Below are 72089 nucleotides of genomic sequence, written 5' to 3' on the forward strand. Positions count from 1 at the left end.
ATGTTCAAAACACAGATATGCTACGGTTCCAGTGTAGTCTCTATAGCAACCGGGTCTGTCTGTTTGTAGCTGCAAGAACACAGGACAGTGTCATCTAGAGAGACAAACCATAATCTTTGCTAACACACACACTCATACGCACACACACAGCCGGAGAGACAATCATCTTAACTAATCGCTAATTCTGAACTACGATGCTCTCACTCTTACATTTTTTTTTTTTTTACATTTTTAAGTCATTTAGCAGACGCTCTTATCCAGAGCGACTTACAGTTAGTGAGTGCATACATATTTTCAAAAAAAAAATCATACTGGCCCCCCGCGGGAATCGAACCCACAACCCTGGCGTTGCAAACGCCATGCTCTACCAACATCCCCTACCCTGGACGACGCTGGGCCAATTGTGCGCCGCCCCATGGGTCTCCCGGTCACGGCCGGCTACGACAGAGCCTGGAGAAGTATGTCCACACACACACAAGCATGCACATATGCGCACACACAAGCACACACGTACACACGTACGGACACACACATATACATTCCATACCACACACACCTCTATTTCTCTCCCTCAAGTGACAGGACTAATCCCTCTCAATTTCCTCAGAGCGGAATGGTCTAAGTGTCCATTATAAGTCATTATAAGCAGTCGTAGGTATAAGTGGGCCACATTCAGAGACAAGAACACTGCCGGCTTGGAAACCTGTCCAACTGTCAGACCTAACTAGAGAGCAGGAGAGAGGGAGGGATAAGAGAAGGATAGGAGAGGGGAGTTGAGATGTGGAAAAAGTTATTTGTAGAAGGGAGAGGCAGGAAGGAGAGGGAGATGAGGTGGTGGGGAAAGGGGGAGAGGAGTTGGTGGCTAAGAAGGGAGAGGGTGAGAAAATAAATGGTAGAGGAGAGAAGGGATGAAGAGACAAAGACAGAGAAAGGGGGAAAAGAAAGAAGGAGGGAGAGAGAGAGCGGGAAATAGAGGGAGAGTTAAATGGTGTGTGATTGTCTTGAATAGCAGACAGGCCCATTGTCTGACCCATCAATCTCAGATAGAAGCTCTACCAAGGTCACACACACACACACACACACACACACACATACCAGGGTAAGTGCTGCAGTCATTGACAAGGACATTGTGTGAAACATTATTCTACAGATAATCAACCAAATAGCCTCAAAGTGTTTTACCCTCCCTGACTGCCTAGGTCTGGGGAGTAGGGAGGGATGGACACACGGTTAAGCACACACATATTAACACAAACACATGAACACATACGCACACCCTCTCTCTTTCTCTCTCACACACACGCTCGTCTTTCGAGACCCACGTGTGTCTGATAACAGCTAATAATCAGCTGAGGGGACGTGCTGTACCAAAATGAACCAATGGCGGGAATGAATGCAATTGTGCATTTGATGAGGCATTCTCAGTAGGATGAACCTAGTATGTTGATATTTGTTGTTTACTGCATTCGTTCACACTAAACAGTATGTCCTAAATAGTATGTAGTACGATTAGTACATAGTATGTAGTTTAAATAGGTAGAAGACAAGCCGGGTTACGGACACGGCCAGTGCATGTCTTTAACACTCACACTGTTAAACTTTCACTCACACGTTGACTAGAAAGTCCAGTTGTGTCTAGTATGATGTGCGAGTGTCTATAATTATGCTAATGAAGTGTGTGTATCTGGTATGATCATGTTAAAGGTAGAACTGGGATCAGATGTGACATACCAGTGCCACAGTGTTTCCTTTATTATTCTTAGCTCACATGCTCACATGCACGCTCACATGCACGCACACACACTCTGCAGGTGTTTCCCTGTCATTTGAGGTTATGAGCACAAATCCATTGGAGCTCTTCACGGTCTGTTTGACAGCTCTGCCTCACACACACACAGACACAAACACACACACACACACACACACACACACACACACACAGAGGCTGGGAGACAGATAGAGTACAGTGGTGCTAAAACATTGATGATGTGTTTGACTGAAGGTGATGCAGCAGTACAACTACAACTAGCTCTGTAAGGTGAGGAACACTTATGCTAAAGGAGTTCAGATCACTGACACACAGAGAGAGAGAAAATAAGGGGATCTCTCTATCTGTCTTTATCTGAGCAGAATCTCTGAGCAGTCAAAGCCCATATTAATACAACAAAAAGCCTAGAGATCCATCACATGCAGATTGATACAGCTGTAGATAGAGCACATACACACAGGAGTACAAAGCTGCAGGTTTTTTGCTTGGCCACATCTGAGCTGGTTTTATGAACGTGACTTTTGTTGGCTTAGTGGGATTAGAGAGAGAGGGAGAGAGAGAGTGTGTGTGTGTGTGAGTGGGTGTGTTTGTATTTGTGTGTGTGTGTGTGTGTGTGTGTGTGTGTGTGTGTGTGTGTGTGTGTGTGTGTGTGTGTGTGTGTGTGTGTGTGTAGTCTTGTTGTAAATCCGTCTAAGCTGAGCTATGAGGCTCCGACTGAGACCATAAAACAGCTAAAGCTCTGGACCTCACAGCAACAAGCATACACACACACTAACAAATGCACAAACACACACACACACAAACTGTAATCACATATGTAATAATGAAGTGCTTTGAAAGGCTGGTCATGGCACACGTCAACTCTATCATCCCAGACACCCTGGACCCACTCCAATTTGCATACTGCACCAACTGATCCACAGACGACGCAATCTCAATTGCTCTCCACTCTGCCCTCTCCCACCTAACAAATAGCAATACCTATGTGAGGATGCTGTTCATTGACTACAGCTCAGCATTAAACACCATAGTGCCCTCCAAGCTCGTCACCAAGCTTGGGACCCTGGGACTGAACACCTCCTTCTGCAACTGTATCCTGGACTTCCTGACTGACTTCCCAGGTGGTAAGAGTAGGTAACAACACCTCCACCACACTGACCCTCAACACCGGTGCCCCCCATGGGTGTGTGCTTAGCCCCCTCCTGGACTAAATGAAACAGGGGCAGTTGCACACCCCCATCCACATTGACTTGGCCGCAATGGAAAGGGTCAAGAGCTTTAAATTCCTCTGTGTCCACATCATGGTCCTCTCACACCAGCACAGTCGTGAAGAAGGCACGGCCTCTCCCTCAGGAGGCTGAAACTATTTGGCATGGTCCCTCAGATCCTTAGGAACTTTTACAGCTGCACCATCGAGAGCATCCTGACTGGTTGTATCACCGTCTGGTATGGCAACTACACCACCCTCGACCGGAAGGCCCAACAGAAGGTGCTGATGGCCCAGCGCATCACTGGGGGTGAGCTCCAGGCCATCCAGGACGTACATGCCAGGCGGTGTCTGAGAAAGGCCCGAAAAACTGCAATTGACTCCAGCCACCCTAAACATGGACTGTTCTCCATGCTCACGTCAGGCAGGCGGTACCGGTGCATCAATGCACAGACCAAAAGACTCCTAAACAGCTTTTATCTCCTGACCATAAGACTGTTAAATGGCTAACAACTACTGCTCCCCCTCACACCTACGCTGCTGCAAAAATTATTATTGATTAGATTTATTACTACCACTACGCTGCTGTTCATTGATTATTGATTTCCATTACCATTCGTATCTTTCTATTTATTATGCTACTGGTCACTATTACTCCTGTTTACATGTACTGTATATATTACCATTAGTATATTACCATAAGTATTTATATATTCCTGCTACCAGTCACTTTTCAGCCCAGCTTACATGTATATCGGCCTATCACGCCTACACTGACACTCACACACACTCACACTAACACACTCACACTAACACACTCACACTCACACTAACACACTCACACTAACACACTCACACTTACACACTCACACTATTACACTCACACTAACACACTCACACTAACACACTCACACTAACACACTCACACTCACACTAACACACTCACACTAACACACTCACACTTACACACTCACACTATTACACTCACACTAACACACTCACACTAACACACTCACACTAACACACTCACACTCACACTAACACACTCACACTAACACACTCACACTTACACACTCACACTATTACACTCACACTAACACACTCACACTAACACACTCACACTCACACTAACACACTCACACTAACACACTCACACTAACACTTACACACTCACACTAACACACTCACACTAACACACTCACACTAACACACTCACACTTACAAACTCACACTAACACGCTCACACTAACACACTCACACACTCACACTTACACACTCACACCAATACACTCACACTTACACTAACACACTCACACTTACACACTCACACTAACACACTCACATGAACACACTCACACTTACACACTCACATGAACACACTCACACTTACACACTCACACTAACACACTCACACTAACGCACTCACACTCACACTTACACTAACACACTCACACTAACACACTCACACTCACACTAACACACTCACACTCACACTCACACTCACACTCACACTCACACTCACACTCACACTTACACACACCCACCACTTCTGCTGCTGCTATACCATTTATTATTATTATTATTATTATTATTATTATTTATCCTGCTACCAGTCACTTTCTCCTAATCCCCAGCCTACATGTACATATCTACCTCAAATACTCCAGTATCCCTGCACATTGTACATTTGATACCGGCACGGACCCTGTATATAGCTTCCTCTCTTATTCCTTATTTCTCTGTTTAAATTTTTTTTTTGTTATACTATAATTAGAATACTGCACTGTTGGGTAGGGCTTGCAAGTTAAGCATTTCACTGTACTTGTGCATGTGTCAAATAAAACACACACAGTCATACGAACACACGCGCACACTCACACGCACACACACACACATGCACACACACGTACACGCAAGCACACATGCACACACACACACACAGAGAGCAGTTATAAACAGCGCTGTGTTCTGAGGTAAGACAGTAAGATAACAACATGTGGAGATTAGTCATTTTTACCTGCTCTGTGCATCTCTGAACCAGGTGCTGTGCTCAGGTGTTGTGACTAGGCCTGTTGCACAGAGGGAAGTTATAGCCGGTGTTGTGACACTTTCCTTTCAGCTGATAATTTCAGTGTCAAGCTCGTGGTTAATTATCATCAGGTTTAAATCCAGCAGCTGTGATTACAGCCACACGCATGCACGCACAATCACACACACACAAACAGACAAAGAGAGAGCGACAGAGAGAGAGAGAGAGAGAGAGAGAGAGAGAGAGAGAGAGAGAGAGAGAGAGAGAGAGAGAGAGAGAGAGAGAGAGAGAGAGAGAGAGAGAGAGAGAGAGACAGAGAGAGAGAGGGAGAGAGAGAGAGAGAGGGAGAGAGAGAGAGAGAGAGAGACAGAGAGAGAGAGAGAGAGAGAGAGAGAGAGAGAGAGAGAGAGAGAGAGAGAGGGGGAAGAGAGAGAGAGAGAGATAGGAGAGAACGAGGGGGGTGACAGAAACCTATGATTAGAATCAGGTAAGAGTTCAGACAGGTTAAACAGCTCCACTGATTAGAGTCTTTAAACTGTCTCTTTACCTTGTCAGGGGTGAGACCTGCTGAGGTGTGTGTCTGTGTGCATGCAACTAATTATTATTAAGTAACTGGTTCCACAGCCTTTTTTTGTTTATTCAACTTTTCGGTGCAAGTGTTACCTGAACTTAATGTGATATGTTTGCTCAAATGTTAATTCAGCTGGAAATTAATATTTGGGCATCTTACCTAAAAATGGCTGTAGAACTATTTACACACGCACAGTGCTTTTAACATACTATGTTTTCAACTTACATATTTGACACATACATTATTGAAATACATTATTACATTGTATTACATTCATACAGTAATTAATATTCAACATGTCCTCACCTGGGATTTGAACTCACAACCTCTTAGGTTCGCGGCAGTCCAATCTTCCTGCTACGCCACCTTGTCAGTGTCAATGACTGATTTTACATGTATTGCTACATTTCACACATCAAAGTAAATCTCAGCTCTGTTAAAAGTACACTCAATAAAAACTGTTTTATATATCATAGGGATTAAGGAGTAACATTAAAACAGACTAATATGCCCCACCAACATTAGACAATTGCTGAAATAAGAAAATCAAATGAATGATTGAGAGAATAGTCAGATTAACTGATAATTGACACAGAAATGGTTGTCCTCACCTAGGAGTTCAAATCCCAGGTGAGGACATGTTGAATAATAATGAATGTATAAATTAACATGCACAATGTAATCATGTCTGTCAACATGCGTCATATATAGACGTTGAAAACATTGCATGTAAAAAGCTCTGTGTGTGTAACTACATTGTTCCACAGCCTTTTTTAGGTAAGATACCCTAATATTAATTTGTGGAATTAATGTGGAACCAGTTACTTAATAATAATTAGTTGAATCAAATGGTTTATTTTTACAGTGCATGTGATGGCCTCACACAAGTGCGAACGTGACACAAGCGTGCACACACACACACACACACACACACACACACACACACACACACACACACACACACACACACACACACACACACACACACACACACACACACACACACACACACACACACACACATACACACACACACACACACACACACACACACACACACAGACACACACACACACACACACACACACACACACAGTCATCAGTCCTCCTCTGTTGTCCTTGAGAAGGTCTTCATCCAGATATAGAGAGCCAGCCTGAGGACAGACGGAAGGAAGGTCGTCCAAACAGAATCCACTCTGGAAGACAGAACTGTCCAAACCACCTAAAATAACCAGACACACAAACAAGGTGACACACAGGATCTGGATTGGTCTACTGCTATTTTATGTTCCAGACAGTCAGAAAAGGCCTGAATCTCTTTCCCTCAGCAAACATTGTGTATATAAATGTGTGTTTGAACTAGGACCTGCAGACTCCAGACAAGACAACACCTGAGGGAAACCTGGGTTGGGTTCAGTAGAGCACACTGTAGCAGAGCAACACAGAACAAAACTATCTCTGTTCTTATTGATCAACTTCATGTATTTCCTTCTTTTTCTAAATGTTTTCTGCCGTTTCGTGCCTACTGAACATGACGACTGAGTAATCTGGCCAATCAGTAACATTTATTGACAGTAATAAACATGAATTGATTGGTAAATTGGCAGAGTGAGAAGAGAACACAAGCTTCAAATCAGTACAATTTCTTCACCAGTCACTTTCAATCAATGTTTCTTAATTTTTTTTTTTGAATTTGAATGTGCAATTCAAATGGTTTGCAGCAGTCAAATAACATATATTAGCCTACTATAGCAGCCAGGTCCCTCAAGATCCACTGTGAAATTTGACGTCTGTCCAGGTAAGCAGGAATGTCAGGAGATTACTTCTAAACCGGCCACTAGGGGCAACGGCGAGTGCTATTACCAAGTAGGCTTGGGGTTTGCTAGGGCATGGTGGACAGGGATGGCAGATGGGCGTAAGCCGCGTGCTCCGGCTCCGAGGGTCGCCGCAAGCTCCGGCTCTGAGGGTCGCATGTTCAAACCCAGTGCTAGGCAGTCGTTTTTTTATAAAAAAAATGTTTACCCTATCCGAAACCTTAACCCTTACCTTAACCCATTCAGAATTAATGCCTAAATTTAACCGTGAAGTTGTTTTTGTTTGAACCCTATCCCAAACCTTAACCCTTAACTTAACCATTCAGAATGAATGCCCACTTAATCCTCTAGAGTCTAAGCGAGGGTGGGGTGGTGTCATACCAATAATTAAGAAGTTCATACCAAGGATAATTTACCTATTTGATTTGATCTCCATATACAGATCTCCATATACAGTCGTGGCCAAAAATATTGGCATCCTTGCACTTTTTTCAAGTAACACGATTTTCCCCAAAATAAGATGAAATTGATTATTTGGTCTCCACAATTATTTATTTCACTGTTAATATTACAGAATATATCCATTTAAATCAGAAAATACACCGAAATGGCATTGACAAAATTATTGACACCCTAGACTTAATTCTGACTCGTTTCAGGAAACCAGGAGCATGTCACGCATCACTACTTCACAGGAGAGCCATTTGAACGTAAACTTTTTTAAATGTATCTTTTAATGTGTTTTTTTGCAGAAATGCCTTCTGGAATGTGAACTTTCATGTGCCTTAATAACAAACTTGTATTCCATCTGTAAATACGAATAAAATAGTTAAATTACAAGTCTAGTTAGTTTAGCCATGGAAAAAGACAGGAACGTTCCCGCTAGCCATGATTGACTGAGATAATGGGTGGACTGGACATGCCGAGAGAAGAGTTTGGATTGGTCTGCCATGTAGCATGCTTCTGTCAATAACATGAGCTGGTCAGTATGTGTAGGTAATCCTTTCTAATGCAGCGTTTTTGAAAGTTATCACATAGTAGAACTGCAAAAGTGTTGCTCTCCACTTTCTGGAGGACCGAGTTTTGAAATCAGTGGAATGCCCGGTGGAATTAGAGTATGATAGCTGAGATGGAGAAAATTATTGCGTTTGATTGGAAATATGCAGAGGGAGTCGAAAAGAGAACACACAGAAGGCTGTTGTATAAAACACCTGTTTCCGGATTACATCTTCAAACTAAGGGCAACCATGGCATCCGTGACAGAGAGGGAGAAGTGTCCATTCATGTATATGGGTAAGACTGTCTACCTAGCTACACTTTCAGATATTACACATTTCAGATTTTGTCAGAAAGTCGTTTTCATTTCAAGTTAAAGTGTACTGTTAGCTAGCTAACGTTAGCTGGATGGCTCGCTAGCTAACATTACGTGTATGATCTGTGTAGTAATATTATTTGTATCTCAAATCCATTTGCATTGCTAGTTATAGCCTAATGTTAGCTTGCTAGCTAACATTGAACCTGGTTGATTAGTTACCTGCATACTCATGCAGGGTAGTAACGTTATGAGTTGGGATTATGGTTTATTGTTTAGCTAGCTAGCTAGCTACATGTCTAAATAAGACTCCACTATGAAAGTAACCATTTCAATAGAATGTTCACTGCGACAACTGTCGATAGACATAGCTGGTAAATTCGCTCTGGCTATCTACTCCGATTTCAGAGCAATCTCGTCATTGTGCCAGATCACAGAATAACTGATGAATTTACGAACGCTCAACACCCGTTGAATATGGCCAGTGTCAATAAACAATGGCAAAAAAGCATAATTAAATTGTTGCCAGCAGCACAGATACAGTCACCAATGCTCTGGATAACATAAAAACTGCCTAACCAGCTCTGCTAGGGCGAGTAAAATGGTCAGAGTGAGCTGTTCTCTCATTTGTGTCTGGATGTAGCTAGCAAGCTAGCCAACGTTAGCCAGTTACCTTGGGTGCTTGACTTGTTAGGTCAGAACGCTCGGATCAACCCTACTCCTCGGCCAGAGCGTCCAGTGTGCACTCTGAACGCTCCGAGAGTGAAACGCTCTTGTGAACGGACAATCTGAGAACGCTCTGAGTTTACGAACACCCAGAGCGCACTCTGGCGCTCCAGATTTAACACACCCGTAGTATAAACCAGCCTTTAGTCTTGAAATCTTTGGTTGTTTAGTACATGGCCTCACATGTGAATCCTTAAAGAGATGGGTGGGGCTAAGGCTTAAGAGGGTGTGAATGATGCTGAATGGGTGTAGATAAAGAAGAGGTCTCCAGTAGGTTTACCAAAACATTGAAGGGCCATTTTCTCAAAAGTGAGGTTACAAGTTTATCAACTTTCAAAGCAGAATTACTTTCCCATTGTTCTTCAACTGTAGTGTATTTGTATACCATTTTCTAGCTCTGAGTCTCTACTTTTATCCAATGTAAAAAACACAATTTCAAATGTTGCTACATAAGACCGAATCGAGCCAGTCAGTCACATTTGGTAGCACATCCTTTGGTAAGAATAACTGCAATCAAGCGCTTCCTATAGCCATCGATGAGCTTCCTGTACCTCTATACTGGCAGTTATGCCCACTCCTCTTGTGCAAACTGCTCCAGTTTTCCCAGATTTGAAGGGTGCCTTCTCCCAAGTGCTGTTTTCAGATCTCTCCACAAGTTTTCAATGGGATTTAGATCTGGACTCATTGCTGGCCACTTCAGACCAGTCCAGTGTTTTGTCTTGAACCATTCCTGGGTGTTCTTTGAAGTGTGTTTGGAGTCATTGTCCTGCTGGAAGACCCATGACCTTCGACAGAGACCCAACTTTCTGACACTGGGTCTGACATTGCGCTCCAAAATGCGTTGGTATTCTCCAGATTTCATGATGCCATGCACACTTTCAAGGCACCCAGTGCCAGAGTCAGCAAAGCAACCCTAAAACATCACTGAACCTCCTCCATGTTTGACTGTAGGGACGATGTTATTTTCGTTGAAGGCTTCATTTTGTTTTCTGTAAACATAGAGACGGTGTGCTTTACCAAAAAGCTCTAATTTGGTCTCATCTGTCGACATGACATTCTCCCAAAATGATTTTTGTATGTTCAGGTGTGTTTTGGAAAATTGCTCAGCAGTGGGGTCCTCCTGGGTCTCCTACCATATAAACCCCTTTCATTGAGGTGGCGACAGATTGTGCGAGTTGAAACTGTTGTACCTTGTGTCTGAAGGTCAGCTTGAATCTGTGTGGTAGTTGACTGAGGTGTTTTCTCCACCATTCGAACAATCCTTTGCTGCAATCTTCCATCACGTTTTCTCTTGCGGCCACTTCCAGAAAGGTTGTGGCATGGGCCTTAAACTTCTTGATAACATTACATATGGTGGAAACAGGAACATCAAAGTCTTGTAGCCTTGAGATTGTCCATGCTTGGCTACAATCTTGTGTCTGACCTCCTCAGATAATTATCTAGTTTTCTTTATATTTTCCATGCTCATTGCGGTACACACAGTGACACAAAACAGGAGAATGAGTCCTTTTCTCTATTCAAACTGGTTGAATTAGTCATTTTTATATTGCAGCCACCTGCAACTCACCAAAGATGAGTTCAATTCCAAAGTACAGGAGAATCGCCTGCTTGAAATCTAATTATTTCTGACTACTTCTAGAAGGTGCCAATAATATTATCCTGGCCATATTAGGATTTCTTTGTGGAATAATTATTCAGATTTTTTTGTTTTGTTCAACTGCACACCGATGACATACATATGTGGCTACCAAAATATTTTTTGATTTCAACAGTTTTCTGGAAGAAATTGTGCATTATTTGAAAAAAGTGCAAGGGTGCCAATATTTTGGGCCACGACTGTATACCTCCATTCATGTTTTTAACTGGTACCAGGGGACCTTTAAACAAGTCTTGTGAGGCTTGTGGGTGTCCTATAGTAAAACAACCGACATGTACGTGTTTGTGAGATACTCACCTTTGCACAGAGGGTGTAGCCCAAACACTTCGGACGCTACAGACAGATGTTGGCAGATCGGCTGTCCCAACTTCAGACGAGTCACAAGATGCTTGTGGGAGGTTGTAGAGCAAAACGGAGAACACCATCGTGTTGGTGAGAGTCTCATCATAATAGTTTGTAGGCAAAACCGTTCAGACGCTACAGACGATTTTGTGAGAAGACCGATTCTCGGGATGTCTCATGGTCTGACAAACACCGCTCTAGCTCTGCCACCTTTCATCGCAAATGCGGAAGTGTGACATCAGGGGATTGAGACACATCCAATGCAAAAAAACAGACATCTCTAGCGTAAACTGACGGATTTTGATGGCATTTTTTATCATTATGCTAATTCGATTTCAGTGGGCCTATGGAAATCGACTCTGTTAACATTCAAAGATTGAGGTTTATGGACAAACATCGGATTCTGCAGTGAGACTGTGAGAGCTTGTTGACGATAGAATGTTGTTGACGATAGAATGTTGACGATAGAATGAAGTTAGTTGTGTGTGGAGAAGCACATAGCGCTCCTCCACTGAATAGGCCTATACATTTCACAAACATTTATGCCTGCATTGTTCTAATTAGTGGTAGCCACGGTAAAGGTTGGTTAGCTTCACGGTTTAAGCTATTGTTTTGTTTGTTTTGTCAAAAAAGTTTCAAACATTTTAGTAGTAAATGAAATGCACGGAGCCTGATCAATTCTGATCAATCCTACTGGGGCCAGTGGGGCACCATTCCAGAAAGAATGTGCAAGCTTAACTGAGCACCTTTTCACTGCGCAGGCACTACTCTGTCCTTGGAGAGCGGTGGTATCTTGTCCTTGGAGAGCGTGGTATCTTGTCCTTGGAGAGCGGTGGTATATTGTCCTTGGAGAGCGGTGGTATCTTGTCCTTGGAGAGCGGTGGTATCTTGTCCTTGGAGAGCGGTGGTATCTTGTCCTTAGAGAGCGGTGGTATCTTGTCCTTGGAGAGCGGTGATATCTTGTCCTTGGAAAGGATGGTATCTTTTGGTGGTATCTATATATTGCCAGTGTTAAAACCTATGATCAGCACTTCTATTTTAAAAAATTATATTCAAAAATGTATATTTAAATCTGTAATCATGTGACTTAGGCCTACTTACCTGCCTTTGGTATCTTCTATGTATGGGCTATAAGCTGGTATCTGGTAAGCTTATGGAGATCTCAGATTCAGAATCAGTTTGGTATTGGGGTAGCTGACTAAACTCCACGATATAGCTATACATCTCAATGGAATTGAGTTGCAATGAGTGTGGGCGGACTGTACCTCCGACTGCATCGAGTCCCCATCAGTTGATACTTGTAGAAATGTCCATTCTTTAATGCTTTCCTTGTACTTATGCTTGTCCTGTGTAACTGCGAGATTTTCTTTGGGTGCTGAAATCCGTCGTCTTTTATAAAGGTAGCATTATACACAACCTCGGTCAAGGGAGCCGTTGTTTATTAATGGAGAAGAAGCAGCCTGTCATTGCGCAACAGATTGTTTTGTTTGGGCAGGGGATGCATAAAATGAACGTTTTTATAAAAGATTATGGATTCCAAATCCAACTGGCAACTCTATAGCACTCAGGATACGCACAGGTACACAGTTAGCGTTAAATAATGGATAGTATCGAGTGGTAGTGCACACTTGAACGCTTGAAGTCGTAAGTTCCTACTCCATTGAAAAACTGTGGATTATGGGGCGCAGTTTGACAGTATGGACATTAAAGTATGGACATTTATACAAGTATCGACTTATAGTGACTCGATGTAGTAGCGGTACACTCTTCTGGGCGCATCGTGCTAGAACCCTGTATGGAAGATATCCATATTACATCGTGCTAGAACCCTGTATGGAAGATATCCATATTACATCGTGCTAGAACCCTGTATGGAAGATATTCATATTACATCGTGCTAGAACCCTGTATGGAAGATATCCATATTACATCGTGCTAGAACCCTGTAAAAATTATGCTGTGATTTGTGATGTCACAGCTGTATTGGTAATGTGTCAGTCATTACTGTCTCCATTGACTCTAACTCATCGCACTAAATGGTTGTTAATTAGTCAACAGAAGAGCAGTGCTGTGTGTGTGTCAGCATGGCTTCCAGCATGCTTTGTCTTACACCGGCAGTAAAGGGATGCTGTCATCTCTGCTTATATCACTATCTCTTTATTTCTCTCTCTCTCTCTCTCTCTCTCTCTCTCTGTCTCTCTCTCTCCTCCTCTCTATCTCTACATTCATCTGTCTCTCTCTCTCTCTCTCTCTCTCTCTCTCTCTCTCTCTCTCTCTCTCTCTCTGACTCTCTCCCCCTCTCTCTCAGTGAACATAAAATAACCACTAATGGACATACAGACACTAATTGCTACTGACTCATACAAACATTTTCCATTTTCAGTAGACCACCTGAGCGATGCTCAACTCTACAGTTATGATGAAGCTGTAAATGTCACCAAACCTTTCCTGAATTCAACCTCTCAGAGTAAGAGAGAGAGAGAGAGAGAGAGAGAGAGTGAGAGAGAGAGAGAGAGAGAGAGAGAGAGAGAGAGAGAGAGAGAGAGAGAGAGAGAGAGAGAGAGAGAGAAGAGAATGAAGGAGGGGAGAGAGAGCTAAGAGATAAATAAATATATGTCCATCTGTGGAAGGATAGAGTGGGTGTGAGGCAGGAAAAAGAGTGTCAGGTATCAGTCCTACTGTCGCTTACTTTTCTGCTTACAGCTTATGTGAACTCCACCTCTCCACTTGCACTTCTCTACACTGTCCTCTCCTTTCCTCTAACTCTCTTGTTCTCTTTATATTAGTTAAATGTGATAAAGCAGCAGCAAAACATGAGTTCTGGACAGTAAACACAGAGAAGAACACACAAAGACAGCGGGGCCAGAGATAAATATGATTTCTCTAAAGCCACTTAACTGCTCTTCTCTGATTGGTCGTCCTGGGTGAAAAGGAAAGACCTGATTATCAGATGAGTCACCAGATAGAGACAGAATGAATGGAGGGAAATTGAAAGAGCAATAAGTGGAAAGGTAGGTCAGAAATGATTCACCAATAATGTGCTGTGGGCGGGCGTCAGGAGAAATAAAACTCTGGTCAAGTCACAGTGGTAATAATATACATGGATAGAGAGAGAGAGAATTATTGTGATAGAGAGAAAATAAATAAATATTGTTAAGGTACAAACACAACTTGAACTAAGGGACATGTTTCCATATCTACACATGCCATAGAGTTTATTGTACACATTCGCTGCCTCCGTCACTGCTTTCTAGCTCTATCTCGCGCTCTCTCTCTCTCTCCCTCCCTCCCTCTCACACACACACACACACACACACACACACACACACACACACACACACACACACACACACACACACACACACACACACATACACACACACACATACACACACACACACACAGACACACAAACTCGCTCACTCTCTTTGTCCAGGGCCTACTTGTCATGCAGTGAGGGAGATGTGCGAACTCGCCCTCTCACTCTTTCCTCTCCAATCTGTTCATTTCTTGTCGTTTACCCTCCTAACAAGGCCTTATTCAACACTATCATCCCCAAGGAGAAGACGAATCCTATTTACATAATTGAAGGAATCAGGACAGATAATACATTACTTAGAGTGTGTGTGTTTGTGTGTGTGTGTACATACATCCCTGAGGACATACAGTGGCTTGCGAAAGTATTCACCCCCCTTGGCATTTTTCCTATTTTGTTGCCTTACAACCTGGAATTAATATTGATTTTTGGGGAGCTTGTATCATTTGATTTACACAACATGCCTACCACGTTGAAGATGCAAACTATTTTTTATTGTGAAACAAACAAGAAATAAGTAAAAAAAACAGAACACTTGAGCGTGCATAACTATTCACCCCCCCCAAAGTCAATACTTTGTAGAGCCACCTTCTGCAGCAATTACAGCTGCAAGTCTCTTGGGGTATGTCTCTATAAGCTTGGTACATCTAGCCACTGGGATTTTTGCCAATTTTTCAAGGCAAAACTGCTCCAGCTCCTACAAGTTGGATGGGTTCTGCTGGTGTACAGCAATCTTTTCAAGTCATACCACAGATTCTCAAATGGATTGAGGTCTGGGCTTTGACTAGGCCATTCCAAGACATTTAAATGTTTCCCCTTAAACCACTCAAGTGTTGCTTTAGCAGTATGCTTAGGGTCATTGTCCTGCTGGAAGGTGAACCTCCGTCCCAGTCTCAAATCTCTGGAAGACTGAAAAAGGTTTCCCTCAAGAATTTCCCTGTATTTAGCGCCATCCATCATTCCTTCAATTCTGACCAGTTTCCCAGTCCCTGCCGATGAAAAACATCCTCACAGCATGATGCTGCCACCACCATGCTTCACTGTGGGGATGGTGTTCTCGGGGTGATGAGAGGTGTTGGGTTTGCACCAGACATAGAATTTTCCTTGATGGCCAAAAAGCTCAATTTTAGTCTCATCTGATCAGAGTACCTTCTTCCATATGTTTGGGGAGTCTCCCAACACTCCCAACACCAAACGTGTTTGCTTATTTTTTTCATTAAGCAAAGGCTTTTTTCTGGCCACTGTTCCGTAAAGCCCAGCTCTGTGGAGTGTACGGCTTAAAGTGGTCCTATGGACAGATACTCCAATCTCCGCTGTGGAGCTTTGCAGCTCCTTCAGGGTTATCTTTTGTCTCTTTGTTTTCTCTCTGATTAATGCCGTCCTTGCCTGGTCCGTGAGTTTTGGTGGGCGGCCCTCTCTTGGCAGGTTTGTTGTGGTGCCATATTCTTTCAATTTTTTAATAATGGATTTAATGGTGCTCCGTGGGATGTTCAAAGTTTCTGATATTTTTTATAACCCAACCCTGATCTGTACTTCTCCACAACTTTGTCCCTGACCTGTTTGGAGAGCCCCTTGATCTTCATGGTGCCACTTGCTTGGTGGTGCCCCTTGCTTAGTGGTGTTGCAGACTCTGGGGCCTTTCAGAACAGGTGTATATATACTGAGATCATGTGACAGATCATGTGACACTTAGATTGCACACAGGTGGACTTTATTTAACTCATTATGTGACTTCTGAAGGTAATTGGTTGCACCAGATCTTATTTAGGGGCTTCATAGCAAAGGGGGTGAATACATATGCATGCACCACTTTTCCGGGATATTTCTTTTTCATTTCACTTCACCAATTTGGACTATTTTGTGTATGTCAATTACAGGTTGTAATGCAACAAAATAGGAATAACGCCAAGGGGGATGAATACTTTTGCAAGGCACTGTACATCCATGAGGGCTTCCAGTGACACTCTCTTTGGAGGTTTGAACCCTGCTCGTTCAGCACTCACAGTTCAAAAACAGGTCACTCAGACACTAACACACACACACCCTGCTATACACAGACACCCCAGAAAAACACCATCACTCTCTTATCCACTCATCTCCTCTCCTTTTTTGCCTCTTCTCCTCTTTCATCTACTCTCCTCCGCTCTCATCTCCTCAAATTTCCTCTATTCCGGTCTTCTCTCCTCTCATTTCCTCTCCTCCACCCTCCTCTTCACTCCTCTGTTCTTGTGCAGCACATGATGTCTCCCCTTCAATACAGTGAAAAACCCATAGAGACTGTGAAAAGGGTTAAGGTTGACTCAATTGAATATTGATTAAATAGATAATAATAATAATAGTCGTCTGACTATTACCATTCACACTACTGCTCTGTCACGTTTTGCCATTTTAGTGGTGTGTGTGTGACGTGACTTTCATTAATATGATGACTGTTATTTATCGAAACAACTAACTATGTTTAATTGTTACACGATTAAATTAATCATGTAACAATTAACTCATTAGGATTGGGGGCACCACGGAATAAGTTACCATTACCGACTTAAACTCTTAAAGGTCTTTACCTATCAATATGTATAAAACAGTCAACGTATTAATCATTACCTCTTATCAGTCATCATTCTGAATGGTCGCAGAATTCTTGGATCCGCTAGAACCCCAGCTTTACTTATGATTCAGCACTACACAAATTGGCTTAATTATTTATTTACTAGCTAACCAAATAATAACACTGAATACATACATACTTAATACATGAGAAACAGTCCCTAGCGGACTAACAACAGCATGACTGCTTGGTTATCAAAAGAGGGAGGGGTAGATAGGGAGAGGGAGAGGCAAAGAGAGAGTCAAACTTATCGTTGATACATTTGGAAGCTACCCTCAAAGTAATCATAATACTTTGCTCACAAACCACTGCCCGTTTGGGTAAGAAGTCATGCATGTATTTACGTGTAGATGTCTTTGTTTGTCATCTCTCCTTTGAAACCAATCAATCCTTCTATGGGAAGGGGTCGGTTTTAGTGTCCCGTTTCAGTGTAAGGCTCTGCTTTTCCACCAGACGTCACAATGTCCTTCTTCTTAGTTATCCTGGCTTGGAGTGGAGTGTTCTAAATAGAACAGATACTCAGATGCATTCCAATGATTGTCTGAGATGGGATTTTCTTCTTCCCACCTCATGTCTTTAGTCAAAGTTCTAGATCCCTTTACACGCACAGCTGCAGACTGGCAATTTTCTGGTCTATTGAGTTTATCTTCTTCACCTCGTGTTGAGATTCAATGTTCTAACCATTTCAAACATGTGGACTACCGTCTCCACGCTTTCTGGTCTGATGTGAATTTGTCATTCAAGCCTTTATGCCCTCTTGGTAAAAGGGGCGTTCCTACTTGCTGACACGATCTCTGAGCTCACTTGGGGCGTGGCTACTTACTGTGCATAGTTTAAATGAAAAACAATGACCTCATTAGGAAACTAAAATCACATTCCAATCTTAACAAAAATACTTTCATCATTGTTCATTTCTTATACACAACGTATTGGATGAAGACTTGACAGATATAATGTGTATACTTTCCAAATTACAGTATGTTCTTGATACCATCCTTAATGACATCACAAAATAATAAACAATATGACATGATTATTCTTTAGATCCCCACTGACCATTCCCCACATTCTGATGTTGGAAATATTGATCCAGTTTTGGCGGCAAAAGTATTCTGGAGACAAAGCACATTCCTTTACCAATACTGAAGAGCAAGGGAGACATTCCCCTCCTGCCTAATTTACGACTGAGTGTTAAGGTGTCAAAACCGGCCCAGCCCCCCCCCCCCCCCCCCTCCCCTCTTCTGTGGGTAGGAGGGGTCTGGTTGTTGTCAGCCATTTGCCAAGATGATCTGAGGCCTTTGATCCTCACCCAGGAGAGTCATGACACTATGTTATCATCATTACTTTAATTATATGTGTTATCATTTTTTCATCGCATGCAGACAGCTCATGAATAATTCCATGCATGTGGAGAAACCATAAGAGTTTATTTACCCTGAAAAACACTTATTGACACACACACACGCACACACACACAAACACTAACACATACGTCTGATTAATAGAAAGATACGAGTGACAGAATGGAGGAGAATCTCACAGCATGTGACACTCCGCATAATAACACTGCTCACAAACAGTCATTTGTGTGTGTGTGTGTGTGTGTTGTGATCTATGAGATGTGACAGTGTGTCATCATGGCAGACACATTGAGGCTTTGAAGAATGATAAACACACATGCCCTCTAAAAAAGCCACCCCACGCTAAGACTTACCCTTGTGCCAAGCTGTGTGTGTGTAGGTCTGTTTCTGTCTGTGTACGTGTGTGTGTGAGTGTGTGTCTCTTCTTCTCAGCTGGTATGGCCGATTTCCATGCAGTAATTCAGCTCCCTCTAGGACTCAACTGACCCCCCTACACACATGCACCTACGTGGACACATGCACGCACACACACACACACACACAAACACACACACACGCACACCCAGACACACCAGGGAGGATACAGCCCATTCCCGCTCCACAGAGAGGTGTTTAGTAAAGGTGTGAGTCTGGCAGAGCAGGGAGGAAAGTGAGAGAGAGACCAATAGATTAGATTAGATTAGATTAGATAGATAGATAGAGAGATAGAGAGAGAGAGAGAGAGAGAGAGCAAAATGTCTGTGTGTATGTGGACACCGTGGAACACACAGCACTCTCCTCTCTCACTCCCCTTTTCTCCTCGCTACCTTCCTAAACATCAACATTAACCCCTATCCTATCAGTTCTCAGTAAAATTGGAGATCAAACCAGCTTGTTTCTCAGCACGTATTCAGTAGCAGTTGTCACGACTTACAGACAGTCTACCTGTTAGGTGTAGGTGTACTGATTGAAGAGAGGTTTATCGCATCCATTATTACACAGACCAACCGCACCACCCTGTGGCCTTATACTGCACTGCATCTGCTTTGCTGTCACAGAGGACTGTGTCTGCCTGTAACTCTGTGTGTGTGTGTGTGTGTGTACATTGCAGCTATGGCCACACAGAGAACATGAAGACGTATGAAGACATGAAATTGCATGACGCATTCATCAAAAGTAAAACTCAAGTCAACTATTTTCTGATGAGTTGTATATTTTAACATTTTTAGTCATTTAGCAGACGCTCTTATCCAGAGCGACTTAAAGTTAGTGAGTACATACTTTTTTTTTCATACTGGCCCCCAGTGGGAATCGAACCCACAACCGTGGTGTTGCAAGTGCCATGCTCTAACAACTGAGCTACAAAGGGCCTGTGTAGCTCAGTTAAGATAAATGGACTGACAATCTGTGTGTTTTTTGTCAGACAATCATCTTCATTGCATTGTCCATCAATGGAAGACTTCCATGGAAAAACCATTGGCTCAATCATTTTCAGACACAAAATATCTGTATGGCATTAGAGGGCGAGCAGCGTTTTTTTTCTTTATTGCACAGACACACTCCAAAAAGCTGAGCAGTCATTCGTGCATTTAGACCAACACTACACTAACCAACCATACTGAAACTGAGAAATATACAGTGCCTTGCAAAAGTATTCATCCCCCTTGGCGTTTTTCCTATTTTGTTGCATTACAACCTGTCATTTAAATGGATTTTTATTTGGATTTCATGTAATGGACATACACAAAATAGTCCAAATTGGTGAAGTGAAATGAAAAAAATAACTAACGGAAAAGTGGTGCGTGCATATGTATTCACCCCTTTGCGATGAAGCCCCTAAATAAGATCTGGTGCAACCAATTACCTTCAGAAGACACATAATGAGTTAAATAAAGTCCACCTGTGTGCAATCTAAGTGTCACATGATCTGTCACATGATCTCAGTATATATTCACACCTGTTCTGAAAGGCCCCAGAGTCTGCAACACCACTAAGCAAGGGGCACCACCAAGCAAGCAGCACCATGAAGATCAAGGGGCTCTCCAAACAGGTCAGGGACGAAGTTGTGGAGAAATACAGATCAGGGTTGGGTTATAAAAAATATCAGAAACTTTGAACATCCCACGGAGCACCATTAAATCCATTATTAAAAAATGGAAAGAATATGGCACCACAACAAACCTGCCAAGAGAGGGCCATCCACCAAAACTCACGGACCAGGCAAGGAGGGCATTAATCAGAGAGGCATCAAAGAGACCAAAGATAACCCTGAAGGAGCTGCAAAGCGGAGATTGGAGTATCTGTCCATAGGACCACTTTAAGCCATACACTCCACAGAGCTGGGCTTTACCGAAGAGTGGCCAGAAAAAAAGCCATTGCTTAAAGAAAAAAATAAGCAAACACGTTTGGTGTTCACCAAAACACATGTGGGAGACTCCCCAAACATATGGAAGAAGGTACTCTGGTCAGATGAGACTAACATTTTTGTCCATCAAGGAAAATTCTATGTCTGGCGCAAACCCAACACCTCTCATCACCCCGAGAACACCATCCCCACAGTGAAGCATGGTGGTTGCAGCATCATGCTGTGGGGATGTTTTCCATCGGCAGGGACTAGAAAACTGGTCAGAATTGAAGGAATGATGGTGCTAAATACTGGGAAATTCTTGAGGGAAACCTGTTTCAGTCTTCCAGAGATTTGAGACTGGGACGGAGGTTCACCTTCCAGCAGGACAATGACCCTAAGCATACTGCTAAAGCAACACTCAAGTGGAATGGCCTAGTCAAAGCCCAGACCTCAATCAATTTGAGAATCTGTGGTATGACTTAAAGATTGCGGTACACCAGCGGAACCCATCCAACTTGAAGGAGCTGGAGCAGTTTTGCCTTGAAAAATTGGCATAAATCCCAGTGGCTAGATGTGCCAAGCTTATAGAGACATACCCCAAGAGACTTGCATCTGTAATTGCTGCAGAAGGTGGCTCTACAAAGTATTGACTTTGGGGGGGGGGGGGGGGTGAATAGTTATGCACGCTCAAGTGTTCTGTTTTTTTTACTTATTTCTTGTTTGTTTCACAATAAAACATATTTTGCATCTTCAAAGTGGTACGCATGTTGTGTAAATCAAATAATACAAACCCCCCAAAACTCAATTTTAATTCCAGGTTGTAAGGCAATAAAATAGGAAAAATGCCAAGGGGGATGAATACTTTCGCAAGCTACTGTACCTAAATATATACCAAAGAATATAGAGAAACAAATATAGAAATACAGTGAGGGAAAAAAGTATTTGATCCCCTGCTGATTTTGTACGTTTGCCCACTGACAAAGACATGATCAGTCTATCATATTAATGGTAGGTTTATTTGAACAGTGAGAGACAGAATAACAACAAAACAATTCAGAAAAACGCATGTCAAAAATGTTATAAATTGATTTGCATTTTAATGAGGGAAATAAGTATTTGACCCCTCTGCAAAACATGACTTAGTACTTGGTGGCAAAACCCTTGTTGGCAATCACAGAGGTCAGACGTTTCTTGTAGTTGGCCACCAGATTTGCACACATCTCAGGAGGGATTTTGTTCCACCCCTCTTTGCAGATCTTCTCCAAGTCATTAAGGTTTCGAGGCTGACGTTTGGCAACTCGAACATTCAGCTCCCTCCACAGATTTTCTATGGGATTAAGGTCTGGAGACTGGCTAGGCCATTCCAGGACCTTAATGTGCTTCTTCTTGAGCCACTCCTTTGTTGCCTTGGCTGTGTGTTTTGGGTCATTGTCATGCTGGAATACCCATCCACGACCCATTTTCAATGCCCTGGCTGAGGGAAGGAGGTTCTCACCCAAGACTTGATGGTACATGGCCCCGTCCATCGTCCCTTTGATGCAGTGAAGTTGTCCTGTCCCCTTAGCAGAAAAACACCCCCAAAGCATAATGTTTCCACCTCCATGTTTGACGGTGGGGATGGTGTTCTTGGGGTCGAGGCAGCATTCCTCCTCCTCCAAACACGGCGAGTTGAGTTGATGCCAAAGAGCTCGATTCGACTATGGTCCCAGCTGCCTTGAGATCATTGACAAGATCCTCCCGTGTAGTTCTGGGCTGATTCCTCACCGTTCTCATGATCATTGCAACTCCACGAGGTGAGATCTTGCATGGAGCCCCAGGCCAAGGGAAAATAGTCAGTTATTTTGTGTTTCTTCCATTTGCGAATAATCGCACCAACTGTTGTCACCTTCTCACCAAGCTGCTTGGCGATGGTCTTGTAGCCCATTCCAGCCTTGTGTAGGTCTACAATCTTGTCCCTGACATCCTTGGAGAGGTCTTTGGTCTTGGCCATGGTGGAGAGTTTGGAATCTGATTGATTGATTGCTTCTGTGGACAGGTGTCTTTTATACAGGTAACAAGCTGAGATTAGGAGCACTCCCTTTAAGAGTGTGCTCCTAATCTCAGCTCGTTACCTGTATAAAAGACACCTGGGAGCCAGAAATCTTTCTGATTGAGAAGGGGTCAAATACTTATTTCCCTCATTAAAATGCGAATCAATTTATAACATTTTTGACATGATTTTGTTGTTGTTATTCTGTCTCTCACTGTTCAAATAAACCTACCATTAAGATTATAGACTGATCATTTCTTTGTCAGTGGGCAAACGTACAAAATCAGCAGGGGATCAAATACTTTTTTCCCTCACTGTATATCCATCTATTCTACAGGTCTTCCATGTAAATAACAAGACATTGTCATTACTAAACCACAGCGTGTGTGTTGAAGGAGCAGCTACAATATCATACACAATATAGAGAAATATATAGATGGCACATATACGTAAATCGGCAGGAATAACAATAGGCATCTGTGTAGTTTGTGAGTTGCGTATTTTAGTTCAAATACGAAAGTAAGTTTAAGCATTTGGATTGACATAGTGCAAAAACAGCACTGATCTGTGCAAAACATACCAGCAGCAACAACACACAGGCAACATTCTGGTCATAACAAAATACCATTGAAAATGTAAACAATCACTGAGTGAAATGTGCTGTTGGGCGTAATCGCATCTGTCATATACATGCATTATCACTGCATGATCACTGCATCATCACTGATCTACACTACATCTACAGCACCAGTCATAAGTTTGGACACTTTTTTGGTTACTACATGATTCCATGTGTTATTTCATAGTTTTGATGTCTTCACTATTATTCTGCAAAAATAAAGAAAAACCCTTGAATGAGTAGGTGTGTCCAAACTTTTGACTGGTAGTGTATATGTGGTCGTTGGCAAGGTTGAGGAACAGACAGACGTTGTCCATGGAACCATTCTCCTCAAAGTCTGACTTGAAGAACAGAGCTGTCTCCATGTTGACCTGCGGTCAGGGGTTAGTGGTCAAGGGTTAAGGGACAATGTGTCTGCGCGTGTGTCTCACCCCCATTGCGGCGAAGACGATAGCAAAGTTGTCATCACTGTAATCCATCACGTCTTTAGACTTCCTCACGAGGCCTGCCTGACGACAGATCTGAGCCACTATCTAGAGAGAGAGAGAGAGAGAGAGAGAGAGAGAGAGAGAGAGAGAGAGAGAGAGAGAGAGAGAGAGAGAGAGAGAGAAAATGTCAATTGGCTTTCTACCAAAATACCGTACTACAAACCATGTACACACCCTGCACATCCCTATTGGCAAACAAAACAAAACAAAAGCAAAGCCTTCTCATGCTTTGTTGATTTCAAAAAAGCTTTTGACACAATTTGGAATGAGGGTCTGCTATACAAATTGATGGAAAGCAGTGTTGGGGGAAAACATATCACATTATAAAATCAATGGTTAAAATTGGCAATAAACACACAGATTTCTATCCTCAGAGCTGTGGGATGAGACAGGGATGCAGCTTGAGCCCCACCCTATTCAACCTTTATATCATTGAATTGGCATTGGCACTAGAACAGTCTGCAGCACCCGGCCTCACCCTACTGAACTCATAAATCAAACGTCTACTGTTTGCAGATGATCTGGTGCTTCTATCCCCAACCAAGTAGGGCCTACAGCAGCACCTAGACCTTCTGCACATATTCTGTCAGACTTGGGCCCTGACAGTGAATCTCAGTAAGACAAAAATAATGGTGTTCCAAAAAAGGTCCAGTAGCCAGGACAACAAATACAAATTATATCTAGACACCGTTGCCCTAGAGAACACCAAGAATTATACGTACCTCGGCCTAAACATCAACACCACAGGTAACTTCCACAAGGCTGTGAACGATCTGAGAGACAAGGCAAGAAGGGCCTTCTACGCTATCAAAAGGAACATAAAACTCAAAATCCCAATTAGGATCTGGCTAAAAATACTTCAATAAGTTATAGAATCCATTGCCCTCTATGGTCGTGAGGTCTGGGGTCCACTCAACAACCAACAATTCACAAAATGGGACAAACAACCAAATGAGACCCTGCACGCAGAATTCTGCAAAAACAAATACTTTGTGTGCAACATAAATCTTAAAACTTGCTAGTTATCAATATCCAGAAAAGAGCTGTTAAATTCTACAACCACCTAAAAGGAAGCGATGCCTACACATTCCACCTACAGAGAGATTAACCTAGAGAAGCGTTACCTCAGCCAGCTGGTTCTGGGGCTCCGTTCTCAAACACAAAACAGACCCCACAGAGCCCCAGGACAGCAACACAATTAGACCCAACCAAATTATGAGAAAGCAAATAGATAACTATACTCAACAAAATAATAAACGCAACATTTAAAGTGTTGGTCCCATGTTTCATGAGCTGAAATAAAAGATCCCAGACATTTTCCATAAACACAAAAAGCTTATTTCTCTCAAATGTTGTGCACAAATTTGTTTACATTCCTGTTAGTGAGCATTTCTCCTTTGCCAAGATAATCCATCCACCTGAAAGGTGTGGCATATCAAGAAGCTGATTAAACAGCATGATCATTACACAGGTGAACCTTGTGCTGGGGACAATAAAAGGCCACTCTAAAATGTGCAGTTTTGTCACACAATACAATGCCACAGATGTCTCAAGTTTAGAGGGAGCGTGCACTTGGAATGTTAACTGCAGGAATGTCCACCAGAGCTGCTGCCAGATAATTGAATGTTCATCTCTCTAGAGAATTTGGCAGTACGTCCAACCGGCCTCACAACCGCAGATCACATGTAACCACGCCAGCCCAGGACCTCCACATCCTGCTTCTTCACCAGTGGGATCGTCTGAGACCAGCCACCCGGACAGCTGATGAAACTGTGGGTTTGCACAACCAAAGAATTTCAGCACAAACTGTGAGAAACCATCTCAGGGAAGCTCTTCTGCATGCTCGTCGTCCTCACCAGGGTCTTGATCTGACTGCAGTTCGGCGTTGTAACTGACTTCACTGGGCAAATGCTCACCTTCGATGGCAACTGGCACGCTGGAGAAGTGTGCTCTTCACGGATGAATCTGGGTTTCAACTGTACCCAGCAGATGGCAGACAGCATGTATGGCATGGGCAGGCATAAGCTACGGACAACGAACACAATTGCATCTTATCGATGGCAATTTGAATGCACAGAGATACTGTGACGAGATCCTGAGGCCCATTGACATGCTATTCATCCGCCACATGATAATGCACGGCCCCATGTCACAAGAATCTTTACACAATTCCTGGAAGCTGAACATTTCCCAGTTCTTCCATGGCCTGCATACTCACCAGACATGTCACCCTTTGAGCATGTTTGGGCTGCTCTGGATTGACGTGTACGACAGCGTGTTCCAGTACCACCAATATCCAGCAGCTTCGCACAGCCATTGAAGAAGAGTGGGACAACATTCCACAGGCCATAATCAACAGCCTGATCAACTCTATGCAAATGAGATGTGTTGCGCTGCATGAGGCAAATGGTGGTCACACCAGATACTGACTGGTTTTCTGATCCACGCCCCTACCTTTTTTTAAAGGTATCTGTGACCAACAGATGCATATCTGTATTCTCAGTCATGTGAAATCCATAGATTAGGGCCTAATGAATTTATTTCAATTGACTGATTTCCTTAAATGAACTTGTTATGACAAGTTTCTCTGTAATCAAGTAATTCATGATGCAAGAAGATATTTAACACTTAGATGGAGAATTGATGCAAATTATTTAATAGATACGGTACCGGGTTCGCATAACAAACGGCACGTGCTTTGCCTCTTGTCATCCGAACTCACTGAACAAAGGAAATCTCTTAGCTTATATATTTGTTTTCAAGCTAATTCTATCCAACAGTTGCCATCCATTATTGAGTGTCACTCCTCACCAGAAAAGGATCACCCTATATGGTATTTTGTTGCACCCTAGTAAGGATATTCCATCACGTACTCCTCCTAAGATTAGCACCAGTGGCCCCCCTGCTATCTTGGCCCGCATACTTTTGTCACGAATTCAGCTGAGGCTGCCCCTCCTCCTTGCTCAGGCAGGTTTCGGCGTTCATCGTCACCGGCTTACTAGCCACTACCGCTCAATTTATCATCACTCCATTTGTCTTGTCTTGTCTTGTCAATCACACACATCTGTGGTCCTCTGTAGCTCAGCTGGTAGAGCACGGCACTTGTAACGCCAAGGTAGTGGGTTCGATCCCCAGGACCACCCATACACAAAAATGTATGCACGCATGACTGTAAGTCGCTTTGGATAAAAGCGTCTGCTAAATGGCATATTTTATATTATATCTGGAAATTGGAATGCCTAAACAGAGAGTACACAGTGGCAGAATACCTGACCACGGTGACAGACCCAAAATTAAGAAAATCCTTGACTGTTGGCCCAGAACAGGAAAGCACGTCTGGCCCTTAAATCTACAAGGAAAGCTAACATTAAAAATATGCATGTCAATCTCAAATTAGAAGTGAGATTGACTTCATCATTACTTATATTTGTGAGAGGTTTTGACATGTTTAAACTACAAGCACACAGCTCAGACACTCATGCATACCCCACAAAACATGCAACTAGAGGTCTCTTCACAGTCCCCAACTTCACAGTCCCCAGACTATGGGGGGTGCACAGTACTACATAGAGCCATGACTACATGGAACTCTATTTCACATCAAGTAACTCACACAAGCATTAAAATACACCATATCGAACAGCGGGGACTGTAAAGAGCCACACACACAGGCACAGACACACGCATACACACACATAGATTTTATGTTGTAGATATGTGGGAGTAGATTAGTGGACTGAGAACACACACTTAATGTGTTGTGAAATCTTTTGTGAAATGTAATTTAATGTTTTTAATTGTATATAACTGCCTCACACTGCCCTACCCTATGCTTTGACTTCTTTCTCCCCTCTCTCTCCAGATAAAATCTTGCGACTTGTGACGGCAGGCCGCCCAACAACCTGCCCGCTTGACCCTATCCCCTCCTCTCTTCTCCAGACCATCTCCGGTGACCTTCACCCTTACCTCACCTCGCTGATCAACTCATCCTTGACCGCTGGCTATGTCCCTTCCGTCTACAAGAGAGCGAGAGTTGCACCCCTTCTCAAAAAACCAACACTCGATCCCTCCGATGTCAACAACTACAGACCAGTATCCCTTCTTTATTTTCTCTCCAAAACTATTGAGCGTGCCGTCTTTAGCCAACTCTCTTGCCATCTCTCTCAGAATGACCTTCTTGATCCAAACCAGTCAGGTTTCAAGACTGGTCATTCAACTGAGACTGCTCTTCTCTGTGTCACGGAGGCTCTCCGCACTGCTAAAGCTAACTCTCTCTCCTCTGCTCTTGTCCTTCTAGACCTGTCTGCTGCCTTTGATACTGTGAACCATCAGATCCTCCTCTCCACCCTCTCCGAGCTGGGCATCTCCGGCGCAGCTCACTCTTGGATTGCGTCCTACCTGACCGGTCGCTCCTACCAAGTGGCGTGGCGAGAAGCTGTCTCCGCACCACGTGCTCTCACCACTGGTGTCCCCCAGGGCTCAGTTCTAGGCCCTCTCCTATTCTCGCTATACACCAAGTCACTTGGCTCTGTCATATCCTCACATGGCCTCTCCTATCATTGCTACGCTGACGACACACAACTAATCTTCTCCTTTCCCCCCTTCTGATAACCAGGTGGCGAATCGCATCTCTGCATGTCTGGCAGACATATCAGTATGGATGACGGATCACCACCTCAAGCTGAACCTTGGCAAGACGGAGCTGCTCTTCCTCCCGGGGAAGGACTGCCTGTTCCATGATCTCGCCATCACGGTTGACAACTCCGTTGTGTCCTCCTCCCAGAGTGCGAAGAGCCTTGGCGTGACCCTGGACAACACCCTGTCGTTCTCCGCTAACATCAAGGCGGTGACCCGATCCTGTAGGTTCATGCTCTACAACATTCGGAGTGTACGACCCTGCCTTACACAGGAAGCGGCACAGGTCCTAATCCAGGCACTTGTCATCTCCCGTCTGGATTACTGCAACTCGCTGTTGGCTGGGCTCCCTGCCTGTGCCATTAAACCCCTACAACTCATCCAGAATGCCGCAGCCCGTCTGGTGTTCAACCTTCCCAAGTTCTCTCACGTCACCCCCGCTCCTCCGCACACTCCACTGGCTTCCAGTTGAAGCTCGCATCTGCTACAAGACCATGGTGCTTGCCTACGGAGCTGTGAGGGGAACGGCACCTCCGTACCTTCAGGCTCTGATCAGTCCCTACATCCAAACGAGGGCATTGCGTTCATCCACCTCTGGCCTGCTGGCTCCCCTACCTCTGCGGAAGCATAGTTCCCGCTCAGCCCAGTCAAAATTGTTCGCTGCTCTGGCACCCCAATGGTGGAACAAGCTCCCTCACGACGCCAGGACAGCGGAGTCACTCACCACCTTCCGGAGACATTTGAAACCCCACCTCTTTAAGGAATACCTGGGATAGGATAAAGTAATCATTCTACCCACCCCCACCCCCAAAAAATTTTTTTGTTGAAAAAATAATAAAATATAAAAAATAATAAAAACGAACAAAAAAATATTGGTTATCCCACTGGCTATAAGGTGAATGCACCTATTTGTAAGTCGCTCTGGATAAGAGCGTCTGCTAAATGACGTAAATGTAAATGTAAATGTTAATTTTGCTGGACACAAGAAAGAGTAGATGGCAGCAGCTAATGGGGATCCATAATAAATACAAATATGTACAGACTCAGTGAGCATAGCCTTGCTATTGAGAGAGAACGCCATAGGCAGACCTTGCTCTCAAGAGAAGACAGGCTATGTGAACACTGCCCACAAAATGAGGTGGAAACTGAGCTGCACCTCCTAACCTCCTGCCAAATGTATGAACACCTTAGAGATACATATTTCCCACAGATCATACGGACCCACAAAGAGTTTGAAAACAAATCCAACATTGATAAACTCCCATATGTGTTAGGCAAAATACCGAAGTCTGCAATCACAGCAGCAAGATTTGTGGCCAGTTGCCATGAGAAAAGGGCAACCAGTGCAGCACAAACAACATTGTAAATACCACCAATATTTATCTGTTTATTTATCTTCCCCTACTATTCGTACAACAACTATTTGCACATTGCTAAAAACTGTAGATAAAGTGCATTCGGAAAGTACAGTTACAGCCTTATTCTAAAATTGATTAAATCGTTTATTCCCTCATCAATCTACACATAATGACAAAGCAAAAACAGATTTGTAGAAATTGTATCAATAAAATAAAAACTGAAATATGACATTTACATAAGTATTCAGACCATTTACTCAGTACTTTGTTGAAGCACCTTTGGCAGCGATTACAGCCTCGAGTCTTCTTGGGTATGACCGGGCTCAAGTCCGGGCTCTGGCTGGGCCACTCAAGGATATTCAGAAAGTTGTCCCGAAGCCACTCCTGCGTTGTCTTGGCTGTGTGCTTAGGGTCGTTGTCCTGTTGGAAGGTAAACCTTCACCCCAGTCTGAGGTCCTGAGCACTCTGGAGCAGGTTTTCATCAAGTTTCTCTCTGTACTTTGCTCCGTTCATCTTTTCCTCAATCCTGACTAGTCTCTCAGTCCCTGCCACTGAAAAACATCCCCACAGCATGATGCTGCCACCACCATGCTTCACCGTAGGGATGGTGCCAGGTTTCCTCCAGACGTGATGCTTGGCATTCAGGCCAAAGATTTCAATCTTGGTTTCATCAGACCAGAGAATCTTGGTTCTCATGGTCTGGGAGTCTTTAGGTGCCTTTTGGCAAACTCCAAGCAGGATGTCATGTGCCTTTTACTGAGGAGTCGCTTCCGTCTGGCCACTCTACCATAAAGGCCTGATTGGTGGAGTGCTGCAGAGATGGTTGTCCTTCTGGAAGGTTCTCCCATCTCCACAGAGGAAACCTGGAGCTCTGTCAGAGTGACCATTGGGTTCTTGTTCACCTCCCTGACCAAGGCCCTTCTCCCCCAATTGCTCAGTTTGGCCAGGCAGCCAGCTCTAGGAAGACTCTTGGTGGTTCCAAAGTTCTTCCATTTAAGAATGATGGAGGCCACTGTGTTCTTGGGGACCTTCAATACTTCAGACATGTTTTGGTACCCTTCCCCAGATCTGTGCCTCGACACAATCCTGTCTCGGAGCTCTACGGACAATTCCTTCGACCTCATGGCTTGGTTTTTCCTCTGACATGCACTGTCAACTGTGGGACCATATATAGACAGGTGTGTTTTTTCCCCAAATCATGTCCAAACAATTGAATTTACCACAGGTGGACTCCAATCAAGTTGTAGAAACATCTCAAGGATGATAAATAGAAACAGGATGCACCTGAGCTCAATTTTGAGTCTCCTAGGAAAGGGTCTGAATACTTTTGGAAATAAGGTATTTATGTTTTTTTTTAATGTAAATCTGCAAAATTAGAAATACAAACGTTTTTTGCTTTGTCATTATGGGTTATTATGTGAGGGAAAAAAATATTTCATGAATTTTAGAATAAGGCTGTAACGTAACAAAATGTGGAAAAAGTCAAGGGGTCTGAATACTTTCTGAATGCACTGTAGCTGATAATATAGCACTTGAAATGTCTATATTTTTCAAACCTTAATGACTGCAATGTTTACTGTTAATTTCTAATTGTTTTTAGTTGATATTGTTTTGTGTCTTCTCACTTTTGTTTATTGTTAATTTCACTTGCTTTGGCAATGTAAACACGTTTCCACAGGCCAATAAAGCCCATTTGAATTGAAAGAGAAAGCAAGAGAGAGAGAGAGAGAGCACGAGAGAGAGACAGAGAGAGAGAAAGAGAGATAGTAAAATATACACACGCTGCAGGATATGAAAAGCTCAAAGCTCATTTCCCCATTTCATCAAACTGAACTAATTAAAAGGAAATGATACAAATGAATGAATCAATTTCATTAGTAGGTTTAATCAGTACTAGACCCTTTGGATGTGCTGCTTTAATACCTTCACACAGATTACCAGGCCATTCACACAGCTCTTAATGCTAAAGATGGGGGTTGAGGGAGGTACACTGTGTGTGTGTGTGTGTTTGTGTGTGTTTGTGTGTGTGTATGTGTGCGTGTGTGTACCTCGTTGTGTGGCAGTCCTGCAGCAGAGAAGATGGTATTTTCTGCCCTTTAACGATGCTGTTCATGCCGTCTATTGCAGAGATCCCTGTCTGGATCATCTCCTGCGGGTAGATACGACACTGAGGGTTGATAGGCTGGCCTGGACACACACACACACACACACACACACACACAATCATCTCCTCTGGGTAGGAACAACACTATCTTTACATACATTTCTCTCAATCTATATCAGTAGATGTGTACCCATGATGTCCAGGTAGTCCTCTGCCATTACTGCGGAGCCTTTATCGATGGGCTTGCCTGATCCATTAAACACACGACCTGCAAACAGAAATGCATATATACACATACACACATTCAGATTGATAGTCTTCAGAGACGTGTGTTACTGTATGTGTGTAAAAAGTATTACATTCCTACCCAGCATATCTTCAGAGACAGGTGTGCGTAGGATGTCTCCTGTAAACTCACAGCTGGTCTTCTTAGTATCAATACATTTATATTTTTACATTTTAGTCATTTAGCAGACGCTCTTATCCAGAGCGACTTAGTTAGTGAGTGCATACATTTTCATACTGGGCCCCCGTGGGAATCGAACCCACAACCATGGCGTTGCAAGCGCCATGCTCTATCGACTGAGCTACACGGGACCTGATGTCCCCTCAAACATCTACACACACACGCACCAGGAGAATTGTTAGATGTGTGTTTTTGAGACCTGATGAGAAAGTTACAAACAATTAACATCAATACTACGATGGCTTACGTGTCAAGCAAAACCTTTTGTGGAAGGTACTGCGCTGTGTAAATCAAGCTGACAATAGCAGATCATCAACATAAATGTAGGTGTATTGGATTGAATCCAAAGTGGACAACAACTGTCTTCACTGGCGCAACAAACGAGACATCAAAATATTCTGGACATTCATCCGAACACTGTTTCCCCGCACTTTGGCTGTTTTTGCATGGCATGCTATATCACAACATCCAGGTACATTGGCTTACGAAAGTATTCATCCCTCCTATTTTGTTGCCTTACAACCTGGAATTAAAATTGATTTTTGGGGGGTTTGTATCATTTGACTTACACAACATGCCTACCACTTTGAAGATGCAAAATATTTGTAATTGTGAAACAAACAAGAAATAAGACAAGAAAACAGAAAACTTGAGCGTGCATATTTTAGCTCAATTTTAGTCTCATCTGACCAGAGTACCTTCTTCCATATGTTTGGGGAGTCTCCCACATGCCTTTTGGCGAACACCAAACGCGTTAGCTTATTTTTTTCATTAAGCAATGGCTTTTTTCTGGCCACTCTTCCGTAAAGCCCAGCTCTGTGGAGTGTACGGCTTAAAGTGGTCTTATGGACAGATACTCCAATCTCCACTGTGGAGCTTTGCAGCTCCTTCAGGGTTATCTTTGGTCTCTTTGTTGCCTCTCTGATTAATGCCCTGCTTGCCTAGTCCGTGAGTTTTGGTGGGCGGCCCTCTCTTGGCAGGTTTGTTGTGGTGCCATATTCTTTCAATTTTTTAATAATGGATTTAATGGTGCTCCGTGGGATGTACAAAGTTTCTGATACATTTTTTTAACCAAACCCTGATCTGTACTTCTACACAACTTTGTCTCTGACCTGTTTGGAGAGCTCCTTGGTCTTCATGGTGCCTCTTGCTTGGTGGTGCCCCTTGCTTAGTGGTGTTGCAGACTCTGGGGCCTTTCAGAACAGGTGTATATATACTGAGATCATGTGACAGATCATGTGACACTTAGATTGCACACAGGTGGACTTTATTTAACTAATTATGTGACTTCTGAAGGTAATTGGTTGCACCAGATCTTATTTAGGGGCTTCTTAGCAAAGGGGGTGAATACATATGCACGCACCTCTTTTCAGTTATTTATTTTGTATAATTTATTTTAACATGTTATTTTTTTCATTTCATTTCACCAATTTGGACTATTTTGTGTGTGTCCATTACATGAAATCCAAATAAAAATCCATTTAAATTACAGGTTGTAATGCAACAAAATAGGAAAAACGCCAAGGGGGATGAATACTTTTGCAAGGCACTGTAATTGTCATTCAGAAAAACATTTCCTGGCGTTAGGCGACTCTTTTTGTTAGAAGCATTTGATTTTGTAATCACATACTGTACATCATTTTGGATTTGTGTGCCCATTAAAACGGTTTTCACGCAGCCGCATAGGCATGGGTGGGCCTGGATGGGTCTGGGCCCACCCATTCGGGTGCCAGGCCCACCCAATTAGATTGAGCTAAAATAAATGCTCTCTACTTCTCAGTGTTCCAAACGGGATATTATTTGTCTTTTTACCTAAACATGTAAACACCATCAGATAGAATTCATAGCAAGCAGAGCACTGGAATGACATTCAAATTAATTGGAATGACCTTCACTTTCATGGGATAAGTGGCCAAAAACAACTAACTGAAAAACACAACCCCAATAAGCCACGAATATGACAGCATTGAGGCATATTTCACTGTGCTTCTATGGCTATGTGCACCATGCCACTGCCTACTTCATTTGTTAATTTAGCAAACAAGACTGCTCATAATCCAATGCCTTTATCACAGTCAACACACCTCCTACTAGGCAGACACTGGTTGAATTAACATTGTTTCCACATCATTTTTTACTTATCTATTTTTTACTTCAGTTTATTTTAGTAAATACTTTCTTAAAACGTATTTTTCTTAAAACTGCATTGTTGGTTAAGGGTTTGTAAGTAAGCATTTCACTGTAAGGTCTGATTGGCTCAAATGCATTAAGAAGGAAAGAAATTCCACAAATTAACTTTTAAGAAGGCACACCTGTTAATTGAAATGCATTACAGGTGACTACCTCATGAAGCTGGTTGAGAGAATGCCTGGACAAAAGGAACACCTACAGTGGGGAAAAAAAGTATTTAGTCAGCCACCAATTGTGCAAGTTCTCCCACTTAAAAAGATGATAGAGGCCTGTAATTTTCATCATAGGTACACGTCAACTATGACAGACAAATTGAGAAAAGAAAATCCTGAAAATCAGATTGTAGGATTTTTCATGAATTTATTTGCAAATTATGGTGGAAAATAAGTATTTGGTCACCTACAAAAAAGCAAGATTTCTGGCTCTCACAGACCTGTAACTTCTTCTTTAAGAGGCTCCTCTGTCCTCCACTCGTTACCTGTATTAATGGCACCTGTTTGAACTTGTTATCAGTATAAAAGACACCTGTCCACAACCTCAAACAGTCACACTCCAAACTCCACTATGGCCAAGACCAAAGAGCTGTCAAAGGACACCAGAAACAAAATTGTAGACCTGCACCAGGCTGGGAAGACTGAATCTGCAATAGGTAAGCAGCTTGGTTTGAAGAAATCAACTGTGGGAGCAATTATTAGGAAATGGAAGACATACAAGACCACTGATAATCTCCCTCGATCTGGGGCTCCATGCAAGATCTCACCCCGTGGGGTCAAAATGATCACAAGAACGGTGAGCAAAAATCCCAGAACCACACAGGGGGACCTAGTGAATGACCTGCAGAGAGCTGGGACCAAAGTAACAAAGCCTACCATCAGTAACACACTACGCCGCCAGCGACTCAAATCCTGCAGTGCCAGACGTGTCCCCCTGCTTAAGCCAGTACATGTCCAGGCCCGTCTGAAGTTTACTAGAGTGCATTTGGATGATCCAGAAGAGGATTGGGAGAATGTCATATGGTCAGATGAAACCAAAATAGAACTTTTTGGTAAAAACTCAACTTGTCGTGTTTGGAGGACAAAGAATGCTGAGTTGCATCCAAAGAACACCATACCTACTGTGAAGCATGGGGGTGGAAACATCATGCTTTGGGGCTGTTTTTCTGCAAAGGGACCAGGACGACTGATCCGTGTAAAGGAAAGAATGAATGGGGCCATGTATCGTGAGATTTTGAGTGAAAACCTCCTTCCATCAGCAAGGGTATTGAAGATGAAACGTGGCTGGGTCTTTCAGCATGACAATGATCCCAAACACACTGCCCGGGCAATGAAGGAGTGGCTTCGTAAGAAGCATTTCAAGGTCCTGGAGTGGCCTAGCCAGTCTCCAGATCTCAACCCCATAGAAAATCTTTGGAGGGAGTTGAAAGTCTGTGTTGCCCAGCGACAGCCCCAAAACATCACTGCTCTAGAGGAGATCTACATGGAGGAATGGGCCAAAATACCAGCAACAGTGTGTGAAAACCTTGTGAAGACTTACAGAAAACGTTTGACCTGTGTCATTGCCAACAAAGGGTATATGACAAAGTATTGAGTAACTTTTGTTATTGACCAAATACTTATTTATTTGCAAATCAATTCATTAAAAATCCTACAATGTGATTTTCTGGATTTTATTTTCTCATTTTGTCTGTCATAGTTGACGTGTACCTATGATGAATATTACAGGCCTCTCTCATCTTTTTAAGTGGGAGAACTTGCACAATTGGTGGCTGACTAAATACTTTTTTTCCCCACTGTATGTGAGAATGCTATTCATTGACTGCAGCTCAGCATTCAACACCATAGTGCCCTCAAAGCTCATCACTAAGCTAAGGACCCTGGGACTAAACACCTCCCTCTGCAATTGGATCCTGGACTTCCTGACGGACCGCCCCCAGGTGGTAAGGGTAGGTAACAACACATCCGCCACGCTGATCCTCAACACGGGGGCCCCTCAGGGGTGCGCGCTCAGTCCCCTCCTGTACTCCCTGTTCACTCATGACTGCATGGCCAGGCACGACTCCAACACCATCATTAAGTTTGCCGATGACACAACAGTGGTAGGCCTGATCACCGACAATGACGAGACAGCCTATAGGGAGGAGGTCAGAGTCCTGGCCATGTGGTGCCAGGACAACAACCTCTCCCTCAACGTGATCAAGACAAAGGAGATGATTGTGGACTACAGGAAAAAGAAGAGGACTGAGCACGCACCCATTCTCATTTTTGCATTGCCCCCCCACCCCTCTTTTACGCTGCTGCTACTCTCTGTTTATTATCTATGCATAGTCACTTTAATAACTGTACCTACATGAACATATTACCCCAATTACCTCGACTAACCGGTGGCCCCGCAGATTGACTTGGTACCGGTACCCCCTGTATATAGCCTCGCTATTGATATTTTTACTGCTGCTCTTTAATTATTTGTTACTTTATTTCTTATTATTTTATATTGTATTTTTTTGTGATTTTTTTGGTATTCTTTCTTAAAACTGCATTATTGGTTAAGGGCTTGTACGTAAGCATTTAACTGTAAGATCTACACCTGTTGTATTTGGCGCATGTGACAAATACATTTTGATTTGATTTGATTTGAAGAGTGTGCAAAGATGTCATCAAGGCAAAGGGTGGCTACTTTGAAGAATCTCAAATATAACATATATTTTGATTTGTTTAACACTTTTTTGGTTACCACATGATTCCATGTGTGTTATTTCATAGTTTTTATGTCTTTACTATTATTCTCCAATGTAGAAAATAGTGAAAATAAAGAAAAACCCTTGAATGAGTAGGTGTGTCCAAACTTTTGACTGTATATATATTTTTTGCCTGTTTTGCATGTTATTTTGGCATTCATATGTGTCACATATCAGTTTGCAAACGATGTTAAAACAAATAATCATTGAGTTAATAAAGCCGCATCCAAACATGGTCTCTTTTTTGCTTTCTTGAGTAAGGCAGCTCCAAAATGCAGGTGTTTCAGCCTAGCTCAGTGCTTTCTGTGGTGGTAGGGCAGCCTGCGCAAAATACAGAGTGTCGGGGTTGGTAATGTTCTCTAGTTGCGCCGTGATTGGCTCAGTGTTCTGTTACTCATGGGGACACTACTCACCACAAACTCTACGGGGAGAGCTTGAAAATTCTAGCCCCTTCGGTGCTGCCATAGATTTACATTAGAAGTGCCCATCTAAGAAGGCTCAAGGTCATTGGCCACAGATAAGATTACGTCAAATCACATCATATAGCTTTGATTAGACTGATCATGTCAACGTCATACTTTCAAAATCTTAGCTAGCAAGCTAGACAAGCAGTCATCATCCTGAATCAAGTCGATAATCTACTGGCAGATCCTTTTCAATCCTTGTCATATGAAGAGAAACTATAGATAAAACGTATCGGTGCAAATCGGCCATTGGACATAAACATTACAAGTTGGAAATCGCAAATTCAACAATGAGTGGTTTGGAAGGAATTAGTGGCTAACTGCAAGCGTTACAAAACAATCACTAGCCTGCTATTCAGTGGAGAGGGCGTGTGGTCCAAGTCTGGGTTTAAGGGTCTCTTTCCCAAGCTTAAAATGATAAACATTCACATGCAACACCATGGGCCAGAAAATGTTGAATATATTCGCCATGCTGTCAATTCAACATGACTTCTGCCGCGTTCAAAACAACTGGAAACTCGGAACTGGGAAATCTCAGACTTCAGTGAGTTCATGACAACTGGGAACTCTGAAAGAAACTAGCTCCAACTGAGAAAATACGTTTTGAACGGTCATCCAACTCGGAATTCCAAATCAGGAACTCGGGAACCTTGTTTTTTTCAGAGTTCCCAGTTGTCTTGAAAGCACCATAAATCCCGAGAATGCCAGACTTTGATGACAAAGTTTGATGACAGAATTTGACCACAAGAAGGACCGCCGCGCCACCTTCCTATTCAAATGACTACAGCACAACAAAGTGAGTCCAAAAATGTATTGTATGCTTCTGTATAAATGATGTAATATGCCAGGGAGATATGTATACTGTAGCTAAAAAAGTAATACTAAGTGTATGTTGTGTAGTAAGCTGTTTGTAGCCGTGTGCCTCACCCTAATAATTTGGTCCCTTCCCCCTCATAACTTAGCCTACTGTGCTGACTTGGTGGTGCACATGTAGCCTATAGCCTGTTTTAGAGAAATGTCTTCATCGAATATTGTAAGAGCTTTCATTGTCTGCTTATATGCCTCCTTTATTTATCCTACGGTTCTGACTTGGTGAACAGGGAGAATACTGTAAGAACGGGCCTTGTTCTGAATTCTGTCGCTGTACATTTCAAAGGTGCTGAACAAATAGTTATATTGACTACGTCCATCTTAGCTCACTCATTAGTGTCTTAATCGAAATTACGGATTACTTCTTATTCGCTCATTGTTCCCTTATGCCATAGTTTGTACATCTCAATTGTCAGTAGAAACCACATTTGTTAAACAAGTTATCCATATCAGCTATGTTTTTTAAAAAGGCAGTAAATTAGGCTGAATGAACTGTTTCGCTGCCAGACAAGGCTCCGCTGATAGCCAGGTGTCGCAGTGGTAAGGATTCACTCCATGGTGCTGAAAAGAAAGCTCTGCTGTTGGGACAGCTTTATGTAGGCCCAAACAGTTTGTGGGAACCATTTGTCACCGTTATAGTGCAATTAATGTAATATTTAGTGTTGTGTTGTGGCTTTGCTGGCTTGCATAAAAAATTGTAAAAAGAGTTTGCCCAGCCAAGATTGAAATGCCAAATTGCCACTGGAAATATTACTATAATAAGGCTACAAGGCTGTTTTTAGCCTACAGCCTTCAGACAGGTTTAAACGGGTTTCGGCAGGATTTAGGATGTTGCACACCCTTGGCTGAACTTGGTGTGCAACATTTTAAGTTGTCCGGAAATCTGAAAATGGTGGTGGAAAATTGTGTTTTATTAAGACAGTACACATATTTTTCCAGTTTTTCGATGCTAGACGATAGTCCAGCTCTAGCGCCCACTATCAGCTGCATCGGCTAGCGAAGGCTCAGCGTTCGCGCTAAAATATAACGCGTTGTGTTTTGTGGCACTGCTTCGACTAAGATGTCCCTGATGTCCCCTCAAACACACACACACATACACAAACTGACCTGCACCACAGCTTTAGACCTGTAACCTCCAACACCTGGCCGCTCCTCTTGGTTCCATCTGGCAGGGTCAGGTGGACGATCTCTGCATACCTGGGGAACTATCACACACACACAGGGTCAGGAGGATGAATTCACCACAACAGGGGTACTGGACAACATCGCTGCAGATCAGAGACTGGCTGTGTTTAATACAGCATGTTGGTTTGGAGATGTACTCATCTGTGATCGTTCACCTTCACCTGATCCAGAATCACCAGAGGCCCGTTGACTCCAGATACTGTCTTATAAGCTACAGTACAGACAGAAAACAGAGTTACTCGCACACTGCCCCCACCCCTTGTAGTAAGAAGCAGCAATTCATGCAACTCCTGAAAAACACTTTGAGGGGTGGTGATGGTGAAATAAGATTTATTTGAAATCATTAGGCTATGAGAAACTTATATTTTACAGCAATTATAACAATTAGTTTCAATAGGAATCGACGTCCCTGAATACTAGTCATCATCACTTGCCGCAGACTGCCCAACGTTATCTCCTATCGGGCTGTGGCTACTGCCCCGACAGACACTGTAATAACTCACTCAGGCGCGGATGGGAGATATAGTCGCGATTAAGGGCCAGGACGTGCTTCCGGGAGGAAGCCGTTTTGTTGCCGCCGGTAACGGCTGAGGAGAGCTCGTTAACAGCTTCGCTCACCGTCCCCTTCAACACATTCAACGCCATGTTTACCTCTAGATTGGAGTTGGAGAAGACAAGTCGTGACAGCAGGACTGCGCATGCGAGGTAGCTACGAAGAGGAACTGACCAAGGTGCTGATTTTGTCGAGATGTTTTATTATTTCAAGGGTAACTGTAACTGATATTTTGGTCTAAAACGACTATTACACATCAACAGAAAGCTCTTGGTGAGATATACAGTGCCTTCAGAAAGTATTCACACCTCTTGACTTTTCCACATTTCCACATTTTTGTCATTGGCCTACTACACATAATACCTCATAATGTCAAAGTGGAATTATGTTTTTCGATTTTTTAAAACAAATTAATTAAAAATGAAAAGCTGAAATGTCTTGAGTCAATAAGTATTCAACCCATTTGTTATGACATGCCTAAATAAGTTCAGGAGTAAAAGATTACTTAACAAGTCACAAAATAAGTTGCATGGACTCACTCCTTGTGCAATAATAGTGTTTAACATGATTTCTGAATGACTACCACATCTTTGTACATCACACATACAATGATCTGTAAGGTCCCTCAGTCAAGCAGTGTATTTCAAACACAGATTCAACCACAAAGACCATGGAGGTTTTCCAATACCTCGCAAAGAATGGCACCTATTGGTACAGTGAGGGAAAAAAGTATTTGATCCCCTGCTGATTTTGTACGGTTGCCCACTGACAAAGACATGATCAGTCTATAATTTAATGGTAGGTTTATTTGAACAGTGAGAGACAGAATAACAACAACAAAATCCAGAAAAACGCATGTCAAAAATGCATTTTAATGAGGGAAATAAGTATTTGACCCCTCTGCAAAACATGACTTAGTACTTGGTGGCAAAACCCTTGTTGGCAATCACAGAGGTCAGATGTTTCTTGTAGTTGGCCACCAGGTTTGCACACATCTCAGGAGGGATTTTGTCCCACTCCTCTTTGCAGATCTTCTCCAAGTCATTAAGGTTTCGAGACTGACGTTTGGCAACTCGAACCTTCAGCTCCCTCCACAGATTTTCTATGGGATTAAGGTCTGGAGACTGGCTAGGCCACTCCAGGACCTTAATGTGCTTCTTCTTGAGCCACTCCTCTGTTGCCTTGGCCGTGTGTTTTGGGTCATTGTCATGCTGGAATACCCATCCACGACCCATTTTCAATGCCCTGGCTGAGGGAAGGAGGTTCTCACCCAAGATTTGACAGTACATGGCCCTGTCCATCATCCCTTTGATGCGGTGAAGTTGTCCTGTCCCCTTAGCAGAAAAACACCCCCAAAGCATAATGTTTCCACCTCCATGTTTGACGGTGGGGATGGTGTTCTTGGGGTCATAGGCAGCATTCCTCCTCCTCCAAACACGGCGAGTTGAGTTGATGCCAAAGAGCTCGATTTTGGTCTCATCTGACCACAACACTTTCACCCAGTTCTCCTCTGAATCATTCAGATGTTCATTGGCAAACTTCAGACGGGCCTGTATATGTGCTTTCTTGAGCAGGGGGACCTTGCGGGCGCTGCAGGAGTTCAGTCCTTCATGGCGTAGTGTGTTACCAATTGTTTTCTTGGTGACTATGGTCCCAGCTGCCTTGAGATCATTGACAAGATCCTCCCGTGTAGTTCTGGGCTGATTCCTCACCGTTCTCATGATCATTGCAACCCCACGAGGTGAGATCTTGCATGGAGCCCCAGGCCGAGGGAGATTGAAAGTTATTTTGTGTTTCTTCCATTTGCGAATAATCGCACCAACTGTTGTCACCTTCTCACCAAGCTGCTTGGAGATGGTCTTGTAGCCCATTCCAGCCTTTTTTAGGTCTACAATCTTGTCCCTGACATCCTTGCAGAGCTCTTTGGTCTTGGCCATGGTGGAGAGTTTGGAATCTGATTGATTGATTGCTTCTGTGGACAGGTGTCTTTTATACAGGTAACAAGCTGAGATTAGGAGCGCTCCCTTTAAGAGTGTGCTCCTAATCTCAGCTCGTTACCTGTATAAAAGACACCTGGAAGCCAGAAATCTTTCTGATTGAGAGGGGGTCAAATACTTATTTCCCTCATTAAAATGCAAATCAATTTATAACATTTTTGACATGCGTTTTTCTGGATTTTTTTGTTGTTATTCTGTCTCTCACTGTTCAAATAAACCTACCATTAAAATTATAGACTGATCATTTCTTTGTCAGTGGGCAAACGTACAAAATCAGCTGGGGATCAAATACTTTTTTCCCTCACTGTAGATGGGTAAAATAAAAAGCAGACATTGGATATCCCTTTGAGCATGGTGAAGTTATTAATTACACTTTGGATGGGGTATCAATACACGCAGTCACTACAAAGATACAGGAGACCTTCCTAACTCAGTTGCCGGAGAGGAAGGAAACCGCTCAGGGATTTAACCACGCCAATGGTGACTTTAAAACAGTTATTTCAAATATTTCAAAACATGCATCCTGTTTGCAACAAGCCACTAAAGTAATACTGCAAAAAATGTGGCAAAGCAATACTTTTTTTTCCTGAATACAAGTGTTATGTTTGGGACAACTCTAATATAACACATTACTGAGTACGGGTTGAATGGCGACACTTACCAGGATTTAACGGCCAAAACCCCTCCCTTTTCCCGGGATAAATAATTGTGAGAAACCGGTAAATTATAATAAATTATTGATATGAACAGCATGGCGTGAAATAGAACTGTTAAATTATATGTGATGTCTAAATCTGGCTTCTCTATGTCCTCTGCATGATGAATCATTAATGAATGTCACCTATTGGGAGAGACAGACAGCCCATCTCAGTATGGAGCGCAGTTCACAATGCATGTAGACCTATCATCTCATGACAGGTAGCCTATGCTACAGTAATATAAAGACAGAATGCGCGTCTAATTTACCCATCTCCATCTGGCTTTCGGGTGTCACCTTATCTTTCAATTGTAAAGATTTTTTTATTTATTGCAGCTGCAGAGTTTTAAAACAGCCTATCACTCGAATATCATTGCTGTAAATCAGTGCACATGCGAGCACTCTAGCAATCCTTCTCTCTCTCCATCAACTCCATTCAGATTGCATTCAAAATAGATAATCATGTTCTAGATTGATATATAGCCCTATACAGTGCCTTCAGAAAGTATTCAGACACATTGACTCTTTCCACATTTTGTTAGGTTACAGCCTTATTCTAAAATTGATTAAATTGTTTTTTCCCCTCATCAATCTACACACAATACCCAATAACGACAAAGCAAAAACAGGTTTATCTAAATTATTGCTAATTTAAAACAAATGCCAGGTTTACTCCAGACGCGACTCTTGGCATTCAGGCCAAAGTGTTCAATCTTGGTTTCATCAGACCTGAGAATCTTGTTTCTCATGGTCTTAGAGTCTTTAGGTGCCTTTTGGCAAACTCAAAGCAGGCTGTCATGTGGCTTTTACTGAGGAGTGGCTTTCGTCTGGTCTACCATGAATCCCTGATTGGTGGAGTGCTGCATAGATGGTTGCCCTTCTGGAAGGTTCTCCCATCTCCACAGAGGAACTCTAGAGCTCTGTTAGAGTGACCATCTTGGTGGTTCCAAACTTCTTCCATTTAAGAATGATGGAGGCCACTGTGTTCTTGGGGACCTTTAATGCTGCAGACATTTTTTGGTACCCTTCCCCAGATCTGTGCCTCAACACAGTCTTCAGACAATTCCTTCGACCTCATGGCGTGGTTTTTGCTCTGACATGCACTGTCAACTGTGGGACCTTATATAGACAGGTGTGTGCCTTTCCAAATCATGTCCAATCAATTTAATTTACCACAGGTGGACTCAAATCAAGTTGTAGAAACATCTCAAGAATGATCAATGGAAACAGGATGCACCTGAGCTCAATTTTGAGTCTCATAGCAAAGGGGCTGAATACTTATGTAAATAAGGTATTTCGGGGGGGGGGTTATTTCTAAAATCTGTTTTCGCTTTGTCATTCTGGGGTATTGTGTGTAGATTGCTGAGGATTTTTATTTATTTAATCCATTTTAGAATAAGGCTGTAACGTAACAAAATGTGGAAAAAGTCAAGGGGTCTGAGTACTTTCCGAAGGCACTTCATAGATGTCCTAGCCTACCTCTTTCATGTAATAAATTCAATGCAGTATTAGCCCTATATTCAGCTAATTAAGGATGGGTTATGCATAATAAGCTTCTAACTTATAGCCATTATTTTCTTTAGCATTTCTTATACAGTACCAATAGACTGTTCGAAGAGGGACGCAAGCTCGTTTGCTGAATGTTAAATACAGTAGCCAATAGAACTCACAAGTAGTTTGAAAGGCAAGTGAACGCGCGATAGTGGTAAGCTTTAGCAGTTAGTTATTAATTCAGACCCATAACCATTCAATCTTCGTGAAGAGAAGTGAAAGCCTTTTGCATCTAATTCTAGTCCTATATTATTCAAGGATTTATTATTCAAGGATGTCATTAGAATGTTGAAGATAAGGACAACAAAACTTATTTCATTTAACTGTTGAAAGCGAGGAAGGAATGAAGCAACAATAGAGAGAGAAAGAGGAGGTAGGCTAATAACATTAGGGGAAATATTATGAAAGGTATATTTATATATGCGTCAGCCTACTAATCATAGAAATAGGCCCCATTTATATTTCAAAATCAAATTCGCTAGCCTATACTTGGAACTTTGTAGGCCGCATGTGCTGCACCAGAATCGCATGTTCTCTCCCTGCTTTATCATGGTTTGAATTATGTGCATAATTCCAGTCATATAATCCAGTATAATACAACACACTACAGTAATACAGTCCACACTCAAATAGATTAGCCTACTGGAGCTAGTTTCATTTATTTACCCAAGAGAGCATATAGCTAGCTACATCTATGGGCTTTTATGTTTTTCTGTCATGCATAATGTGCAGTAGCCTATATCATATATGTATGTATCGGTCGTCAGTTGGACGGTGTTTCCCCCGACACATTGGTGTGGGTGGCTTCCGGGTTAAGCAAGTAGTGTGTCAAGAAGCACTGCGGCTTGGCAGGTCATGTTTCGGAGGACTCATGGCTCTTGACCTTCATCTCTCCCGAGTCCGTTAGGGAGTTGCAGCGATGAGACAAGATCGTAACTACCAATTGGATGTCACGAAATTGGGGATGAAAAGGGGGTAAAAAAAGAAATATATATATACGCTCTAATCAAATCCAGACATAGGCCCATTTATATGCTTTATAATGCTTTTGAATTACACTTCCGGTTTTGGCGGGAAATACCGCGTTACCCGGGAGAAAAGTGATGTATTCTCGGGATGGAACATTTGTAAAATACCGGGAAAATAATCAACCCTACTGAGTACCACTCTCCATAGTGGTAGGCTTGTAATCGTTAAGGTCTGGGGAGTTTTTCAGGATAAAAAAGAAACGGAATGGAACTAAGCACAGGCAAAATCCTCAAGGAAATCCTGGTTGTCTGCTTTCCACCAGACACTGGGAGATTAATTCACCTTTCAGCAGGACAATAACCTAAAAGACAAGGCAAAATCTACACTGGAGTTGCTTACCAAGAAGACAGTGAATTTTCCTGAGGACGAGTTACAGTTTTGACTTAAATCTGCTTAAAAGGGTATGGCAAGACCTGAAAATGGTTGTTTAGCAATGATCAACAACCAATTTGACAGAGCTTGAAGAATTTTGAAAAGAGTAATGGTCAAATGTTGCACAATCCAGGTGTGGAGAGCTTTGAGAGACTTACCCAGAAACACTCACAGCTGTATTCGCTGCCAAAGGTGATTCTAATATGTATTGACTCAGGGGGTTGAATACTTATCTAATCAAGTGTTTTTTCCTCCGAATTTTTCTTACACTTTGACATTCCAGAGTATTTTGTGTAGATCGTTGACAAAAAAATGGCAATTAAATCCATTTGAATCACACTTTGTTATACAACAAATGTGGAAAACTCAAGGGGTGTGAATACTTTCTGAAGGCACTGTATCTATCTATTGGCAGGAATGTCTGTTTGTCTTAAAATTAGTCTTAGGTGTGGCAGGACATATCACATATGTTGCTTTTCAAGTGTTCATGACAGCGACCAGAAACGTTATTTTGTTGGAGCCTTTTAATATGTAATCTGATTATGAAAATCACCAGGGCCCGGTTTTTCAAAAGTTCTCTGTATTTCGCCTATAGGATATGATTAAATGCACAGAAATAGAAAGAATAGAACAGACTAATCATTGGCTCAAATGGGGGCATCCGTTCTATTCATTCGATTTGTATGCATTTAATCCTATCCGATAGCCGAAATCCGGATAGATAACTTTTGAAAAACTGGGCCCAGAAGACTTTAGAAGTCTTCACAGCAGTTCAAAATGTATTGTTTCATTCTTAGTGTAGCATTTACAGTTGGAACAGACCATGGAGTTATAAGACATAGTGGACATAAACTCATGAGTCCAGAGGTTGTTCCAACTCCCAATTTTCTTTATTAGCTTTGATCAAAAACACTCAGAGCAGAGCAAGACATAGTCTGACACAACATAGTGACCTCTGACCTGCCGTGTCATACTTGATCCATACATGGAACTGAGAGAGGGCATTTGCAACTCATGTCTATCTGAAACAAGTCAGTCAGCCAACAGTCATTAAGTCAGTCAATCAAAAGTCAGTCAGTCAGTAAACAGTCAGTCAGTCAGGCACATTATGTAAGTGAACTAAGGCTTCGCTCTCAAAACATGTCATCTCTCGATAAAAACCTAAAACCTGTTTTTAAAAGAAAATCAAACTATTCAGCCCACATGGAACTGTACCAGTCAAACACACCCAGTAAGCTTCATATTTCATTTTAAAAAGTTACAAAGAATACACCAACTGCACTCCCCCTCTCTTTCCTTCCCTCTCTCCTCCTCTCCCCATTAGGTACAGTCTCTTCTGCGTGTGTGTCGGTGTCGTGGGTAGACTCTCCTCTGTGGGCCATTCTTCAGAGGGGAGGGAGGACGTGGGCCCCTCAGGCTCATTAGTCCACCCCTCGAGGGAGTAATGGGGAAGAACGGGGGAAGGGGGAGGGCCGGGGGGGATAGCGACTTCTCCTCCTCTCGTCCTCGTGATGGTGGGATGATCTCCAGTTCTCCTCTCTCCTACGGTCTTCCTCTGGGAAGTAGGGCATCCTCCAGTTGTTCTGTGGCTGAGGGGGTCTCCACTGGTAGTTGTTGAAGTGAGGGGGACGAGGCGGGAAAAGGTTTGGGTGGGAGGGCCACATGCCGTAAGGAGGCAGAGAAGGAGGGAGCAGACCGTGGCCGTGAGTCTGGTAGTTCATACCTCTCTGGTGGAGAGGCCTGGAGAGAGTGAGAGAACCTTCAAACAGACACCCAACAATACAGATATATAGAGACATAGTATATATGTATATAGGGGTTAGAGGTCAAGGGTCAGGGTCCTTACACACAGATTATATACACTGAGTGTACAAATCATTAAGGACACTTGCTCATTAAGGACACCTGACCAGGTGAATCCAGGTGAAAGCTATGACCCCTTATCGATGTCATTTGTTAAATCTACTTCAATCAGTGTAGATGAAGGGGAGAAGACAGGTTAAATAAGAATTTTTAAGCCTTGAGACAATTGAGACATGGATTGTGTATATGTGCCATTCAGAGGTTGAATGGGCAAGACAAAAGATGTAAGTGCCTTTGAACGGGGTATGGTAGTAGGTGAACTGCAATGCTGCTGGGTTTTTCACGCTCAACAGTTTCCCGTGTCTATCAAGAATGGTCCACCACCCGAAGGATATCCAGCCAACTTGACACAACTGTGGGAAGCATTGGAGTCAACATAGGCCAGTATCCCTGTGGAACGCTTTCGACACCTTGTAGAGTCCATGCCCCGACAAATTGACGCTGTTCTGAGGGGAAAAGGGGGGGGTGTAACACACACAAACACACTTATGATGTTCACTTAAGTTCCAAAAGTCATAAAAGTCTACTACTGGGTAGTTTGGCTCCTGGATGCTGATTCGCTGAAAGCCGAGGTATATGAGACAAAATAACACGGGTATGACGCAAAACTACTTGTTTACTGTTCTAATTACATTGGTAACCTGTTTATAATAGCAATAAGGCACCTCTGGGGTTTGTGGTATATGGCAAATATACCACGTTGCGTCGTACCTAAGAACAGCCCTAAGCCATAGTATACTGGCAATATACCACACCCCCTCGGGCCTTATTACTTAAATATATAGCTAGAGGCTTTGTATATAGGGGTTAAAGGTAGAGCTGGGACGATAGACCAAAAATATTTTGCTGATATTGTTCATTACGATAAATAACCTATAGGGCTCTATTAGAGAAATGTGAAGTTTCAAATGAAATAAGTTTGCTAATATGGGTGACTGTTAATGGGACAGTTGTTAGCTACAACATTCAAAGTAGTAGTAGAAATGTTAAGGGTAATATAAAAAAAAACTGTGGTGTACAGTTATGTTGTTATAAACTTGTTACATTTATCGTTATGGATTTTTGTCCATATCGGCCAGCTCTAGTTAGAGGTCAGGGTGCTTACACAGAGTGGTTGTGGTCGTAATGCCTGTCATAATGTCTGTCATGGTGGTAGGCAGGACCATCCGGAATATCTTCATGCCGACTGGCAGAGCGGCCTCTGATTGGCTCCTGCTCCGACTTCTCCATCCCATAGTTACTGCAGAAGGAGGGAGAGAGGGATGGATACAATAAAGTATTGATGGACTGAGACAACGATAGAGATATAAAGAACGACTGACCAACACACACACAGACAGACAGAGACAGATGACCTTCTCTTTGGCCCAGTCTGTAGGTCTTTCAGGTAGTTCGCTCTCTCTATGGAGTGGCCACGCGAAGAGTTAAACACTGGAATAACACAGGGAGAGAACATTACACACCCATGGGTAAGTGCACACACACAATTCTTAAAAGGAGGTTAAGTACTCACACTCTACAGCCTCTTTAGGATCCATCCCATCTACATCTATCAGGTACCTGAAGAGAAGAGAGAGTAAGAGAGGAGGAAAAGAGAAGTAGGAGGAAAGAAGTGAGAGAAAGGGAGGAAGAGGAAGAGAGAGGACAACGTCAACAAAACGAAGGAGATGATCATGGACTTCAGGAAACAGCAGAGGGAGCACGCCCCTATCCACATCAACGGAACCGCAGTAGAAAAGGTGGAAAGCTTCAAGTTCCTCGGCGTACACATCACTGACAACTTTAATAATGGAACACTAGTCACTTTAATAATGTTTACATACTGCTTTACTCATCTCATGTGTATATACTGTATTCTATTCTACTGTATTTTAGTCAATGCCACTACGACATTGCTCGTCTTAATATTTATGTACAGTACCAGTCAAAAGTTTGGACACACCTACTCATTCAAGGGTTTTTCTTTATTTTTAAATAAAGAAAAACACATATGGAATAACACAATAACACATATGGAATCATGTAGTAACCAAAAAACGGTATAAACAAATTTTTTATTTGAGATTCTTCAAAGTAGCCACCCTTTGCCTTGATGACAGCTTTGCACACTCTTGGCATTGTCTCAACCAGCTTCACCTGGAATGATTTTCCAACAGTCTTGAAGGAGTTCCCACATATGCTGAGCACTTGTTGGCTGCTTCTCCTTCACTCTGCGGTCCAACTCATCCCAAACCATCTCAATTGGGTTGAAGTCAGGTGAATGTCGAGGCCAGGTCATCTGATGCAGCACTCCATCACTCTCCTTCTTGGTCAAATAGCCCTTACACAGCCTGGAGGTGTGTTGGGTCATTGTCCTGTTGAAAAACAAATTATAGTCCCATTAAGTGCAAACCAGATGGGATGGCGTATCGCTGCAGAATGCTGTGGTAGCCATGTTGGTTAAGTGTGCCTTCAATTCTAAATAAATCTCAGACAGTGTCACCAGCAAAGCACCCCCACACCTCCTCCTCCATGCTTCATGCTTCATGGTGGGAACCACACATGCAGAGATCATCCGTTCACCTACTCTGCGTCTCACAAAGACAAGGCGGTTGGAACCAAAAATCTCAAATTTGGACTCATCAGACCAAAGGACAGATTTCCACCGGTCTAATGTCCATTGCTCGTGTTTCTTGGCCCAAGCATCTCTTCTTATTATTGATGTCCTTTAGTAGTGGTTTCTTTGCAGAAATTCGACCATGAAGGCCTGATTCACACGGTCCCCTCTGAACAGTTGATGTTAAGAGATGTGGCTGTTTCTTGAACTCTGTGAATCATTTATTTGGGCTGCAATCTGAGGCTGGTAACTCTAATGAACTTATTCTCTGCAGCAGAGGTAACTCTGGGTCTTCCTTTCCTGTGGCGGTCCTCATGAGAGCCAGTTTCATCATAGCACTTGATGGTTTTTGCGACTGCACTTGAAGAAACGTTCAAAGTTCTTAAAATTTTCCGGTTTGACTGACCTTCATGTCTTAAAGTAATGATGGACTGTCGTTTCTCTTTGCTTAATTGAGCTGTTCTTGCCATAATATGGTCTTGGTCTTTTACCAAATAGGGCTATCTTCTGTATACCAACCCTACCTTGTCACAGCACAACTGATTGGCTCAAATGCATTAAGGAAAGAAATTCCACAAATGAACTTTTAAGAAGGCACACCTGTTAATTGAAATGCATTCTAGGTGACTACCTCATGAAGCTGTTTGAGAGAATGCCAAGAGTGTGCAAAGCTGTCATCAAGGCAAAGGGTGGTTACTTTGAAGAATCTCAAATATAAAATATATTTTGAGTAGGTGTCTCCAGACTTTTGACTGGTACTGTATTTCTTAATTCCATTATTTTACTTTTACATTTGTGTATTGTTGTGAATTGTTAGATACTACTGAACTGTTGGAGCTTGGAACACAAGCATTTCTCTACACCCGCAATAACATCTGCTAAATATGTGTATGTGACCAATAAAATTTGATTTGAAAAGAGAGGCCGGTTTTATACTGTAAGCACATCTACCACATCTACTAGAATCTACCAGAAACTCCACAAAATCTGCTAAACACTCCTTACCTACAGACCAAGTAGCCTGTCCTGTTGAGACCATGAGTACAGTGCACTCCGATCAGCTTATCTGTGAAAGAGAAAGATAATAAAAACGTTTTTAACATAATCTTGCCTTCCTGCTGATGTGTTGATGATGAACTAATCAGTTACACTAATCACCTGTGAGGGTGGCTGTGTGTGTCACACCTTCCCAAGTTCTCCCATGTCACCCCGCTCCTCCGCACACTCCAATGGCTTCCAGTCGAAGCTTACCTCCACTACAAGACCATGGTGCTAGCCTACGGAGCAACAAGAGGAACTGCACCTCCCTACCTTCAGGCTATGCTCAAGCCTTACACCCCAACCCGAGTTCTGCCAAGTTCAAGCTTTTCTCTGTCCTGGCAGCCCAATGGTGGAACCAGCTTCCCCCTGAAGCTAGGACAGCAGAGTCCCTGCCCATCATCCGAAAACATCTGAAACCCTACCTCGTCGAAGACCATCTTAAATAATCCCTTTCATGAACTAACACTCACATTTGACTTTCTTCCCGCTTACTAGCTCTGACTTTGCTGATAGCTACTTTGAGGAAAAAATGTACTTACAATGACTGTGATATGTGGCTGTCCCACCTAGCTACAGTATTAATGCACACAAACTGTTAAGTCGCTGGATAAGAACATCTGCTAAATGACTAAAATGTAAATGACTGACCATTGTGTACGTTGTCTTGTAGGAACCTGCAGACGGCACGTTTGAAGCTAAGGATTGTGGGATCGCTGGGAACTTCATGACCTGCTGTGAAGATTTTCAGGTAGAACACAGAGTCTGGAAGGTCCTACACACACACACACACACACACACACACACACATCAGATCAGATACTACACTATACACAGTCAGTGTGTGTGGGGGGGAGGGGGGGGTTTGCTTGTGTGTATACCTCAGGATTGTAGTAGCGTGTTGTAAAAGTGAGGTCTATGATCAGTCCCAGTTCCTGTCCGTCTTTCTCCAGAATCTGCATCAGCTCCCACGGACCAAACACCTCAGAACGCTCCACACGACGACACAGGGACTGGAAACACACACACACACACACACACACACACACACACACACACACACACACACACACACACACACACACACACACACACACACACACACACACAGTGTTACTAACTACTAACACTCCAATACCCATTTTACACAACCCCTCAAGAACTACTGAACACACACAAACACTCTGACTTAGTTAGCCGTACCTGTTTCAGAGGGACTTTAAACGAGATGAACCGTGTCCCAGGTATCCTTTTCCCTACTGCCTGGTAGTCTTCCCATCTGTATGGGAGAGCAGGACATCAATATGACAGAGAGTCAGTCTATAGCCCTGTCCCGTTGCCAGTTGAAGTCCAGCATTAGCTAGCTACCAGTTTACAGTACATATTTACCTGTCCGGTATCCCGTTTTTCTTGTGAGGCATCTTTTTCTTGGGTTCACTCTTGTGTAACAGTTAACGTTACTTATACAGACAACATGATCTGTAAAAAAAATTGTATCAGCTACTATAGCAGCAAAACTAACTGCTACGTCAGCTAGTTAGTTATCTATCTCGGCAACCATACTCTGTTCTGTCCACGAGAGATTAGTCAGCTAGCGCGTTAGCTAGCAGCCACGTCACAGTGACAATGAGCCAGATATTTCACCGGATGTATAAATGTGAAGCATCCGCTTGGTGGTTTCACTCACTACCAAATATGGTACCAAAAGAAAGCCTAGTGGCCGGCAGTGATAGAAGATGGAAGGAGATGGATTTTGGCCGAAATTCTGCAAATATTCTGGATCTCAATACAGTGTTATGTTCCCAAAACTACAATCTGTTATGAACAGAGTGGAATAAGTTTTGTAGACTTTATCATTTGCCAAAGTTTATTTTTTTTGCTTTGTTTAAAAGGAGTGCAAAGGCGAATTTGAGTAATTGCACACGCGCACTTCCCTAACGAAAATATGCAGATGTCTGCTAGAACGGACCAATAGAATCTCGCTAGCTCGTGCTTGGCTCTGCCTACTTCCTTGCTTGTTCTGCCAACTATGACTAATTTGTTCCCGTTGGAAACGACTGGTTGTTGTCTATCTTGGTTTAGTTATAAAAATCTTTGGTTTAGTTACACAATTATTTGCCTACATAGTTCTACTTCTTCTTCTTTTTCTTTAGGATTTGGTTGGCGGATTGCATCCAACTTTTAAGTGCATATACCGCTGTCTACTGTACTGGAGTGTGAGGCCATTCAAGGCATACCTAAGTTAAATTCTTGATAAGATAATACAAATAGGAAAACAGGAAAATAAAAGTTGCCCTGCCAACTATTAACACTCTCAAAAAATAAATAACACCACCCCATTCCACTATTCAACCCTATCTAGTCCTACTCCAGACCAACGGTCAAAGAGGACAGAACACTACCACTCACACCCCCTGCAACTGTTCTGCAGTAAATCCTCGCAATCCCAAATACTTCTCTGCCGCAGCCACCACAGAACACTACAGCTGACATTCATATTCTGACTATCTCTTAAACTCTCTTAGACAATACCTTTGATGATACAGTGGTAGCAATACAAGGTTATAACATTTACAGAAAATAAAGAAATGCCAGTGGTGGAGGTGTTGCTGTTTATATTCAGAACCACATTCCTGTAAAGATTAGAGAGGATCTCATGTTAAATACTGTTGAAGTAATATGGATACAGGTTCATCTGCCTCACCTAAAGCTCATTCTTGTGGGAAGCTGCTATAGAGTCAGTATCTGGATAATGTGTGAAATGCTTGATAATGTATGTGATGTCAACAGAGAGGTATATTTTCTGGGTGATTAAAATATTGACTGGCTTTCATCAAGCTGCCCACTCAAGAAAAAGCTTCAAACTGTAACCAGTGCCTGCAACCTGGTTCAGGTTATCAGTCAACCTACCAGGGTAGTTATAAACAGCACAGGAATGAAATCATCAACGTGTATTGATCACATCTTTGCTATTGCTGCAGAAATGTGCTTGAAAGCAGTATCCAGATCCATTGGATGTAGTGATTTCTGTCCACCTGGACAAGAGGAACACCTACGTGAGAATGCTATTCATTGACTACAGCTCAGCATTCAACACCATAGTGCCCTCTAAGCTCATCACTAAGCTAAGGATCCTGGGACTAAACACCTCCCTCTGCAACTGGATCCTGGACTTCCTGACGGGCCGCCCCCAGGTGGGAAGGGTAGGTAACAACACATCTGCCACACTGATCCTCAACACGGGGGCCCCTCAGGGGTGCGTGCTCAGTCCCCTCCTGTACTCTCTGTTCACCCATGACTGCATGGCCAGGCACGACTCCAACACCATCATTAAGTTTGCCGACGACACAACAGTGGTAGGCCTGATCACCGACAACGATGAGACAGCCTATAGGGAGGAGGTCAGAGACCTGGCCGTGTGATGCCAGGATAACAACCTCTCCCTCAACGTGACCAAGACAAAGGAGATGATTGTGGACTACAGGAAAAAAAAGAGGACTGAGCACGCCCCCATTCTCATCGACGGGGCTGTAGTGGAACAGGTTGAGAGCTTCAAGTTCCTTGGTGTCCACATCACCAACGAACTATCATGGTCCAAACACACCAAGACAGTCGTGAAGAGGGCACGACAAAGCCTATTCCCCCTCAAGAGACTGAAAAGATTTGGCATGGGTCCTCAGATCCTCAAAAAATTCTACAGCTGCACCATCGAGAGCATCCTGACTGGTTGCATCACCGCCTGGTATGGCAACTGCTTGGCCTCTGACCGCAAGGCACTACAGAGGATAGTGCGTACGGCCCAGTACATCACTGGGGCCAAGCTTCCTGCCATCCAGGACCTCTATACCAGGCGGTGTCAAAATTGTCAAAGACTCCAGCCACCCTAGTCATAGACTGTTCTCTCTGCTACCGCACGGCAAGCGGTACCGGAGTGCCAAGTCTAGGTCCAAAAGACTTCTCAACAGCTTCTACCCCCAAGCCATAAGACTCCTGAACAGCTAATCATGGCTACCCGGACTATTTGCACTTCCCCCCCACCCCATCCTTTTTACGCTGCTGCTACTCTGTTAATTATTTATGCATAGTCACTTTAACTCTACCCACATGTACATATTACTTCAACTACCTCAACTAGCCGGTGCCCCCGCACATTGACTCTGCACCGGTACCCCCCTATATATAGCCTCCCTACTGTTATTTTATTTTACTTCTGCTCTTTTTTTTCTCAACACTTTTTTTGTTGTTGTTTTATTTTTACTTTTTTTGTTAAAAATAAATGCACTGTTGGTTAAGGGCTGTAAGTAAGCATTTCACTGTAATGTCTGCACCTGTTGTATTCGGCGCATGTGACCAATACAATTTGATTTGATTTGATTTGATATCTAGGAAAACCAAAGGCTGGACCTAATATAGTGTATAAGAGGTCATACAATAAGTTTTGTAGTGATTCCTATGTTGTTGATGTAAATAATATGTGTTGGTCCATGGTGTGTAATGAGGAGCAAACAGACGTTGCACTTGACACATTTATGAAATTGCTTATCCCAGTTACTAATAAGCATTCACCCATTAAGAAAATGACTGTAAAAACTGTTAAATCCCAGTGGATTGATGAGGAATTGAACAAATGTATGGTTGAGAGGGATGAGGCAAAAGGAATGGCAAATAAGTCTGGCTGCACAACCAATTTGCAAACGTACTGCAAATTGAGAAATCATGTGACTAAACTGAATGAAAAGAAGAATAAACTACACTATGAAACAAAGATAAATTACATAAAGAATGATAGCAAAAAGCTTTGGAACGCCTTCAATTAAATTCTGGGGAAAAAGGCAAACTCAGCTCCATCATTCATTGAATCAGATGGCTTATTCATTACAAAACCGACTGATATTGCCAACTACTTTAATGATTTTTTTAATTGGCAAGGTTAGCAAACTTAGGCATGACATGCCAGCAACAAACGCTGACACTACACATCCAAGTATATCAGACCAAATTATGAAAGACAAGAATTGTAATTTTGAATTCCGTAAAGTGAGTGCGGAAGAGGTGAAAAAATTACTGTTGTCTATCAACAATGACAAGCCACTGGGGTCTGACAACTTGGATGGAAAATTACTGAGGATAATAGTGGACGATATTGCCACTCCTATTTCCCATATCTTCAATTTAAGCTGTTACGTGAATTATTTAACAAACTATTTCAGTGTCTCTGTGCATCTCCCAAAATCAAGAAAGTCCCGGTCTGCATAGTCAGAGATATTTATTAATTGAGAATTCTGCCATCACAATTTCAGAGTCCATCTTTAATACTCATACGTCATACAAAAATCCCTCCTCTCTGTAGGCGGGCTGTAGTTTTCCACTTTGAAACTGACCTCCTGACCATCAGTACACACACACACACACACACACACACACACACACACACACACACACACACACACACACACACACACACACACACACACACAGATGCACTCTTCCAAGCCTAACAGTTTCTCTCCTCCCTAAATTCCTCAGTTATCTTGGTTTCTCAGTTGCCTGTAGACAGTTCTCCTTGTCCTTTGTTGTCTCAAACTCAAACTATCTGAATCGTCGTCATCCTCCACCAAGCCTGGTGGGTCATATTCTTCATTCCTTTGGTTGGAGTCCAGGATTGGGCCGTATCTCACCATCTGTTGGGAAACTGCATGCTCCAAGGCCTTGCTCACCAACCCTCGGACACAGGGAATAAGACAACATCCACAAAGAACAAGTATACCCATAGAAGCTATAGCTGCACCCAGAATAGTTACAACAATAGTTTTCCATTTACCAAACATGTTATCAAACCAACCAGTCATTGATGTATTCACCCCCCAGTTCTCAGCCCATTCTTTACTTAATGCAGTGAGACCTGCCAGTGCTCTAGTTACTGTACCATCTGGGGCTGTATTGTTGGGGATAAACATACAACAATGACCTCCCACCATCTTGCAAATCCGCCCTTCTCTGCTAAAAGCATTTAGTGAACCAAACTATTCTGCAGGTCATGAGTGAGGTGGCGGATAGTTGGCCTGAGATTCTCTTCACTACATCCCTTGTCTAATTAACTAACCTTTGTAGATGTAATTAATCCAGTCAACATTTTAATCAAGTGTAACCCACCAGAAAAACGTTGTTGTAAACCCTTCTCCAATTTGATCTGTGATTCGCATTACTTTGGTGTCTATAACATTGATAATCTCCGGGGTTCATGGTGAATTGGGGTGCCTTAGTATTATCCTTTTTAAGAGTGGTAATTTTAATATCAGAACAATTAGGTGAGGTTTGGTCCCAAATCTATCACACAAGAGAACATGGTCTGAGGCATAGGTGCAGTTACAAGGGTTGGCCTACCTGTTGAACAGGCATAACAATTAGTTTGACCCAACGCCCTAGCTGTGTAGTTCATCCACTTTACCCAGAAGTTCTCATTTGAAATTCCTTCTACTTCTCCTTGGTTCATTTCCTGCAAGAGGAAATATTCTACCCTTGGTGGTTTAGTGCTATTTAGGATTCCTTCTGAGGGCCTTCCAAGGGGTATTAGATTATTTGTTGATACCTCTGGTGATAACATTGGATCTACCTGCTGATCTGTCTCGGAGGTGGAAGATTCATGTCTCTCCTGAAAAATTAACCTCAAACATATATCTGCCCCGAAATCATCAACACAGACCCAATAGTTCCTTGCTATGTCATCTTGCATAATTCACTTTACCGTTATCACCAGTTCCGTTTTACATTTATCTTGGGTTTGTTTAATTCCCCATCAGTGTACTGCGTCCATTCCATTCTCATAGTATGTTCCCCAGGACATGAGCATTCCCCAGTGCAAATGTATTTACCATACCCTCTAGGACCTAACTTTCTTGTACACGCCACCTTCTTACCAAAGCCCCCAAAACCTCCTATCTCTTCATGGGAGAAGTCAAATGGTATCTTGAATCCCCCATCTTGTCCTAAACTGACTTTAACTATTAAAATAATAATTCCCCCAATAGTCTTTCTTAGTTTCAGTATTTCTACGAGATCGAATCAGTGCATCATTTCCCTGTTTAGGTTGACCTGGATTAATCCATAATATGGTTAACATGATGATGCAACATGAGTCCCCCAAAATCCCCAAAACCGCCATCCCAATCCTGTCCCTGACCCACCTGCCTGGTACTTTCCCATACCCACACCTCTATAAACACCCCACAGTGATGAAAGGGGTAGGGTTTCTTCGTTAACAGAGTTTACCCCCGAACCCTAGTGGATCAGTTCTTCTCTTTAACTCTGTGTGTGTTCAACAGTGTTGGTATGTGGGCCTACCTTTTTGCAGTGGGTAACGTGAACCCAAGTGGCTCTCTCAGCTATTCTTGTGACTGCTTTCAATCCTTTTTCTTCAACGATTGGATCCACACCCAGTCTCCAGGTTATATACTATGAATCATCTTCTCCTTTAATTCTCCTGTAAGACACAAATTCTTAGACATACGGTTAACGAACAATTTTCTCATGTGTTCTGCTAGTGTATTCTCTAGTTCCATGTCTGCCTGTTCTGGTCCTGCCAACTGTGGCATTCTGTAAGGTCTTCCAAACACTTTCTCAAAGGGGGATAACCCATCTTTATCTGGGGTTACTCTACATTTCTTCCCTTCACTCCGTGATAACTCTATAAAATCAATTTCCAATTGCTGGAAGGGGTACTTAGCCGGAGGATACTCACCCTGAGGTGCCCTTTGTCTGCCCTGGTGATTATTTTGAGCACAGATAACACATTATTATTATTGAGCACAGATGAACAATTATTATTATTATTATTATTATTATTTTATTATTTTATAATTAGTAATCCCATATGCAACAAAGTGTTGTCTAATCTGCTCTACCATCCATCCCTCCCGTTGACACATGGCTCTGCCCGTGTGTCAATATTGCAGCATATCTAAACAGTAATTTCGGGAGAATTGGTAAGCTGTCTTTGACCCATATTCATTCCTTATTTACTGCGCCTTGCTTCACCCATCTGTGAACTTCCTTAATTGGGGCCCTACAGTAGCTCTCTATAAGTAGATCTCTGTCTATCGAAACTTCCTCTTTTGATAGCTGACTAGAACCAGAGAAGTGTTTCGACCCAGCCTTCTTAGCTTCCTCATCTGCCTTTGTATTCCCCAAAGTAACGTGATCCTTCCCTGTAGTATACTAAACATTACCATCATTCTAAATATTTCATAAATGTTACTTATCCCAAGTGTTCATTAATTTCTCATGACATTTATTCTCATAAGAAATCATATATACCCTAAACTCAGTCAAAACAGAAAAACTCCATAAAATTCAATGTGTGTGCTCCTTTAAGACTTATCACCTTCGACCTGTTGAAACCCCCCTAAAATTGAAATAACAACCCTTTATAAACATCATACTAGGTGTGTGTTTTTTATTTGAAAAACCCAATTGAAAAACAACAACCAAAAATAGCCAGGCCCCACTTAATTTGGTAGCTCACTTTTACGACATAAATACTGCCTAACTCCACTAAACTGCTCCCCCTATCCCTGGGCAACATTCCAATGAGATAAGCGAATCTCTTTCTCCAGGAAGATAAATTATTCATTATGTTAACCTTCAATTACCATCAGTAATCTAAAGATGGTAAGTACACACAAAACATGATACAGATATCCCCAGTCCTAACTCATCAATAATCATTTGTATCAAAACCACTCAAAATTCCTCGAGTATACAATGATTATGTTTAATTGATTACCCTTCAGATCATATCCTCTTTAAATCTCACAATCATTATTGAACCCCTAAATCTGCTCCATGTAATCTCATCTCAAATGAGCCATTATCAATTATTTGATCAACACCATAGGAAAATCTGTCTCCCCTTCTATTTTTCCTGTCGCCCCTGTAAATGTCATATTTCATTCATTAGCCAATACAATCACATACTCTGTGTAAGTAAGACATTATATTTTATCCCAGGCATCCCCTTAACATAATGCTATAGGAGACTTCCATCAATCTTGGAAGACATTATACAATACCACGTTTCATTAAGTTCACTACACCTTCTAATATAAACCTATAACCCCTTTCTATTAATTTAATAATCGCAACCTGCCCTAATCATCTTCCTTCTTATGAAATCTTGTCATTAGTCCTTGTAACCACAACCCATGACTACTTAATAACATATTTTCATAGACCTTTCTAGAATACTCATCTACTTAAGCTATCAACCTTTCACATTTCCCAATCCACCTAGTAATCTAGGTCCATAGCTCCAATGTGAAAGCTTTACCCACTGTCCCTACCTGGGTTCGAACCAGGGACCCTCTACATACATTACCAGTCACTCCACAAAATCCGCGATCCTTTCAAAGCAACTACTTCCAGTTCATAGAGCAAGTGACGTCACCAAATGAAAACCGCACTAGCTCTCACCTCATTCAGCAACACAAAAACTATCTCTCCCCGCACCTATTCCTGTTGAATAAGTGAGTCTTTCTATTTAACCCAAACCATGCTACAAATCTTCCATTCAACATCACCAAACCAAATACTCAGTAGTATCCGGTTACCACCCGTACCAGCCGTTGAATTCCACTCATACATAAAGATTTCACCTTATGCCATTGAAATGCCCAATAAACCATAATAGTTCAATGGAACCCTATATTGGCTTTCTACTATATTATACATTACTTCTATAACCACATTATTTTAAACTTTTAGTCAAAACAAACAAAACATCTGTTCCCAGAGCTGCAACTTAAACTACTCTGTTATACTAACCGCTATGTGTTGCTAGGACAATCTCTTTTCTCACCCATGACGTATATCTATGTTTGGGTGAGCAAGTCAATATATAATTATTCTCTAGCCTCTCATTCAACACAAATCCCCATCATCAAATATACTCCCAGCAGAACTGAAAAACAAACAAAACAGACTGTGATTTCCAGGACACTGCCCCTTTGTTTCTGGCCTCCAAAATATTTTTAATGGTCCTACTTATCTCTGGTCCCGTTCCACTGAGGAACACTATATTTTTAATTGCAGATGGTAGGGCGTATCATTCCCCTGTCTCTGGTCTGGCTCGGGTATGCCACTGTTTAGAGAAGTCTGCATGACGATGGTAATGTTCTCTGAGGCTATTACACAATTCAGTTATTTCCCCAACATACTCTCCGTGATCGGCCCATGGCAAAAGCGCCCTCTGGGCATCCCCTGAAACCCACTGCCCTCTAACGGCAGCCCAATCCTTACTATTCCTGTTTTGGGGTACGTCATTCCTTCTACCGCTATGGCCACGTTTCTCTGTGTTCGTGGCCTGTATACATCTAAAGTTGCTGGGGCCCCTTTCATTCCCGCCAATAGATTAGGTAAGGCTATCAGTGGGTACTAGCCCCCTCCTACTCTCTCATCTCCTGACTCATACTGACTCCCTCCTGAGCTTAGCTCTGAATCCTTCTGTCCCTCTCTTTTCTATTTCTTTAGATCATTACCACAATTTACATGCATTTGTTTAATCATGGATTCCAGTTTAATTACATCAAGTCGCCCAGTAAAGCCATTTTTTTTCTCCAATTAGGTAAATAATACACATTTCGTTTGTCTCTAATTTCCATGTATTTACATTTACATTTTACATTTTAGTCATTTAGCAGACGCTCTTATCCAGAGCGACTTACAGGAGCAATTAGGGTTAAGTGCCTTGCTCAAGGGCACATTAACGTCATTTAGCAGACGCTCTTAGCCAGAGCGACTCACAAATTGGTGCGTTCACCCTATAGCCAGTGGGATAACCACTTTACAATTGGGGGGGGGGGGGGGGGGGGGGGGGGTAGAAGGCTTCCTTTATCCTATCCCAGGTATTCCTTAAAGAGGTGGGGTTTCAAATGTCTCCGGAAGGTGGTGAGTGACTCCGCTGTCCTGGCGTCGTGAGGGAGCTTGTTCCACCATTGGGGTGCCAGAGCAGCGAACAGTTTTGACTGGGCTGAGCGGGAACTATGCTTCCGCAGAGGAAGGGGAGCCAGCAGGCCAGAGGTGGATGAGCGCAATGCCCTCGTTTGGGTGTAGGGACTGATCAGAGCCTGAAGGTACAGAGGTGCCGTTCCCCTCACTGCTCCATAGGCAAGCACCATGGTCTTGTAGCAGATGCGAGCTTCAACTGGAAGCCAGTGGAGTGTGCGGAGGAGGGGGGTGACGTGAGAGAACTTGGGAAGGTTGAACACCAGACGGGCTGCGGCATTCTGGATGAGTTGTAGGGGTTTAATGGCACAGGCAGGGAGGCCAGCCAACAGCGAGTTGCAGTAGTCCAGACGGGAGATGACAAGTGCCTGGATTAGGACCTGTGCCGCTTCCTGTGTAAGGCAGGGTTGTACTCTCCGAATGTTGTAGAGCATGAACCTGCAGGAGCGGGTCACCGCCTTGATGTTGGCGGAGAACGACAGGGTGTTGTCCAGGGTCACGCCTAGGCTCTTCGCACTCTGGGAGGAGGACACAGCGGAGTTGTCAACCGTGATGGCGAGATCATGGAACGGGCAGTCCTTCCCCGGGAGGAAGAGCAGCTCCGTCTTGCCAGGGTTCAGCTTGAGGTGGTGATCCGTCATCCATACTGATATGTCTGCCAGACATGCAGAGATGCGATTCGCCACCTGGTTATCAGAAGGGGGAAAGGAGAAGATTAGTTGTGTATCGTCAGCGTAGCAATGATAGGAGAGACCATGTGAGGATATGACAGAGCCAAGTGACTTGGTGTATAGGGAGAAAAGGAGAGGGCCTAGAACTGAGCCTTGGGGGACACCAGTGGTGAGAGCACGTGGTGCGGAGACAGCTTCTCGCCACGCCACTTGGTAGGAGCGACCGGTCAGGTAGGACGCAATCCAGGAGTGAGCCGCGCCGGAGATGCCCAGCTCGGAGAGGGTGGAGAGGAGGATCTGATGGTTCACAGTATCAAAGGCAGCAGACAGGTCTAGAAGGACAAGAGCAGAGGAGAGAGAGTTAGCTTTAGCAGTGCGGAGAGTCTCCGTGACACAGAGAAGAGCAGTCTCAGTTGAATGACCAGTCCTGAAACCTGATTGGTTTGGATCAAGAAGGTCATTCTGAGAGAGATAGCAAGAGAGTTGGCTAAAGACGGCACGCTCAATACTTTTGGAAAGAAAAGAAAGAAGGGATACTGGTCTGTAGTTGTTGACATCAGTGGGGTCGAGTGTTGGTTTTTTGAGAAGGGGAGCAACTCTCGCTCTCTTGAAGACGGAAGGGACATGGCCAGCGGTCAAGGATGAGTTGATCAGCGAGGTGAGGTAGGGGAGAAGGTCACCGGAGATGGTCTGGAGAAGGGAGGAGGGGATGGGGTCAAGCGGGCAGGTTGTTGGGCGGCCTGCAGTCACAAGTCGCAGGATTTTATCTGGAGAGAGAGGGGAGAAAGAAGTCAAAGCATAGGGTAGGGCAGTGTGAGCAGGACCAGCAGTGTCATTAGACTTAACAAACGAGGATCGGATGTCGTCAACCTTCTTTTCAAAGTGGTTGACGAAGTCATCCACAGAGAGACAGGAGGGGGGGGGGGGGGGGGGGATTCAGGAGGGAGGAAAATGTGGCAAAGAGCTTCCTAGGGTTAGAGGCAAATGCTTGGAATTTAGAGTGGTAGAAGGTGGCCTTAGCAGCAGAAACAGATGAAGAAAATGTAGAGAGGAGGGAGTGAAAAGATGCCAGGTCGGCAGGGAGTTTAGTTTTCTTCCATTTCCGCTCCGCTGCCCGGAGCTCTGTTCTGTGAGCTCGCAGTGAGTCATCAAGCCACGGAGCTGGAGGGGAGGACCGAGCCGGCCGGGAGGATAGGGGACACAGAGAGTCAAAGGATGCAGAAAGGGAGGAGAGGAGGGTTGAGGAGGCAGAATCAGGAGATTGGAGGGAGAAGGATTGAGCAGAGGGAAGAGATGATAGGATGGAAGAGGAGAGAGTAGTGGGAGAGAGAGAGCGAAGGTTGCGGCGGCGCATTACCATCTGTGTAGGGGCAGAGTGAGTAGTGTGGGAGGAGAGCGAGAGAGAAAAGGAAACGAAGTAGTGGTCGGAGACATGGAGGGGAGTTGCAGTGAGATTAGTAGAGGAGCAGCATCTAGTGAAGATGAGGTCAAGCGTATTGCCTGCCTTGTGAGTAGGGGGGGGACGGTGAGAGGGTGAGGTCAAAAGAGGAGAGGAGTGGAAAGAAGGAGGCAGAGAGAAATGAGTCAAATGTGGACATAGGGAGGTTGAAATCCCCCAAAACTGTGAGGGGTGAGCCATCCTCAGGAAAGGAACTTATCAAGGCGTCAAGCTCATTGATGAACTCTCCAAGGGAACCTGGAGGGCGATAGATGACAAGGATATTAAGCTTAAATGGGCTAGTGACTGTGACAGCATGGAATTCAAATGAGGAGATAGACAGATGGGTTAGGGGAAAAATTGAGAATGTCCACTTGGGAGAGATGAGGATTCCTGTACCACCACCCCTCTGACCAGATGCTCTCGGGGTATGCGAGAACACATGGTCAGACGAGGAGAGAGCAGTAGGAGTAGCAGTGTTTTCAGTGGTGATCCATGTTTCCGTCAGCGCCAGGAAGTCGAGGGACTGGAGGTTGGCATAGGCTGGGATGAAGTCAGCTTTGTTGGCAGCAGAACGGCAGTTCCAGAGGCTGCCTGCGACCTGGAACTCCAGGTGAGGGGTGCGTGCAGGGACCACCAGGTTAGAGAGGCAGCAGCCGCGCGGTGTGGTGCGTTTGTGTAGCCTGTGCAGAGAGGAGAGAACAGGGATAGGCAGAGGCATAGTTGACAGGCTGTAGCAAATGGCTACAAAAATGCAGAGGAGATCGGAATGAAATGAGCTAAGCATCTGGGAGAGGAGAGAGCAGGGCCTCCCTCACCAAAAACTTCTACCTCAGAAACTAAAATTGTTTCACTGAACCACCCGAACAAAAACTCTCCCAACTTCCACCTTTAGAAATCAGAATTGTTGTGAACCACAGCGGTTCAATGTTTAAAGGAATAGACTCAACCCACTTTATTCAGCTAGCTAACTATGACACCATAGCTAACTAGCATGCTAGCATCCAATAACACACAGTTTAACACACAGTTTAGCACCAACACTTGGTCACAACAAACCACCAATAGTGTGTTAACTAGCTAACTAGCATGCTAGCATCCAGTAACACACAGTTTAGCACAAACACTTGGTCACAACAAACCACCAATAGTGTGATAACACACTAAACAGATCATTCGTGTCTGTGTCAAGTTCCTTTCATGACGCAGCAATGATTAAACGTTGGCTAGCTAGGACAAGTATATTGTATTTAGCTACTACAGTACAGTTAGCTGGACGTGATGGGTAGCTAGCAATGGCCACTGTGTTGACTTTGTTTGAAGAACGGCTAGCTAGCTAGCTTCGTGCTACACCCGGCACACAATGGCTACTGTGTTGACTCTGACTGTTCGAAAAAAACGGCTAGTTAGCTCGCTTCGTGCTACAGCCGGCACGGCCGAAGACACTGCCAAGACACACCAATAGTATGATAACACACTAAACAGATCATTCGTGTCTGTGTCAAGTTCCTTTCATGACGCAGCAATGATTCAACGTTGGCTAGCTAGGACAAGTATATTGTATTTAGCTACTACAGTACAGTTAGCTGGTCGTGTTGGGTAGCTAGCAATGGCCACTGTGTTGACTTTGTTTGAAGAACGGCTAGCTAGCTAGCTTCGTGCTACACCCGGCACACAATGGCTACTGTGTTGACTCTGACTCTGTTCGAAAAACGGCTAGTTAGCTCGCTTCGTGCTACAGCCGGCACGGCCGAAGACACTGCCAACCTGCAGTAACTACCCACAACAACCCACGATACCTAGCTATGACGCCGTAGCTAACTAGCAAGCTAGCATCCATTAACACACAATTTAGCACCAATACTTGGTTACAACAAACTGCCAAGAGTGTGTTAGCACACTAAACAGATAATTCATGTCCGTGTCTAGTTCCTTTCATAACGCATAACGCAGCAAAAATTAAACGTTGGGTAGCAGCACATTAACATTGGAAACAGCTCTCCACCGTTGCTAATCGTTACCAGTAGCTACCCGCTAGCTAGCTAGCCTCGTGCTTCGATACTAACCTACAATTACCTACGGAAACCTACAATAACAACAATACTAACCTATAATAAATACAATACCTAACTACAACTAACTACCTACCTACGATCTAATACATGGTTAAGCTTTACTCAACACCATATGAGAAGCTTACCTCCTGCTTACCTCCAGTAAAACCTCCAGTAAATTCTGGGACCTCTTGTGAGGATTTGCCTCCCATGGTTGGTACTGTTAAAAATCCCTTAGCCACCTCTTCTATATAACAAGTTATTCTAAGCAGTTTCACACAACAATTGGAATCACCCCTTCCTGTATAGGTACTAGTCCCCCAGAATTATCTCCTACTCTACGGAGGAATTCATCCCCACAATGTAATCTTGATAATTCCTGACAGCCCCATAAAACAGGAATGGGTTCTCCCTCTTTTCTATACAACCACCTGGAACCACCCCTTCCTGTATATGTAGTCTTGACTAGTCCCCCAGAATTATCTCATACTCTACGGAGGAATTTATCCCCACAATGTAATCTTGATAATTCCTGACAGTCTCATACAACAGGAATGGGTTCTCCCTCTTCTCTATACAACCACCTGGAATTATTCATAGATGTGACTTTTGAGCAAATATTAGGTCTCACACGTATACAACCTTACATGATTATTGGTTAACACTATCGGTAACCCGGAGTTTGTAAGGCTCCAGTTTCATGAAACGGATAGAGTTACGGCAAAATCTACAGTTGTTTGTGACTTTTGACTTTACTAATATTATATTTCTCACACATGCTATTTTAATTCCTTCTGGTGTACTTTTTGTATTTGTTTAACCCCGATTATTTGTTGACTGTTCTATAATCTCTTACAGGTTACATCCCTTGGGTGTACTTTTAATAGTTCCTTCTATTTCAACACCGGGTAGTTTCTTTTGGTAATGGCCTATTACCGTGAATCGTTACGGACCCACCAACATTTCACTTAAAATGGCTACGCATTGATCAATTTGCTACTTTAAATTATGACGTTACCCTCAGTCAATATTTTAGCAAGTTCTCAAATCAATTTCACCAAGTAATGAATAAAGACTACTGACCTTATCCTTGCAGCAGAGATTCAATGTAGGTTTGGATTCCGTCACCGTCTCTGTCATTAATCAGGTGTCCTCTGGCCTGTCTTAACCCTTAATGTCAAAGGGCAGGACTTATTTACGAATGTATCATTCGCCCGTCGACGGTTTGCAGAGTTACCTGGAATGACAGAGGCAGGTATTGGATCCGGCTTGAAGGACCAAGCTGTTACGTGAATTATTTAACAAACTATTTCAGTGTCTCTGTGCGTCTCCCAAAATCAAGAAACGGACAGAGTCCCGGTCTGCATAGTCAGAGATATTTATTCATTGAGAATTCTGCCATCACAATTTCAGAGTCCATCTTTTATACTCATACGTCATACAAAAATTCCTCCTCTCTGTAGGCGGGCTGTAGTTTTCCACTTTAAAATTGCTCTACTGACCATCAGTACACACACACACACACACACACACACACACACACACACACACACACACACACGCACTCTTCCAAGCCTAACAGTTTCTCTCCTCCCTAAATGCCTCAGTTATCTTGTTTTCTCAGTTGCCTACAGACAGTTCTCCTTGTCCTTTGTTGTCTGGTCTAACTCTTACTCACATTGCTAAATAGTAGCTCAATGTCATAGTCTTTACTGGTCCTACACTCACACATTACCAGGTAGTAGATTCTAACACATCTCACACAGTTTCGGAGTATAATAATTAGTCCCTACTAAGAAAGTACTAATCATACTTAAAACAAGAACATTTCACAACTATATTTAAGGGTGGAACATTTAGTCATTATTTTTTAACCTGTATATATTTTAATTTCTATATCAGCCTACTAGTCATTCAGCTACCTAAGAATAGTAAAGCCCCCTTTACAGGCTCAAATAGCCGACCAATCAGCCTGTTACCAACCCTTAATAAAGTTTTGGAAAAAATTGTGTTTGACCAGATACAATGCTATTTTACAGTAGAAAAATTTGACAACAGACTTTCAGCACACTAATAGGGAAGGACATTCAACAAGCACAGCACTTACACAAAATATTGTGGGGGCTGTTTTGTTAGACTTATGTGTGGCTTTTGACATTATCGATCATAGTCTGCTGCTGGAAACGTGTATGTGTTATGGCTTTACACCCCCTGCTATATTGTGGATAAAGAGTTACCTGTCTAACAGAACACAGAGGGTGTTCTTTAATGGAAGCCTCTCCAACATAATCAAGGTAGATTCAGGAATTCCCCAAGGCAGCTGTCTAGGTCCCTTACTTCTTTCAATCTTTACTAACGACATGCCACTGGCTTTGAGTAAAGCTAGTGTGTCTATGTATGCAGATGACTCAACACTATACACGTCAGCTACTACAGTGACTGAAATGACACTTAACAAAGAGGTGCAGTTAGTTTCAAAATGGGTGGCAAGGAATAAGTTGGTCCTAAAAATTTCAAAAACTAAAAGCATTGTATTTGGGATAAATACTTCACTAAACCCTAAACCTCAACTAAATATTGTAATAAATGATGTGGAAATTGAGCAAGTTGAGGTGACTAAACTTCTTGGAGTAACCCTGGATTGTAAACTGTCATGGTCAAAACATATTGATACAACAGTAGCTAAGATGGGGAGAAGTCTGTCCATAATAAAGCGCTGCTCTACCTTCTTAACAGCACTATCAACAAGGCAGGTCCTACAGGCTCTAGTTTTGTCGCACCTGGACTACTGTTCAGTCGTGTGGTCAGGTGCCACAAAGAGGGACTTAGGAAAATTGCAATTGGCTAAGAACAGGGCAGCACGACTGGCTCTTGGATGTACACAGAGAGCAAACATGAATAATATGCATGTCAATCTCTCCTGGCTCAAAGTGGAGGAGAGATTGACTTAATCACTACTCGTATTTGTGAGAGGTATTGACATGTTGAAAGCACCACGCTGTCTGTTTAAACGACTAGCACACAGCTCAGACACCCATGCATACCCCACAAGACATCCCACCAGAGGTCTCTTCACAGTCCCCAAGTCCAGAACAGACTATGGGAGGCGCACAGTATTACATAGAGCCATGACTACATGAAACTCTATTCCACATCAGGTAACTGATGCAAGCAGTAGAATCAGATTTAAAAACCAGATAAAAATACACCTTATGGAACAGCGGGGACTGTGAAGCAACACAAACATAGGCACAGACACATGTATACACACACACGATAACATACGCACTATAAACACACGTACACATGGATTTTGTGTTGTAGATATGTGGTAGTGGAGTAGGGGCCTGAGGGCACACACTTAGTGTGTTGTGAAATCTGTTATGAATGTATTGTAATGTTTTTTAAATTGTATAACTGCCTTAATTTTGCCAGACCCCAGGAAGAGTAACTGCTGCCTTGGCATCAGCTAATGGGGATCCAAAATAAATACAAATACAAATACCACAATCTCTATTTTCGGTAACTTCCGATCCATTTCTGCAGTACAATTGACAACCATGGCTATGAATTCTAAAACGTCCACCTTACTGAAGCACATATTCTTCCCATCACTCTCTCTTGGTCTCTGCCTTTCCACAGGAATCCTCTCAGTATCCCTCACCTAGTACCTACAGTGGGGAGAACAAGTATTTGATACACTGCCGATTTTGCAGGTTTTCCTACTTACAAAGCATGTAGAGGTCTGTCATTTTTATCATATGTACACTTCAACTGTGAGAGACGGAATCTGAAACAAAAATCCAGAAAATCACATTGTATGATTTTTAAGTAATTAATTTGCATTTTATTGCATGACATAAGTATTTGATACATCAGAAAAGCAGAACTTAATATTTGGTACCGAAACCTTTGTTTGCAATTACAGAGATCATACGTTTCCTGTAGATCTTGACCAGGTTTGCACACACTGTAGCAGGGATTTTGGCCCACTCCTCCATACAGACCTTCTCCAGATCCTTCAGGTTTCAGGGCTGTCACTGGGCAATACGGACTTTCAGCTCCCTCCAAAGATTTTCTATTGGGTTCAGGTCTGGAGACTGGCTAGGCCACTCCAGGACCTTGAGATGCTTCTTACGGAGCCACTCCTTAGTTGCCCTGGCTGTGTGTTTTGGGTCGTTGTCATGCTGGAAGACCCAGCCACGACCCATCTTCAATGCTCTTACTGAGGGAAGGAGGTTGTTGGCCAAGATCTCACGATACATGGCCCCATCCATCCTCCCCTCAATACGGTGTCCCCTTTGCAGAAAAGCATCCCCAAAGAATGTTGTTTCCACCTCCATGCTTCACGATTGGGATGGTGTTCTTGGGGTTGTACTCATCCTTCTTCTTCCTCCAAACACGGCGAGTGGAGTTTAGACCAAAAAGCTCTATTTTTGTCTCATCAGACCACATGACCTTCTCCCATACCTCCTCTGGATCATCCAGATGGTCATTGGCAAACTTCAGACGGGCCTGGACATGCGCTGGCTTGAACAGGGTGACCTTGCGTGCGCTGCAGGATTTTAATCCATGACAGCGTAGTGTGTTACTAATGATTTTCTTTGAGACTGTGGTCCCAGCTCTCTTCAGGTCATTGACCAGGTCCTGCCATGTAGTTCTGGGCTGATCCCTCACCTTCCTCATGATCATTGATGCCCCACGAGGTGAGATCTTGCATGGAGCCCCAGACCGAGGGTGATTGACCGTCATCTTGAACTTCTTCCATTTTCTAATAATTGCGCCAACAGTTGTTGCCTTCTCACCAAGCTGCTTGCCTATTGTCCTGTAGCCCATCCCAGCCTTGTGCAGGTCTACAATTTTATCCCTGATGTCCTTACACAGCTCTCTGATCTTGGCCATTGTGGAGAGGTTGGAGTCTGTTTGATTGAGTGTGTGGACAGGTGTCTTTTATACAGGTAACGAGTTCAAACAGGTGCAGTTAATATAGGTAATGAGTGGAGAACAGGAGGGCTTCTTAAAGAAAAACTAACAGGTCTGTGAGAGCCGGAAT

At 43.1% G+C, this 72089-nt stretch overlaps 1 protein-coding gene and 1 pseudogene across 2 annotated transcripts; both read right to left on the reverse strand.

Moving 5' to 3' along the window:
• Positions 1-12190: 12190 nt before the first annotated feature.
• LOC311127485 (V-type proton ATPase subunit B, brain isoform-like) lies at positions 12191-40824 on the reverse strand (annotated as a pseudogene). Its single transcript has 10 exons — positions 40683-40824; positions 40335-40390; positions 40051-40199; positions 32638-32702; positions 32461-32538; positions 32215-32353; positions 24117-24218; positions 23941-24056; positions 19795-19801; positions 12191-12391 (listed from the first exon to the last, which is right to left on the reverse strand). The product of its transcript is annotated as a V-type proton ATPase subunit B, brain isoform-like (transcript).
• Positions 40825-47601: 6777 nt separating this feature from the next.
• On the reverse strand, positions 47602-53500 carry LOC311128513 (RNA/RNP complex-1-interacting phosphatase homolog). The gene is given in 11 exon segments (XM_084160706.1): positions 47602-47759; positions 47761-47850; positions 47852-48118; positions 49347-49481; positions 49597-49672; positions 49755-49801; positions 51843-51903; positions 52527-52650; positions 52757-52888; positions 53079-53154; positions 53265-53500. Coding segments are annotated over 11 exon segments (1101 nt in total). The 5' UTR covers positions 53297-53500; the 3' UTR covers positions 47602-47698.
• Between the last annotated feature and the right edge of the window lie 18589 nt (positions 53501-72089).

This window comes from Coregonus lavaretus (assembly GCF_964263955.1).
Source record: "Coregonus lavaretus genome assembly, chromosome: 4".
Classification (NCBI taxonomy): domain Eukaryota; kingdom Metazoa; phylum Chordata; class Actinopteri; order Salmoniformes; family Salmonidae; genus Coregonus; species Coregonus lavaretus.